General features: G+C 38.8%; 2 protein-coding genes across 2 annotated transcripts; one reads left to right on the forward strand and one right to left on the reverse strand.

The window, feature by feature from the left end:
- Positions 1 to 12,289: 12,289 nt before the first annotated feature.
- Positions 12,290 to 30,808, reverse strand: ces3.1 (carboxylesterase 3, gene 1). Its single transcript, NM_001126547.1, has 13 exons — positions 30,684 to 30,808; positions 26,228 to 26,426; positions 25,236 to 25,374; positions 24,123 to 24,256; positions 23,410 to 23,563; positions 22,828 to 22,941; positions 21,028 to 21,123; positions 17,810 to 17,950; positions 17,409 to 17,486; positions 16,847 to 16,994; positions 14,814 to 14,963; positions 14,665 to 14,737; positions 12,290 to 13,011 (listed from the first exon to the last, which is right to left on the reverse strand). The coding sequence occupies exons 1-13, from the start codon at positions 30,742 to 30,744 to the stop codon at positions 12,825 to 12,827; spliced, it is 1,674 nt and encodes a 557-aa protein (NP_001120019.1). The 5' UTR covers positions 30,745 to 30,808; the 3' UTR covers positions 12,290 to 12,824.
- A 9,495-nt stretch (positions 30,809 to 40,303) lies between these two features.
- Positions 40,304 to 57,417, forward strand: uba2 (ubiquitin like modifier activating enzyme 2). Its single transcript, NM_001017091.2, has 17 exons — positions 40,304 to 40,443; positions 43,571 to 43,654; positions 44,610 to 44,680; positions 45,271 to 45,335; positions 45,889 to 45,989; positions 46,773 to 46,894; positions 47,841 to 47,908; positions 48,471 to 48,592; positions 49,052 to 49,151; positions 49,385 to 49,545; positions 50,002 to 50,095; positions 51,832 to 51,944; positions 52,029 to 52,184; positions 53,270 to 53,366; positions 55,094 to 55,199; positions 55,596 to 55,732; positions 56,543 to 57,417. The coding sequence occupies exons 1-17, from the start codon at positions 40,306 to 40,308 to the stop codon at positions 56,731 to 56,733; spliced, it is 1,926 nt and encodes a 641-aa protein (NP_001017091.1). The 5' UTR covers positions 40,304 to 40,305; the 3' UTR covers positions 56,734 to 57,417.
- Positions 57,418 to 64,721: the final 7,304 nt, after the last annotated feature.

Raw genomic sequence — 64,721 nt, forward strand, 5'->3', positions numbered from 1 at the left:
AGGCATTACCCAGAAATGTCAGATCAGTCTTTTTAATCATCTGCAAGAGCTCATTATTAACATAAGTACTGTATTTTAGTTTTACATAAAAATTTGTAAAAATTTGTCCATAGGTTATATTGAATTTCATCATTTTGGACATACTGAAAAAATTGGGAATGAATTCATAAAGGGAAAAATTATTTTCCTGTATGGCTAGTGGTAAGAAGTCTTATGTTACACATACATATTAGCCAATGTAAGAAATGGCATTAAATTGCATTTCCATTAAAATACTGTAATCAATTCCACCTGTTACTGTTACCTGCCACACAAATAATATTACTGTTTCTCCCTACAAGCCCTTATACACTTATTTATAACAGATCCAGTTTTGTTGTTGATGGAAGGAAAATGTGTAGAAAATTCTCAATATTCCCAGCATATCAGCAATCACACTGTGTATGGAATGATTATCAGTTAAGCCTTTTGTGAGTGCCGGTACTTATGATGCATGCCGCTTCAGGGTCAGACATAGATATGTTGCACAGAATCAAGTAGCCATTGCAGCTGGTTTATATATACAATGTGCCACAATTATCACAAGGAATTGAGCAAATAGTTTCTTTGTATAAATGTGAAAATATACTATATAATGTGGGCAGTACATAGGCCAGTACTATCAGTCTGTGGATTCTGGCAAATACCAGAGGGGCTGCTGTAAGATGCCATAGACCAGGGGTCTCAAACTCGCGGCCCGCGGGCCATTTGCGGCCCTCGGTACAGTATTTTGTGGCCCACACCAACACCTTCTCAAAAGCAATGAATGGATCGCGATTTTTATCCCTTGAAAGCCAATTTTTTGTGAAATCCCTTATGCGGCCCAGCCTCATCCTGACTTTGCCTCCTGCGGCCCCCAGGTAAATTGAGTTTGAGCCCCCTGCCATAGACAGTAACTATTTAGTGGGCCTTTAGTGGGGGAGGCTGTTTGGGCTTCTGTGTGCTTGAAATGCCAGGGCTTATTTTGAATCCCAGTCCAGGCGTGGCTGCACATTATGTGTTTGGGCCCTATCTGCCAACTCACACAAGGTCTGGAAATATTTTCATGGTTGCCCCAAGTTTTCTTTGTATCACAGAAACACACACCATTCATTTTGCCGCATAGCAAGTGGGAATAAGTGGTGTATAAGGCATTAAATGCAGCATGCAGCCATGTGAATATTTCTTCTGAATGCACAAAATAATGAAGACACACACGTCTGATCTAGTGATGAGCAAATTTTTTCGCCAGGCATGGATTCACAGTGAATTTCTGCATTTCGCCATTGACAAATTGTTTTGCGAAACTTCTGTGAAAATTTGCCACGGAAAAATTCACTGTGTGTAAAAAAATTAGTTGCGCGTCAAATTTGGCGCGGTCACGTCAGAATTGGGTGCGGGCGTGTCAAAATCGGGCGCGGTCACGTGAAAAAAAACGGCGCGGCCCTGTAAAAAACCGTGGGCGCAACAAAAAAAGACACGGGCGACCAAAAAGATGCGGGCAACAAAAAAAAACCGCAACAAATGCGTTTCGCAAATTTTTCGCTGTTTTGCAAATTTTCTTGCCGTTTCGCCAATTTCATGCCGAAGCGAAACGGGACAGATTCGCACATCACTAGTCTGGTCTATTTTAATACCCTTTATTATTTTTTTTAATATAAATCACCCTGTTAATTATCTTACTAACCTAGTTAGTAGTCAGTAGTTTACCTAAACTAGTCTTTTTTCTGCTTAGTAACCTTACAGTTACCTCTACATAATAACATTACCCTCACCTTCTAGTTTGTCTTTGCTGGGGAGAAATTACTTTATGACTAGTGTGTTACATAAATATGGTGTCTCTCTAGGTGCTATCTAGGGCAGTGTTCCACACTTTATTTATCCCTGTATTATCTTCACTATCTCTCCTAAATTATAAAACTATTTCTCAGCCTGCATCAAGGTTATTATTATTATTTATTAAAAGCACACTCTACAGTTGCAATCTCACCTATTAAATGTCCTTATGAATCTGTACCCCTATCTACCTACTCATTGCTTTAACTATTATCATATATTTGAGATAGTAAATGGCAAATATCTTAAGTTATTTTAAGTTTTTAAGATTTTAAGTTTTAAATTGGGCACAGATTATTAACTCCTAGCTTCTAATTGATCCAGAGGAAGGCAAAAAACCCCTGCATGAACCTGACACCAAAATGGCAGTCAGACCCACCCTGACGGATTCTGATAAATCACGAACTGAATCCGAATCCTAATTAACATATGCTATTTAGGATTGGAAGGGGTTAAAAATTGGCGTGCGCAGTGAAATTTTCCCCCCTGATTTAACCCTTTCCGAATGCTAATTAGCATATGCTAATTTATGCTACCGTATATACTCGAGTATAAGCCGATCCAAATATAAGCCGAGGTACCTAATTTTACCTAAGAAAACTGGAAAAACCTATTGACTTGAGTATAAGCCTAGGGTGGGAAATACAGCAGCTTCTGCTAAGTTTCAATAATCAAAATAAATTCCAATAAAATTAGGATTTGTTAATTTTACTGAACAGGATTCAGTTTGCTGTTTCCTTCAAGGAGCTCCCCCTCCCTCCCTCATGACATTGTGAACTAGATAGCTTGCCTGCCTGCTTCAACTGCTCTCCCCACTATCTGCTCTTCGCACAAAGAAATAAATAGCAGGCCAGTTTGAAGTCTATTATACATAATGGGAGTTCAAGAAACTAGCACAGTCCTTGGTTTCACCAAACACCTGGTGTTTACCACCATAATCAAGAATACCGGACAAAATAAATTAATGTGATGTTTTTAGTGTTAAAATATAACCTTTATTCCATCAGTTTAAAAAGAGACTGTCTCATTAAAAATGGGCCCAAGAAGAATCTGAGAAATCAATGATTCACTTAAAAACAATTATTTACAAAATGCGGAAGTTCATTTACTTATATGTGTTTATTTAAATACAGTTCATTCATGGATCACTTTGGGTCTAAATTCATAATAAGTAATTTACACCCAGTTAATTTCTATTTACACACAATTAATTTATATTTACGCACAAAACCACCTCAATTCAGGAGGGCATTTGCCACAAAAAGATTTTATTAGCACCGGGGTCAGTTAAAGGAACAGTAACAACATTTTTTAACATTTGAAATATCTTTTCTAAATACCTTTATCAGGAAATGTATCACATAAAAATTTCAGCAGTATGTGTTTTTTTTTTAGAAAATTTACTTTACCATTACTTTATTGAGCTCAGGTAGCAGATCTCATTTAACTCTCGTAGCAAGCTTCCAGGCAGCTCAACCCTCCACCCCCTCCCTCTCCCCATGCAGGATAAGCCAGCGATCTGTTCCGAGGGGCAGGCAGTCTTAGATGGAAAGTGTAAACACTCCGTCCCCATCCCTCTCCCCGCGCCATCACAATAAAAGCCTGTAAATTACTAAGAACAAGGACTGCGAAGACTCTAAAGAATACTGCAAATTGGCTTCTGGGTTAAACCGGAAGTCAAGCAGTCGCCACATCGCTGTTGCCCAGTAAATCAGTGGTCCAGGGATTCAGTGCATCCCTAATCAGCATTTACTACCCATTTATACATTTTTACTTATATAAAATGATTCATAAAGTCATTCATCTATCCATGTATCATTTATCCATCTATCATTCATCTATCTATCTAGCCCCATCCTCTCTCCCTCCCTCCATCTCAATCTCATCCTTCTCTATCATGCTAATTATGCTAATAATATGCTAATGATGTTAATAATTTATATTTGTTATGAATCCTCATATATCTTTATTCATCTAACCATTCATCCATATATCAAATTATAACAATCCACAAATTCATAAATATATATCCATTATTTTATCTGTCCATCACTTATTTCCCTTCCTTCCCCTATCTCCATATCTCTCTCCCTATCATCTATCATTATAGTTCTCTGTCCACCCTCCCATCCTTCCTAACTTTTATAACCATATCTCTTTCACTATAACAATCTCCCTTCATCCCTCCTGCCTATCTTCCTCCCCCCTAACTAAATGTACCCCACTCCCTCCCCTTTTCTATCACCTCCATCCCTCCTTACCTCCTTATCTTCATGTATGCCCCCTTCTTCCCTATATACATAGTTCGTTTCTCTCTTCAAATCACTCTCCTTATTACCTCTCACCATTGAGCTCACACCCACCATTCCTCCCTTTCTCTATCTGTCCCTCCCCTCTCATATGCCTTTCTCTCTCTAATATCTCCCATCCCTACAAGCCCACCTGACACACACCCTCCCTCCCTATCTGCCTTTCTCTGTCACCTTTACTATCTCTTTCTGTCTTCCCTGCTCCCTTTCTACTGTTATCTTATTTCTCACTATCTCTCTCCCTTTTTTCATTGCTCCCTCACATTTTCCCAATCTCCCATCCTCCCTATCATATCCCACACCATCTCCTTGCCTCTCTCCTATTTAAACATCTTCCTTAGCCCTCTTCTTCCATGTCACTTTCTCTCTCTACCTACCTCCCCAAAGGATACTGGAGCAGATGGTGCAGGTATTGGACTTTGATGGATCTTCATGCAGCGTATGCATCAGTTCTTCTAACCACGCTGATCTCAACTGTTAATGGCCACAGAGTTCAGGGCTTTAAGAATCAAAGTGACTCTGGATCACATGCTTTCAAAGCTTTCTTAACGACAGTAAGAAATTAAATGATTATTATTAAAAGAAACACTAAATTTGGTAGCATAATAAACAAAATATACTGTGTGCCAGGGGCCTAAAATGGATATGTACGGTGATTTTTTATGGCTGTTTTTTTCCCCAGCTTATAAGAATGTGTTATGGATGTTTTCATCCTTTACAAACTCCAATATTCTATTCCACATTTGCTTTAGCTTTTTCCGTATCATCTCTATAATTAGCAGGGGATATGGCCTAGTGGGCTAGGGGGCATGGTAGACTGCCGTTGTTGGTATGGTAGCCTGAAGCAGGTAATCTAAAGGTGCAGGCATAGCATCAACAGGAATACTGTAAGCCCTTATGTTTGCTTGTAAGCAGAGATATCATAAATGGTCTGAATAGGTATTATCCTGTACTTGGTATATTTCTGCAGGGAAATGTTAATGTATAATGGGCCTTAAACATCTATAGTAATGTCAATTGCTTTTTATCATCACATTACATATATCCCTTTCAGTATATTTATACTCAATTTAATCATTTAATACATTTAATTCAATAATTAATTGAGTTTATTTATACTTATGTATTTTTATACTACTGTTCTGAAGAGTTGCACTTTTAAAGATTTAAAAATGTATTGCTCTAATATAAGAAAATTTTGTGGGTAGTTTATTTAAAGATGAATAAACAGACTAGCACTGCCACTACATAGAGGCTAAAAATAAAATAGTGCTTCTGCCCATTATTTGTTGCACTTGTACTTACTCTTTCTAACTGGAAAGGTGGTCTTATTCTCTTGTCTTCCAGGTCAACCCAGTTAATTGATTAGAAGAAAGGGTGCTCTCTGATGTTCCCATGAACACCCAGTCTTCTTGCAGGGTTCTTCTCCAGAAGCTAAAAGGGGAATATGAACACTTTTTTTAAATATTGCAAATTTTAGTCAATATCTCTGTCACAAGTTATAGAAGGAAAAATGTAGAACAATGCATTACATTTTTGCCAATACCTGCTGCACAATTTCTGTGGTAAAGTATTGATTAGCTAGTACTGTCATACTACTACCCCACCTTTCACATTTAGCCATTTGCTACTGGGGTTTGCTAAACTGTGTTCCCATCAGAACCAACCCTTTTGCCTACTTTTTCATATAGTCCTAATCATTAACCAACATTTCATCCTCATAATTAAACAAAGCATCATGCCAATAATGCTTTTGAAAATAAACTAATTATAAAAATGTGAATCCTAGTGTGAATTGGCTAACAATAGATCTGTAATGCAGTACATTGACTTATTCTTGTTTATATCAAAATATCCAATCTCATGCGAGCTATTCTGGGTAAAGACGGCGGAGCTGGAGTCCCTGCATCATCTTTTCCCTTACACAGCTTTTTGTCTTGCTCCTTTTCTGCATAAGTTAATTCCCAGTAGAACTGGATGGGAATTGTATAGGCTGAGGAGGAAGTTCACCCTCCAGCACATCCAATCTCTGTGCGGCACTATAGGGACTGAAACTTCATGAGAAAATGAGCAGGTCTGTCCTGAGCTGAGTAAGACAAAGAAGGTGCAGGCACTTATTCTTGTGCTTAGGGGAAAGACGTCTGTTTTTTTGTGGTTTATGACTTCTTTTGGAAGATACACCTGAGAGGGTGTTATTTTATCTGCTGGGGCTGAACTGTCCCTTCATCTGCCCAGACATTAGGCATTCTACAGAAATACACTGAATCTTAAAGATGCCATCACCATGTGATCCATGCTCCCCTTCCTTATTGGACCCCATTCTATATTGGCTACCTATTGCCCATTCCATATTAGCTATCTATTATAAGACTACTCTCCCTACCAATCCAGTGCACCAGGGTTTTCTCAGCACCCTGCTTTAATAATCACAATTCTCTTGCATCTAAAGAATCACATGTGTACATCACTCTCATGCCGAACACTAGAAATGACTCAAGCTGGACTTTTTGATGCTGTATTTATGTCAGGAGAAACTCCTCCGACGAGTGAAAAAAACACTGGATTATGGGAAAAAACAAGTGCTACATATATAGCAACCATGACTGATATAACTAATTGGGCTACTGGGGTGGGTTGGCTCGGGTGGGCCCCTTCGGTGAAAGCCCAGGTAGTGCAATTCTCTGGTTTGGACCATATATTCCTGTACTGATCCCTGTTAGTTTATGCTCTAAATGTACTAGCATTGAGTTCCTCACTTCTGGGGCCATATATCCAAGTGTTCCAACAAAGCCACTGATGGTCCTGTCTCCAAAGATGTTCTCTGCTGCTGAACCAAGATCAAGGTGGAATGATTGAGGCATCCCTGATAGAACTCCATGGCTCAGGTGGCTGTGGATCGGCAAATCTTAAGTGTCCAACAGGAGCTTTTACAAAAGGGGCTCCCATAAAAGCATGGACATATCTGTCTGCTCCCCTTACATTCATTGTTTTCCTAGGAGCTGACCATAATTTTTCCTCTTAGGCTACAAAGTATGGTAAGAAAGTACAATTTAATATGTTAAGATTATGTAAAGTCAAGTCAGTTCTAACACAAAAAATGTTCTGCTATTACACTGTAAAGAAAATTTGTGTTGAGGCAGTTGGCTTGAGAAAGCAAAATAGGGCTCATTTAAAACAGGGGTAGGAAGGCTGTGAATTCCTTTCCCCAGGGACTATTTAGGTTCGGTGCCACCCTATTCACTGGACCTAAATACGCCCCCAGACAACGGAAGTGACGTTCCCTGGTAGGTCTAGCAGTGGCTGAGGTGGATTTTATTTTTTTTCAACTTCATTGATAATAAAGGCACCTGACGCCCCCCCCAAAAGGGTGCTGCCCTAGACACAGACCCACAGGTGCCTATATATATATATATATATATATATATATAAATATGGTGATGCCTGTCCCTTACTCTGTGTTGTTTCTTTGCAGGGAGGGGGAGGCTGCAATATTATGTGAAGTTGCTCCTGACTGGCACACTGTATGTATGCACATTATTTAAAGGTACAGTACGTGAGATTTTGGATCAGAGTAGTTCAGAGAAATCTCCATGCCACTTGCAGCTAAGTGACATGCCCCCATGCCCACCATTAGCACTGACCATTAGCACTGCAGGGGTATAGGGGCTCAGAAATTGTGACCCATGCACTACTACTCAGTAAGCCATCTCTCTAGCATCTCAATACCAACACAAATCTACCCACAGCAAAATTGTTTCTGATGACCAGCCAGATCTGCAGTGAAATACAAATTCTATAAGTTATGTGATGATAAACACACCTTTGTTTTTGCCTTAAAATGATTCTGCATTAATACTAAGCTTGAAGTAGTAAATACAGTAGTTGCTGTGTTTTTATAAGGCTTTCTTGTGACTGTAAAAATAAAATCTTATTCTGCACTAATACCCCATAGATTTCTTGCTCAGGCTAATTTTCTATCCATTATTTATTGGCAGCAGTGCCAGACAAATAGGTAGGGTGCCCAAAGCATAGCCCTGCCCCCACTCACTCACCCAGTCCACTTAGCACCTAACCAACGCAACACCATGGCATTCAGCTGCTACCCCCCACCCCTGCAACTCACATACCAAATCCCCCCAGACAGACAGCAGAGCTTCAGCAAGAAGGCAAGGGGGATTTAGTGTGCCTGGCTTACAGAAGGGCCTAAGCTAGAGGTAGGCTGGCAGAAGGGGTATGTACCTAGAACCCCACCATTATTGCACCCAAGGCTGCACACCTCTTATGGCTGCCTTCAGCCTAGATTAGCTGCATGAAGTCAAGCAGATTAGAACAATCTATAAGTCATTTTACACATTTGACCCACCTACACAGCAAACTGTTCATAGATAATAGTTGTATTGGAAAAAGTACAGATTTAATAATTACTTTGCAGTTACTAAGCCAGATAAGCTTGTGCAATGCTGAATGTATTAACAATAGGTGGCCAAGCCGAAACCTCTTCCTATTTACTTGCAGGAGCGGCTCAAGGGACTGCTTATTGAGATCTTGCCAAATACCACATACTTTCCTTCAACAACCTAATGGCCTATTTCAGTAAGTTATTTTAGAGTATACCCTTGGGTGACTTTTCCTATATGTTGTTGATTGCTCATATTTGCTCAGTTCTATGTAAGATTTTCAGCAAGATATCTATTGATAATGCCATTGGGGAGGGCCCACACACTGGCAGATAAGCTACTGTCTCATTTTCAGGGGCCAAATCAGCACCTTGTATCTGCCCCTGTATAGCCAGCTTAACTTGATAAACTCTGGCTTCTTGTAATGCTCTGAGGGGGCTGATACCTAAACACCACCAACTGCATTCTCAGTAGGGTTGCCCACTGCAGTGTGTAGCATTGTATAAACTTGCGCAGCTCTGATTGTATTAAGCATTAGTAATTAAAATATCTCAAGTGCACCTAATCCTAAAAAACACAACTAAAACAAGTGAAATGCTTAATTACACTATTGAGTATTACACAGGTGATAAGTAGTAGTCATTTTTTTTAACAGCCAGTAACCTGGTTTCCTTTTTTTGATATCTATTTTGATACTCCTTTTTTGTCAAGTTTATTGCAGTTCATATACATCACTATTATGAGATATGTGTGCCTTGCAATTTTGCAGTATCTTGCTACTCCTAGCTACTAGCTTTCTCATGCCAAATACATACATATTATATATCAATTAAAACTAATTGGGTGCACGTAGTGGCTTGTATTATATACTTTAAAAAATTACCCCAGTACTCCATTATATAGCTTTAACATAAAAGTAAAACCTTATCTTGCACACAGAAAGAAAAAATGTCTGCATTTGGTAAAAAAAAGAGACACATTTAGTTGTATGTACAAAGTAAAAGTATGCATAAGCTGACACGCCACCTCAAGGCGTCAGTCCTATCCTAGCGAAAAAGAAAATATTTTTTTGGTGAGGGAAAGACCATCCCTGCTTTTCTCTCTATTTGAAATTACCTCTTCCAAGAAATCATTTAGCTTTTGAGCTTTTTCAGCTCAAAAGCTCTATGGTGTCTTGGAAGAGGTCATTCCAAATAAAGCGAAAAGCAGGTATGGCGCATAATGGATCTATTATCTATTATGCTTGGAGACTGTGGTTTTCTGGATAAGGGCTCTTTCTGTAATTTGGATACCTTAAATTGATGCATTATTTAAAACTGGTTTACGTTAAATGAAAATTAATGGTCAGGGATATGCCACAGTGTGTGTGTATGTATGTGATAGGGCATAGGTTGCAAGCTTCACTGGGGCAGGAACTGATGTCAATAATATGTCATCTCTGCAACACGCTGTGGAATATGTTGACACTTTATCAATAAATAATAATAATAACATTGCTAGAAAACCCTCAAAGTTCTTCTTGACCACATCAGGAACTTTGAAATGTGCATCAAAGGCGCAAAAATATCTAGCACACATACCACCATTTCTAATGCTATACATATGGCTCACCATTCAGTTCATATATCCTACAGTTGGCATCTGTGGAATACCTGTTTAAATGCACTACATTGCAACTTAAAACAAACATGTACACAGAATGACTGCATACAAACACATTGTTTTGTCAACATATCCACTTTATGAAAGTTCTAACTTAAATGCAATGGCACACGCAGCAATTCCAGACTTTATATAGCCTGAGCAATTAGTTGCTCCACTGGCAAGTGCCAAAATACCTGGAATCGCATCACTTTCATCTCATTGGTAATCATCTCCACAAATGTGTTGCCCTAATATGTTGGGTAATAACTAAATTAAAAAGGTGAACAACTAAACCAATGAAGGTACATGTGACTGCTACTGAAATGAATGGGAAGTGATTGCAGGTGTTTTTGTCTTTTTTATGTATTTATTTTTTTTTTGCTCACAAGTGGAGCTATGTGTGCCCTTGCACTGTGTGTTCTACTGGTAACTGGGCTGCACTGATCTATGGCTCAGTTTGCACACTGTAGTCGCCACTATTAAAATGGAGTGTTTCCCTGGCGAAACCTACTAATTCTGATCTTTCATTCATCTTGGCCCAGCTTGATAAATTTTCCACTCCACATTCTTTAAAAATCTCTTTTGGTTACCTCTAGACTTTAATTTCAAAGACAATGGCACCCACTTGAAGCCATTTCCATGAAAGATTACTGTGAAAGATTAGTTACTTATCACTATTATGTATCATTAATAGTTATTAATATGGCTTCCTTTGTATAGGTGTCCCTATCCCATATGTCTTTTGTGGCATAACTGGTGATGATCTAACAATGTGCTTTTTCTTACTGGGTGCAGGTCTTGAGCTTGAAGTTCATCCATATACATGAACCTGGGTGCATGCCAGATGCTCAGTTTCATCAGATGTTATTTGCTAACCAAATGGTTATATTTCTGTTGATAGGAGAGAAAGACCTTTCTCACTGTTGCCGCTTTTTGAAGTGCTTACAAGTTTCAGTCATATATACCTTGCCTCCCTCTTTAAAACAACATTCAGGACCCAGATCAGAACATAAATTTTTTTAGAATTATCTAGATCAGAGCTGTCCAACTTTGGTACAGAGGGACGGCATTTTTTTGGTCTACATGGTGGAGGGCCGATAATGGAAGCCAGTTTTGACCACTCCCCTTTTTTAAACTGCTCCCACTTCAAACTACACCCATGTTAGCACAAGAGCTTTTAAGACCATACCCACATTAATGGTGGTAGTGCAGCAAAAACCTAAATGGTTGTTGCTCACTGTAGGGATATCACCCTTCATTCATATGTGAAATAATTATATTATGTCATATTAAGCCACACCCTTAAATCCATATGCCTCCTCCTCAACTGAGCAACCCTCAGCATATAATTACACACCTTAGGGACCATTTCCAAATGCTAACAAACCCCTGCCAGGTTCACCTCCCACAGGCAGCATAGGTCACGCAGAGTATGGCACACACAGGCAGCAAAGGGCAGGCAGAGTATGGCACACCCAGGCTGCATAGGGCAGGCAGAGTATGGCACACACAGGCAGCATAGGTCAGGCAGAGTATGGCACACCCAGGCAGCACAGGGCAGGCAGAGTATGGCACACCCAGGCTGCATAAGGCAGGCAGAGTATGGCACACACAGGCAGGGTAGGGCAGGTAGATTATGGCACACAGGCAGCATAAGACAGGCAGAGTATGATACACACAGGCAGCATACAGTGACACAAGTCTGAGATGTGAACAGGAGAACAATGTGGGTGCTTAAAGTTTGTGCCTGAGGTACAGTATGAACAATGCTTGGGGTAAAAATGCAAGGATTAAAAGGTGTGAACAGTACAGGGGATTACTTGTTTAAACAAGTGTCAACCATGCAGGGGTCACCATGCCAGTTAATCTCAGTACTGATACCATTTGAATCTTACACAAAGGTAAGCAGTCACAGCAGCCAGACAGGTGGGGGGCCACACAGAGGGGGGGCACAGGCCACCAACTGGACAGCACTGATCTAGATTAATGTGTTTTAATCACTTGTGCAATGCTTTGTGCTAGAATGACCAAACCCATGACTGTCCATAAATCAGTATGAATAATGATAGCAAATGCAGAGTTAAATTAATCTTCATTTATACTTTATTTCACAAAGTTATCTAGCAACATAAAAACCTAAAAATGGATTTCCTGTTAACACGTTAATCCTATTAATAAACATATTATCATTAAGTTTTTTTTTCTGTATTTCTGCTGAGTATTTGCATGTGTTGCCAGAGCTGTAGTAGGCTGGAATGGTGTTGTTGTCAGAGAAGAGCTAGGCAGGTGTAGGGAACAAGTTGTTGCTCATTTATAACTCACGAACCTTAACAGCAGGGTGTTGTAGTTCATCAATTGCTGGAGTGGCTTTCATTGGCTTTCCCTTGACAGTAGTACTAACTATACTTTAAGGGCAGCAAATGTGGGTTACCAGTGAAATACATTATAGTTCACAAGCACTTTCATTAGTATTACATGACATTCCCATTAAGGAAAAAAGGTAGATTTGTTCAGTTTAAAAATAGTTCTGTCAGTGCTGTCAGGTAGGGTGCAGGATTGGAACTGCATATTGGAGCAGTACCACAGTACTTGCACAGCACAAAATCCTAATTAATGGCATTTATAACTCTATACGTTGTTCTTTTTCTTCCATCAACTTCTGAATTTTGTCAGGAAGGGTGATGGTCCAAAATTCAAATCTCTCTCCCTTCAGTCTTTGAGATGATTTCTGTGTCAAGTTAATTTCTAGATAGTCTTCATCTTCATCATATTTTGGCCACTCAGCCAAACCATGCCCATTGGGATCCCTGCAAACAATATGGGAGCAAAATGAATGATATTTTATAGCCTATATTTTAGATCAATAAAACACAATGAAAACAAAAACAGCAATGAGAAATCAGAATTATTGCAGTTTAAAATGAAATCAAGCTGACATTAACAAAGCAAAACCAACTGCTTTTTTTAATAATGTTGTCCAATCCTCAGATGATCCTAAAATCCTATTTCTAAGAGAAAGCAGACTGGGCTAGTGACTGGCAGTTTTCACCTCAGTAATTTATTTATTTTTCAACATATAGAATAAGATAGGCTGCGCTGTCTGGCAGTAAAGAGAGCACGTGAAAGGGCATGTTTGCTAAGTGTTCCCACCACTGAATGTATGTGAGCCAGGAACATTCCATAAGACAGGTTTATAGGGTTGGGTCTGGGAAGGTGAGGTGGGTAAGAACATAAGGAAGAATATAAATCAACTGCTGGGTGACAGAACCAACTATTATTTTTTATGTATACCAAAGGAGGGGCACAGTGGATCAACCGGATGGGCACTCACTGTTCCTTAGAACAGAACCATTGTACAACCCCTACACATGTTCTACATGTGTAGTGAAATTTTAAAAAAAAATTTCACTGTATCTTAGCCCATGTATTTGTTTGTTTGTGTGACTAAACACAGAAAAGTATATAAGTAAACCTTACTGCGCTCCAGAACTGCAACCAATTAACAACCAAAGATTTACTTGTAAGTTGCCTTAGGATTCTGTATTCAATTGTATTCAGCATTCGACTTATTTACTATGCAAAACAGCAATTCGCAATTTCATCTTGAGTCACACAATTCTTATTACTTGCCCCTTGCACTAAAATACTTGTTCTGACTGCTTTGCTGAATAGTGCAAAGTACAAGGTGCATGGAAACAAGAGAGAAAACATGAAGCTCTGAAATGAACACCTGCCTTGAGGTGGTCTTTCCAGGTTTCCCTTTACACTCAACTGACTTGCAAAACACAGGGGTCATTTATCATATTTATATGATGAGTGTGTTGCATATATTGTTTTACATCCACTGGCTAACAAAAGTCATTGATTGGTTGCTATTGGTTACTGTCCATGGGCAAATTTGCCCTATATTAATAAATGAGACCCACTGTCATTTTGCCGCTGTAACCCACTAGAATACAATGTAATTTGTACTCAGCTTAGCAACATGGTTGTAAATATTCATCCACAATGGTAAATTGTGTGCAAGCTGGAGTGCACTCTATGAATGCCTCTATATATAAATGAGATATCCAAAGGAGAGGCCCTTGATTTACAACTTTAAGGGCTATGATGAGGAGATTAGTTGCCCCCCAAAAAATTTCCTCTACCACAGCCAAAACCCAAAGCAATATGTAAGGCATTTGGAAACGATTAGTTGACTGTGACAGAGAGTCCTTACTGCATATATCTAGTTGCTCGGTTGGTGGTTCAAACTTTTGTTTAAAAATTTTGTGACAGAGGCTTTTGGAAACACATAGTAAATGTGGTACATTAGACTACATGAGGCAAAACACTTACATAAACATGAGTAAAACAGAAAATAAATCATAAAATAAAGTAAAATATGTAAGCTAGGATTAAGTAGGATTAAATAGAAAGCAAAATAAATTTGTGATACATATGTAAATAAGACGCCTTACCCATTTCTAGCGAAGTTAGCCCAATATTTCATTATTGTTTTACTGAGGATTTTCTCTTCCTCTGTTCCATTACCTTGTGAAGACAAAAGTTGTGTTAACCAAGGTGGAAACATATAGCTCTAAAACTGAAATAAAGGGGAAAACCTTACTTTTGAAAAGAATGCCATTTTTCAGGAATGGGCCACCACCAACAAAGTAAAGTTCATCACCATGATCAGCTTTAACAAAATCTTCTTTTGAGTCTGCATACAATGAAGGGCGGTGCTGAAATTCATAGAAGTAAACAGGAAACCCCGAATCTAGCCGGTAACAACAAATAGGAGTGTTAGCTCATGACACAGGTCACAATAAAAGCGAACCAGAGACCTTCCTCGCACACCCTTGGCTCTCCATAGTAAGTTGAGCGCCTGGTGCACACTGCTGGAGGGATCGACACCCTCCCAAACTCCAAACTGGCAATAGATGCAATGGCACTCAGAGCTGCAAGCCCTTTAAATCAAACGTTTCGGGGCAAGGTGACCCATTGCTTGATAAAGGGGTCACCTTGCCCCGAAACGTTGCACTACCGCAATAAAGTTTGATTTAAAGGGCTTGTCCCATTTACAGGTTACAATAAAAGTACACCAAACAATTCATATAATGTTGGGATCTCTAAAAAAGGGATTAAAAGTCAATAAATTACTAGAATGTGATTAGTAATACAGAGGTCTGTGTCAACACCACACAAACACTTTATAAGCAAGGGCATCCCCAGGAAATGTTACACAGGGGGGTAAAGTAATCAACCAATCAACCTTAGTCTCTAGACTAAGCCTGTATACAGTAAGTAGCTATTGTACTCCAGGGAAAATGATGCCTAAATACACAAATATATCTCAATAAGTCTCTGCTATAACATTTATTAATCATCAAATACAGTCTTAATACCTTCCCCCTGCATCTTGCTGGAATTGAATTCCAGATTGCAGCAGCGGGACTTCCGATCCACATAAATTAGAATAAATGTTTTTATGATAACACATTATTGACCTTTTAAAATGTAACCCTTACCAAGCAGGCAGCCACAGAAATGCACAAAAAGTCCACTCTATGGTCTACAGTATATCATAGGCATTGGTATCAGGGGGGCATGGTGTCTGGTGGCCTCTCTAGAATTTTTACCCACAGCTCTGAATTTATGAAGGTGGGCAGGACGCAGGAAAAGTTTCCAGTGCACACTTCTCCAGAACTTACTCCCACCTCTTTGTAAGTTCCTTGAGGCAGGTACCTCATCACAACTGTTCTTCTAAGCTCTTAAGCATAGATATTATCTAGTATTACTATATAACTTAATATAACTATACCCCTGTTTGTGTTCACATATTGTAAAACACTGCATACAAATGTGTTGCTATATAAATACATACATACAATACATACCTGCCCAACCCTGCACACGGATCTTCTGTCTCTCTGGTCTATTTGAGAAAGTGTATGTAAAAGGCTGACCAGCCACCAGCCACTATCCAGCCAATGGGGAGACCAAGCTGATCCAGAACTTAAAAAAACTCTATGGGAAGTGATATACAAAGAACAAACCTATAAAAAAAGCAGACCATGCAGCCGTGGGGAGCCCAGGCCTGCTTTTTCTATATAGGGGGCCCTCGGGTAACCCATGATGCATGTGAAATAGCAGGTGACCCACAATTGTTCAAACGTCTTGAGTGCCCACATTTTCAGCTCAGAAGAGTTGGGCCCTTGCGGGGGAACCCCAGGGTGCCAAAGTTATACCACCAGATAAAATCTTCTCCCAACAGAATAATGGTGGCCATAAATACTACAATTACATCGTAAGAAAGATCATTCGTCCACTCTAACGTTAAGAACTGCAATTCAGCATTGACGTTTACAATGTTTGGGCACCTTCAAAGGCGTCCAATCAAAATTTTCAGTCCTGCCCAATTGACAAGGCAACCAATATCCAAGACTTTTACCGATATCAGTCACCTCGTCTCCCACCATACACGCAATGATTATTGTACAAAACTTTAATGTTTAAATCCAGACTATCTGCAATTTTTAAAAGAAGAGGAAATATATATTTGTCTCTTTATTTCAAACTGCAATAAGAGTGTATATGAGTTGTTGCTGAAGGGAAGAATAACTTATTTGTACACATCCAATGAATGGCAGGTTTACATACCTCGGTGATATTTAGCTGTTCTTAGGGCAGGTATAACAAATATAATGTCCCCAGCTAGATCCAGGAAATTGTTTCTTAACTCTTTTGGATCATTTGTGTCGCCAAAGTACTCTTCCATGATGAAAGGAATAACACTGGAAACTGTATTCTGTTAGAATGTTAAGCAAAACAAGATTTAGTGCATGCAATTTTATTATTAAGTGGGATACCTCAATATTATTTAACACAAACCTGGCAGTGGGAGTAACTGAAGTCACTGATCTACAAACTATTGGGAAGGGGAATTCAAAGAAACCACTCCACAGAAATATGTCTCCACCCCGTCTACGAGCAGTAGGAATAGAATGGGCCCTTAGTGGTTCATTTAAATATCCTTTGAGGATTATAACATCTTCTTCAGTAATAATTTAAAAATCATTTGAATAATTTGGCAGTAATTTATTTTATTGTGAGATGCCAGTAGAAATGCAATTCATTGTCCTATGATTACATACAAACATACATTTCATATTTTTACTTTCATGAATTAGACATATGCATGCATCAGGATATGAGACCTTACCAACAAAGGAAGAGCACCAAGTATTGCCTGAATGTCTTTCTTCTCCATTCCTTCTCTGTATCCAGTGATATTAAGTGTCTGTGCACAAAACCACAGTATGGATTATTGGACTATCACATCACATATGTATTTTTCCTGACTGGATAAAATTCTCCCAGGATAACTGTTACAATTATTTCTAAAACACAGATATGCATTATTGTGTATAAATTGGAGGTAGCTTGATGTTTCAGGCCTGGCATCAGCACAGTAAGACATTAGAATATGAGTTTATAAATGCTTCAACTATTGAGATTCTTCACATATGCTTACTATAGCTCCACAATAAGAAACATGGAGCAATTTCATAAAAATATGCTTTATTAAATACTCGAGAGATTTATAACAAAAAAGGTACCTACCACTGGCAGCATAGAACCAAATTCATGGTTATTAATACCAATCAGAAAAGGAACTGGATGGCTCTCCTTGGCAGCTAAGATCTCCTCCGCAGGTTTGGGAAGGAACACACCATCAACAACAGCAGGGAAGATCACATATCTCTGTTAAAACAAATTCTAAAACCTGATATGTGAACTTAAATTTATTAGGGATAATCCGCTCAGCACCTTTTCATCACACTCAAGCACTCAAGCATAGCTGTGCAGGGATGCAATTTTCAACAATTGGGTACAAATAGAAGAATAACACTGATATTCAGGGGTTGCACCAGTCAACTAAATGCTTAAATAGAGGATATTTTCTGGTGCTTATAATTATATTTTCTTTCTATAAATCAGCAGCCTTCTTGCTTTAAAGCAGACATATCCCCTCAAAATCAAAGAAAACATGTTACAAGACACCTGGACTGATTACAGGGGTAGTTGACCTTTAATTAAACTTTTAGTATGTTATAGAGTGCCCTATGCTTAGCAAATTTTCTTTGCATCTTTTTTTGTCTGTTGTTTTGCATTATGTACAGATTTAATTATTATCTTCTGCCTCGTCTGCAGCTTTAAAATTGGGGTCATTGTCCCTGGCAGTCAAAAAACGATTGCTCTGTGAGGCTACAATTTTATTTTTATTGTTTTGTTTCTTTCTCTCCTGTTCATCCTCCAGTCTCTCGCTCACCCTGGTTGCTAGAGTAAATGGTACCCTAGCAACCAAATAGCTACTCAAACAAATAGCTACATAATTCAAAATAAAGACTATTTGCAAATTGTCTTAGAATAACCCTATCTATGTTATACTAATAGTTAACCACCCCTTTAATAAAGGGTTTTCTAACAGACAGTGTTACATTTTTGTTATTCCTCGGGGAAAAGTGTAATGTCCATGGGAGCAATGGGAGTAAATGATATACAAATGTTTAGCAGAAAAGAAATGTTTTACTTTTAAAATTACATAATTAATTGCTATCTGCAGTGCTATCTAAAGTTAAAGAAAAGACAGTACAGTTGAACCTTTTGTAAACAAAATAATACATTTATTAAAAAGTAATTGTATGATGAGGTTTCCTTTTAAAATATAGTTTATCTCTTTAGGGAAACATACTTTCCCTGATTTGCTGGTTATCCTCAAGTTCCATAAAAAAAACACCTTTTATGACCCTTGTGTGAGCCTTAGTTAAATGTGGTGCATTTATATGACACATACTTGTTAGGCTTCAAACAACTATAATACCTTTGTAACTAAGGGGCAGATTCATCAAAGTACAAATTTGAATCCTGAAATGGGTAAAATTCAGATTAGATACGATAATTTCTGATGATCGGAAATGTCACGAAAATGCTTACGAAAAAACTGCAATAGTCACAATAATATCGTATTGACGATCCGAAAGATGCGAAATTTTCATATCTAAGCGACCGTAAACAGCGGGAAAACCTTTCCAACTTTGATCCTTCTGTGCATGATTTTGGAAGCCTCCCATAGGACTCAATGGCACTCTGCAGCTCCAGCCTGGCCCAAGGAAAGTCATGATACCGAAGCTTAAATGAATCCGAAACTTTCGTACTCATTTTGACAAATACGATTTTGCTGCATAAAATTTGTTGCAAATTACGAAAAAGTCGCGCAAATTAATGAAAAAAACGTAGAAAATATGCACAGTTCTATAAATTTGAAAAAATACAAATGTTTTGTATTCAGAATCATTCATACTTTCATGAATGGGCCCCTAAGTGTATACTCTGTTTCAGCTCAATAGCTTCCTTCCCAGACTAGTACCAGTAGAACATGGGTTACACTGTAATCTGTCACCGAGAATGGGCCTTCACTAAGTGGAATAGGAAGGTGAGGGTGTTGTGCAACTACACCTCTCTTGGTGCCATACAGAAAAATAAAAACTGAGGGTGCCAGAGGTTCTTGCAAACAACAAAATAACAAGTGTTTTTTGAACACCAGGCAACACCACATGCAGAGTGTAATATAGACTGACACTCCCCTGAGGACAGACTTGGCTGGAATCTCACTTCACCTCTGCGACACACCCCATAGTGGATCCCCTCAGGGAATTCTCTATCCTGATTCCTATTCACTTGGATCCCTACACTACAGGCAATGTGGCCTGGGAGAGATACTTTCAAAACTGCAAGTCCTATGTAAGAGCTCAGAACTGCTCTTTCTAGCTCAGCTCTAACTGCCTTACACTCTTAAAGGAACAGTAACACTAAAAAATAAAAATGTTTTAAAATAATTAAAATATAATGTACTGTTGCCCTGCACTGGTAAAAGTTGTGTGTTTGCTTCAGAAAGACTACTGTAGTTAATAGAAACAGCTGTTGTGTAGCCATGGGGGCAGCCATTTAAATTGAAAAAAGGAGAAAAGGCACAGGTTACATAAGAAGATAACAGATAAACTGTGTAGAATACAATGGGAATCTATGCTACTTATCTGTTATCTGCTTAGTAACTTGTGCCTTTTCTCTTTTTTTCAATTTAAATGGCTGCCCCCATGGCTACACAGCAGGGTATTTATATAAACTGTAGTAGTGTTTATGAAGCAAAAACACAACTTTTACCAGTGTAGGGCAATAGTACATAATATATGAATTATTTTTATTTACTTTCATTTTTTGGTGTTACTGTTCCTTTAAGGGGTATATTTATCATGGTGTGTAAAAACTGGAGTGAAACATTACCGGCGATGTTGCTTATAGCAGCCAATCAGATGCTTTGCTTTGTTTTTCTAACTGTTAAAATCTAAGTGCTGATTGGTTGCCCAGGGCAACATCACCGGTAATGCTTCACTCCACTTTTTACACAGCATGATAAATATACCCCTTAAGTGTACTGTGCCCCAACTTGGGCCTGTGCCTGTGCCCTGGGCTCACAGCACACATCCACCCTGTTTCTCAGGTGGAAGCAAAGAGGAAGATGCCACTCCTTTCCCAGTACTATCACAAAGTGATGCAGGAAGTGGTCACCATACCTGCTAGCCAATAGCACACATATGTTAATTAATTTACTTAGATACATTCCCTTCTGCCCAGCAACTAAGGGAACTAAACCTGTAGGGATTTAAAGTCATAGGGACCATTTAACCCTATGGGTCCCTACATAAGTTTTCAAGAAATGTGTAGTAACATAATTATTGGCGTTTCATACTGACATGGTGAAACCATAAAATTTCCCGTACCATTGCTGCAGTAATCTCAATAATCTCATCTTCTGTTTTGTTTTTTAGACAGCCTACCAGGTCCGATACACTACAGGAGGATACATTAATGACCATCTGCAAAGAAAAAGATGAATAAATATACATAACGCTAACATTCACTCCATTTCAAAAGCAGAAATACTAAAACTTTTTTACACACATCAAAAATGGCTATTCCACTATTATCGTGCTTAAAGGAATACTGTCATAGGAAAACATGCTTTTTTTTCAAAATGCATCCATAATAAAGCTTCTCCAGCAGAATCCTGTATTGAAATCTGTTTTTTAATCATTCATTTTATCATTAAAATTTCACATATTTTTCATTTCCCAGGGTGCTACAGCCATGTGACTTATGCTCTGATAAACTTCAGTCACACTGCTAAACTGTAAGTTGGAGTGATATCACCCCCCTCCATTACCCCCCAGCAGCTGATTAGCAAAACAATGGGAAGGTAGCAAGATGGAACCAAACAAATACATAAACCACAAGAGAACTTGGAAATACAAAATCTAAAGAATATAAATGTTATTCTTCAGCATCATAGCAATTAATTAAAAACATCCCTATCCCAAAACACAATATAGCAGCATATAGAGAGTGCCATTTTAAATGGTAGAGTGAATTATTTGCTATGTAAAAAGTGTAATTTATAAATAAAAAGTACACCATAAAAACCATGACAGAATCCCTTTAAATACACAATTTTTATAAATGTACAAAGGGAATGTAGGGTCTCACTTTTTGATGTCTTCCCAGTTACCAAGGTTATTAACTTACCGTTTTTTATAGTATTCTGCATTTGTTGGAGGATATAAATTGTAATTTCAAACTTCCAATTGCATAGAGTTGGCTGCTATGGGTCCTGCTCCATGGATAAGTGGTGGTGTTGGTGCAATGCAATAAGGGCAACAATGTACAGTGAGCCTTGTCAGGGTAATCTCTAATGCTAGTGCCAGGATTTACCACTGTAAGTAAGACATTAGCTTGCACTTGCACAAAGACATTAAACCATTTGGGTAACTAAGAGGGAAAAGTCCAAACAAAGGTGCGTCAAAAGTGTCTGATGAAGGACAATTTGCAGTCTTAAAATGCTGGGGGGGGGTCAGTTTTATGCAATTTCTTCTTTTTTCCATCTTCTCAGTTGGTATTGACTGGAACACCCTATAACTGGGACCAGAAGCATTCTGCCTTATACACCACTTATCTTTCCACCAGATCAAAGAGACCAAGAACTGTTGCTTTTTGCTTGAAAACATTGTGGAAACTCCCCTCCATGTGTATTGCTAAGGCTCTGGCATATTATGCCTAGATTTAAATACTGTAAACTATCTTTCTAAGAAGTCCTTTACTTCCGAAATACCTTTGCTGCCTTTCCATTTAATTCAGTGTTACAGAATTTTTTTTTGTACCTACTATTTAATATTCCTGGTTTAATAAAGATTTGCGTCCTACTCCTTGTGATCCACTTAAACAATATATTCTCAGCAAGAAACCTCCTGCCAATGGGTTAATGGATTTCCTAATGTATTTTGACTTGGCACCATGACTGACCACTACACGCGCATTCATCTATTTACTGCATCTGTGCATTTTGTAAGGTTCTCTAATGGCCATTCAAGCAACATTGTAGCAAGCTGCTCCTACATGTCAAATTGTTTGCAAATATTTTTAATGTGAATGGAGGCAGGGCAGTGCCTCGGACACAACAGTATTTACTGTTGATGAGCACCATGTTAAAGCATTCTGAATACAGTTTATCAAAGAAATAGACTTACATCTAGAAGAGGAAGAATCTCTTCAGTTTTACTTGCAGTCAAACCAGGAAGTATTGCAACTCCACTCTCAGCTATGGCTCTATGGAACAATCCCTCAGAAAGTGGAGACAGTACCTGAAATTAAATTTCAAAATTATTTTTAGAATTTCTGTAAGATTAAAAACAAAGAAAAAAATGGAGCAGGAACTCACAGTACCATGCCTCTGTCCCCTTATTATTTAATACTTATTGTTGTGCAGTCCAAAGTTTTTCATCTATCTTAGCACATATACTAATTTTATGTAAAGAATTAACTATCCCTGATTGTAAAGTGTCATGACATACTAGGCCCTCAACCCCTATGCACCTTGACTGTTTTTATGCATTTCCATACTAGGTATAGTCACTCCAGATAATATGACTTGTGATGCAATGAAAATGTATTGATTAACTAGAAGTTTGGCTGTGCTACCTTATGTGTTGATATAGAGTTACTAGTCATGAAACATAACAGTTGATATTTCAATAATGTAATATAAATTGACTCTGCACAGGGGGTGCAGAGAAGCACAACATATTCTTATGGACACAAATCACACTTACCAGTGCAGAAACACTCAAGCCACCTGCAGATTCCCCAAATATTGTAACTGACTGTGGGTCACCTCCAAAATCCTTAATATTATCACGAACCCATTGTAAAGCTGCAACCTGATCCAGAAATCCAAAGTTCCCACGTACTTCTTTATCACCAGTACTGAGAGTGCAAAGGGAAAGGGTTATAAACTTCTAAGGTGTCTATTTCTAGCATTGGTTATCTTGTCACTGAAGTTAAATGAAGCCTCTTATCGCAATATGTATATATAGATATCATGAAATATTAGTGGAGCCTGAAAAAGGAAATAGATGTATGAAGCTCAGCCATATAAAATTATATACATCAAGAAGAAAGAAAAAAATTAAAAATAATATTGCTTTAGCCAACTGACCAAAAAGGAGAGCAAATAAAAAGCATCCTGGTGATGAAAAGGTAATAAGAATATTCTATGAATGATATAAATACCAACATCAAATAAAAAATATATCAATGTATTTACATTTATCCACAGAAGCAGCCAGTACTGCTACCCTTTTATTTTTGTTCTCAAAACATTGTTTCTGAAAGTAGTTTCACATGGCCATGTTTAAATCTCTATTGCCTAAATGCCTCGAATGTTCCATATTACATTATAGGGCCAATAGGTTCTTATACAACTGCAGGGGTTAAAAAGAGTTTCTTATACTATTATACAAAAGAGAGCCACAGAATATTTTACCTTAAGAATCCCATAATGCCAAGTCTATACTGGATTGACACCACAACAACATTTTCATAGGCACTTAAAGCAGAGCCTTCAAACATGGATGCTCCTCCGATGGCAAGTCCTCCTCCATGTATGAACACCATGACCTATACAGAAAGTTTAAGAAACTTAAGCTCAATAAATTTTCCTTGCACTGTTTCAGTGAACATAAACAAAAAGCAATGATTAACAGTCTAGCATTGTGGTTATCACAATATAAATCTCACTGGAGCTCACCCCTGAGCAGGGTTGATCATGCCATGAGGCAAGGTGAGAACATGGCCTTAGGTGGCAGGGAGTGGCCAGTTACCAAGGGAGGCAAAGGGAGTCTTGTATGTGCGTCTTTCTGCTCTGTACACTACTTATGCTTGTGCCCTAGGCTCTAAGACAGGGCAACATTTGGAAAAGAGAAAGATTGTATTTCCCCAGTCTGACCCGCAACACACCTGACCTAAAGGTAATCTTGTGGATCCCTCAGTTTGCAGGTCAGGTCTGCACATAACTAATGGCAATATACAAGTGTTATACATACAGATTTCAAAGGCACTCCAGGACCTCTTTTAATGGCTTACTCTTGTGCTCAGTGTTCAAGTGGGATCAGCACCCATCATACAAGTGCATAGAAAAACAAAACCAGCAAATGGAAGAACTGAATAACTGGGATGACCACTGCGCTTTAAAGTGTGCTGGTTCTGTTTTTCTATAAACATACAAGAATTACCCGACCTGCATGCTCTTAGATGTATGACTCCAGAAATGCACCTTATGGCTATAAAGAAGATATGATGAACTGTGGTTCAGCAGAAACTAAAGGGCTTTAAAGCTGGCCAGTCCTATCTTATACAAATAATGGGACCCCACAAGTCTGAATAAAGGTTTTGTGGAATAGTGAAAGTGTTTATCAACTCATCCACCAGCACCAAAAATACACCACCATGAAGCTACTCTTATTATTTAAGCTATGCACAAATACAATTGGCATTGTAATAACTTTCTAATAAAAATTATATATTTAATTGCACAATTATATTTTTGTTTTTTTATTATTTTTTTTTACCTTTACCCAAAATGATCTGTTAAACTTACAGGGAGCCCTGGGTTCTCTCCTTTGTCTGCTGGAGTGAAGACATTTAGGTACAAACAATCCTCTGAAACTCGAGAAAAATCAAACTTTGCCTTGAAAAAATCAGCAAGTAGTTCCATTACTTCTTTATCTTGTAAACACCTTGATAAACAATAATGAATATTTGCTTTAAAACAATAAATGTTAAATAACATTGGTACACATAGTGGCTCTCAACATTTTTTTCACCAAACTCCATGCATCACCACCATTTTCCTAATTCCAGACCCTTATCCACTTATATCCCTTTACCCCTGTGTATTTCATTATTGATTGACTCCCTGTGAGGGCCTTGGCCCACAGTGAATGTGGCCATATATGGGTTGATAAAAGCTGCAGACCAGTCCTTCTGGGATGAGTCAGCTGCTTATTGGCCTGTGTATGAGACTGGCTCAAGGGCCTGGCTGACTGATATCTGACTGAAATTTGGGCAGATATCCATCGGACAGGTTTGATCTTCCTGTTGGATAGAGGACCATAGCAGCATGATGATGTAGTTCTCTCGGGTGACACCTTGCATTGGTGGAAATTATGATCTGATCATCAACCCAAGGGCCAAACAATCAGGTTAGCCTGAGATCCCCCACCTCAGGGTCGGCATGTCAGGGAAAGAAACGCTCACCAAATGAGTGGATCAACAGGTGTATGGCCAACTTAAGTTGGAGAGCCTAGAATGCCTTGTAGTTATGCCCAGTTGCCCATCTCTTAAAAAGTGCAGAGAGCAAGGCATCAGAGCAGATCTTACCATCCTCAGGGGTGCCACATAAGTATGGATGACCTCACAGTTTGAGAAACACTTACAGATTGGCATGCATATATTTATATCTACTTCTTAATCTGTATAATAATGCAAGGTCAACAAATATTTATAAAAGGAGCATGCTCACTGTACTGCAGAATTTTAACAGACAGAAATGTATAATTCTTTTCTTTATTTAACACTAGAGGAACTTACATGGGTGAAGGTGCTGTGGCTTCCCTGACAGAGCTCCATGGCTCTGGTGGCTGCGGAGCCTCAAATCTTAATGGTCCGATAGGTGGCTTTGCAAAGGGGACGCCCATAAAAACATGAACTAATCTATCTGTTTCCTTTGCGCCCACTGTTTTTCCAAGAAGCTGCCCATACTTTGTCATCAATAGTGGTCTTGCATCCTCTTGGTCCATGAAAATAAATAATATTAGATATTAGTTTCAACAATCTTCATATTTGATTAAAGGAAGATGGAACAAGTCAATTTTTAAGGAAATCATATTGTGTGCATTTCTACTACTATTGTGTGTATTTTTAACTAGTTAGACAATCAAATACTAGAATGAGTATGAGCTGGTTCAGGGTGAAATCAGAAGGAATAATCAATTAAATATGTTTAGTTCTATTTTTCTTAAAACAAAAACTAAGCAAAGTCTCTTAAAGGATCAGCTTTAGAAGCACTAAATGTATATTGGTAAAATGTGACCATGGGGATTATCATTCAAGTAGAGATTGCGAAATATCTGGCCTTTATTACTGGCCACATATTAAATCCACACTCTGCAGACTGAACTGATTTATGTGCAGCCATGCAGCATGCATCATAATTAATAGATAATTAGCCATGCAGGATTTGGATTCAATATGTGGCCAGTATTAAAGGGGTGAAGTGGCAAACCTAGTTGCCAAAAAGCCCAGAAGTTCTCTCTTAAGTGATCCCCAAAGGGGTTGATGTAAACTACCCTCCACTTCCAGGTTACCAGAAAGAAATTCTTCCAACAAAGTGCTCAGGGTCATCTACTGGGATTTATCTTAATTCCTGCCCCAAAAACCTTTTGACCAGACTTTGAAATCAAGCTGATAAATAGCAAAGGTTGCAAGAATGCCCATGAAACCCCTATTTGGCTATAAAATAGTTAATCCCAGGCTAGTGTAGGTATTAGAGCATGGGGTACATGTGACTCTCTTAGACAGGATGGACCTTCGCTATGTAGAAGAGACCTACGGAGCAAGGGTGTAGTGGAACTACAACTCATTGTAACTGTGTGCAGTGCAGATTTAGCAGAGATGGACGCCAGAAGGTTCTTGCAGTTAAACTATAGCACAAGTTTATTGTCGGAGACAAATGGCAATGCAGGGTTAAGTCAAATATACTCACAATGCAGATGGTATATGATAGTACTCTGAGGACAACAAGAGAGGATGCACCCAGTTTATCCCACCTCTTTTGGGAGTCTGGGCAGGGTAAATGCACCTGGTCATCAAGGCACCCCTTTGGAAGCAGCCAGGATAGATACTGCAGTTCTCAGGTGGATAACCCCTAACTTAAGAGTCCTACAGCCGGCTGTGGAACAGGGTTGAGATACTGCCTGTCCTATGTCTTAAACCATGGCCCTATGCTGAGGCACCATTGCCTGTATGGAAGGGTACTTCCTTACTACTTTCCTTGGTGGAGCTGGGCTGCTCTTGCTTCCTACCCTCTCTATCTCACTCTCCTAAAGAGTGCTCTTACAAGAGTAACTATCTAACTGGTCCTCGTTCACAGGGTCCCTGTCCCCGACTTCTCTAGAGTATAAGATGGGTACTCCAGTGCAATAAGGCTCTACTGGGGCCTATTCTGATACCAGGCTCAGTGGACCAAAGGCAGCCAAAGATGTCTGATGTTTTTTCTCATTCGTATACATTGACTGTCAGATCGAGATGCAGGAACAAAACACATCTTCCAACTTAAGGGTTGATTCACTAAAGTGCGTTAAAACGTGCGCTACTTATAGCGTGCGATAAAAATTTTATTGCGTCTAAATTTTCGCCACTTAACGCACGATTCACTATAAGCATACTTGCGCTAATTTACACGCAATATTGCATGCGGCATTTACCGCATGCGTGCTAATTAACGCCTATTTTTATGTGCGCTAATAGTCGCCGCGTATAAATAGTAGCATATAAATAGTGCATATAAATAGTAGCATATAAATAGTAGACACATATAAATAGTGCATATAAATAGTAGCATATAAATAGTAGCCACATATAAATAGTGCATATAAATAGTAGCATATAAATAGTAGCCACATATAAATAGTGCATATAAATAGTAGCATATAAATAGTAGCCACATATAAATAGTAGCATATAAATAGTAGCCACATATAAATAGTGCATATAAATATTAGCATATAAATAGTAGCATATAAATAGTAGCCACATATAAATAGTGCATATAAATAGTAGCATATAAATAGTAGCCACATATAAATAGTGCATATAAATAGTAGCATATAAATAGTAGCCACATATAAATAGTAGCCACATATAAATAGTAGTATATAAATAGTGCATATAAATAGTAGCATATAAATAGTAGCCGCATGTGGCTACTATTTATATCCTACTATTTATATGCACTGTTTATATGTGGCTACTATTTATATGCTACTATTTATATGCACTATTTATATGTGGCTACTATTTATATGCACTATTTATATGTGGCTACTATTTATATGCACTATTTATATGTGGCTACTATTTATATGCTACTATTTATATGCACTATTTATATGTGGCTACTATTTATATGCTACTATTTATATGCACTATTTATATGTGGCTACTATTTATATGCACTATTTATATGTGGCTACTATTTATATGCTACTATTTATTTGCACTATTTATATGCTACTATTTATATGCGGCAAACTGGAGGCTACATCACTCTAGGGCCAACACACTTGAATAAATAACACTGCAAAGTCCATATTTTATTGCCAAAAGCTCATTAACTGTACTTTTCTATAATTAGGTGTTAATTTTCGCATAGTCTAATGCGATATTTAGCACGCCTAAGTGTTTGTGAATCATGTGTTAGTATTCTTTTCTGCGCACTAATTAACACATGCGTTAACATTACCGCATGTGGTTGCACGCAAATTAATGCATGCGATAATACTGTAGTGAATCGCGCGCTAATTGTCGCGTCTTTTTTACCGTAAAAAAGTGTGCAATAAAAATTATCGCACTTTAGTGAATCAACCCTTTAATCTGATCCAACTTTACACTACATCTGATTCAGATTAAATTTTGTAGGATCCTACAAAATCTTTTGGTGTTGCATGGTGTTGCATGGTGTTGCATGACACGATCAGATAAAATTTGACAAAAATCTTATCCCAATCTCCTGTGGAGTTTATCCCTCAGTGTAAGTAAGTGTGAGAAAGGGACCATGTATTTAGTACTGTTTTACTGTTTTACATGTTACATTTACCACAATGATACAAGTAAACTGTAAATATGGTAATTATGCATGGGTGAAGATGTAACTCTCGTGTAGTTCATTTAAATGGGGTGTGGGGAAAAAATTATTTACCAGAGACATTGCTCTGCTTTCATCTCCAAGGACGTCTGTCCCAAACTGTGGCACTGAGATTCCTCCTGCTTTTAACCCTAAAGCCAAGGAGAGGTCTCTCATCCCATTGTTTTATCCAACAAATAACCCAGCCAGTAGATCCTTTACCAGGGCAATTAAAATAGCAAGCTGCACAGCCGAGTTTATATAGTCAGGGTGGTATTCTAGTGTTGAGAGGTCAGTCCACTGGCACTTCAGATTAAAGACAGTGGAAAGTACAAGTAGAAAGGACAAGTAGAGAATTCATGACACATAGAAAATAGCAAGACTGCTGGGCCAACTCACCCACCCCTGGGCCCTGTTAAATAGCTTTCAACCTTCACCTTGAAAGAGTACACCTTTAATTATATAGATAGCACTTAACCCTATGTCATCAGGCTGATAATTGCTGATAATTGCTCAGGGTAGTTCAAAGATCTTATTTCATGTTAACATTTAGAATGAAGAAGAATCAGGTTAGTTTTTAATAAAAGAAAAAAAACTAAGCAGTCAACATCATGTGTATTGCATTATTCTTATTTTTTAAATTAGAATATTGCAATTAAAATATGTGGTTGCACATTAAGAACCAGTAAAACTTAACACAATGAAAAATCAGTAATTGCCACAATACCTTGTATTACTTATATTACGCTACCATATTTTCTTTCCGGTTTATTGTTTTTCTGTATTACTTAATATGATGTCATGTTTCAATGATGTGACTTTTTGCAATAAAGAAGTTATAAAAAAGTACTTGATTTGCAAAGTGTGTTATAACACCTGCACTAGCACCCATGTCTTCTGTGACTGTGGTAGTTATCCTTTTGGCTATTAGAGAAAATATTATGATGCAAAGAACACAGAAGACATATTAGAAGGCATAATTAGATAATTATTTCATTTTTATATTGGCTTTTTACCCTCTCTGCATCTTAACACAGTTCCTGTAAAACAGGCATGTTATCACGTCTAATACACACAGGTAAGTACAAAGATCACATACCTTCTTTCCTATTCAAGTTATTATTAATGTGCTACAATTCTCACCTGTTCCATAGATTTCCAGAGTCGCACAGCACAAGAGAAGCACTTTGATCAGGGATCCCATTTGCAAACGTTCAGCACGGAGCAGAAATCACTTGATGAATGGGCAAATACACTGAAGCTTCTAAGGAAAGAAACTTTCATTACAGGTGTAGCAGCTCAACAGGAGCAGGCGTACAGAGCATGGAACTGTGTACTACTGATCCCGTATGACAGAAAGGATTTAGTACAGCAGTTCTCATTGGCTGCTGGAAAGTTTCCTCCACCCACTAGTTTTATGGAGAAACAGCACAAAGATTTGAAAAGTCTGTGGATAATCTATTCGGTACTATGCAGGGAAATGATTTACAGATGCATCAGTTAAAATGGGTGCAGGCAGGATAAGTGCTGCAGTGGGGTGGTGCAGAGATCTAGTATGGGTGACTAAACGGCTCCTTCGGACACTAGCCTGATCCCACAATCCCATAAAGCATGACAGAAATGAGGAAAACTTAGGGTTAAACGCCACAGGTTTTGTAGGATGATGTTGGATTGACAAAACACATCCCACAAGTTGGATGTAGTTGCATGTGTTAAAATATAATGGGACTGAATGGGAAGATTTGCCATCCAACACAATGCACCTGTTATAGCACTGCATGCTGTGTCTTCATCTGACAAGATAAAACCTTATGGTGTCTGACAGACTTATTGTTTCTCATTGAAATACATTGACTGTAGGATGTAGGTTCCCACCGAAAAATAGGGAAAAATTAGTTCATAACCTAATCAGAAACCCTATCCTGATCCAGACAAGGCCCAACATTTTTATATCAGTGAATCAGAAATGCAGCAGCAGATGCCAGAGGGGCTGCTATAAGATGCCATAGAGAGTCACAGTTTAGTGGGCTGATTGGGCCTCTGAGTACTTAAAATACGATGGTCTATGTTAAATCCTAGTGCAGATCTGGGGAGAAGATAGCACTGAAGAGACTTGTTTGCTAGACTAGTCCAGAGAACGCACTAGTAATTTTTACACAAGGTCACCTAAGAAAGAAGAAAGCATCCTTGGGCCCTCCTTGTGGAGGTGAATTCACAAAATAGGTGTATATTTTAGCATATTAACCCATACCAGTCAATTAGAGTTCTGTTTTTATTAGTCAATCTGCAGTTGACAGAGCTTATATATGAATTATCTGCCTAGACATGCCCAGTTACATCAGACATGTACCTAATTCACTCTCAACCCAGTTCAGTTTCTTGTGAGCCACATTCCCAAGGCAACCCAGCCAACCCAGCCAATCACCTTGCCCCCCTCCGTGCACACATGTGAGTGAACGCGCACATGCACAATGACACCGGGGGGGAGGGGAGTAGAGTGCCTCTTCTGCCTACCCCTAGTTCTGGCCCTGCACTTTCTTTGTTGGAAGAGATCACTTTTATAAGCATAAATAATCTCTTCTTGCACACCAAAGTAGAAGGTAAAATATATATCTGTGCAGGGCCGCCATCAGGGGGGCACAGGGGGGAAAGTTGTCCCGGGCCTGGACGATGGTTGCTTTAAAGGGGGCCCGGACGTGATACAGTTTTTTAGCTCGGGCCCGCTTTAAAGAACTCCGGGCCCAGTCATTGGTTCAAAGGTGGCCAGCGGGGCGAAACCTTATAAAATGTTCACATGCAGCTGGGAGCCGGCACATATCGAGAGGACGCAGGAGAAGGAAGTCACCGGTGGGGGAGCTGGATGCATACTAGGGGCAACCGCAGGAGGATTCTGGTGGGAGCTGGGGGGAAGCCGGAGGATGCTTAGGGGGGGTGGGAGCTGGAGGATGCTAGGAAGTACTCTGGTGGGGAGGGGGGAGCTGGAGGTTTCTGGTGGGAGCTGGGGGGGAGCTGGAGGATGCTTGGGGGGGGTGGGAGCTGGAGGATGCTGGGAAGTACTCTGGGGGGGAGCTAGAGGTTTCTGGTGGGAGCTGGGGGGAAGCTGGAGGATACTTGGGGGGGTGGGAGCTGGAGGATGCTGGAAAGTACTCTGGGGGGAGGGGGGAGCTGGAAGTTTCTGGTGGGAGCTGTGGGGGAGCTGGAGGATGCTTGGGGGAGTGGGAGCTGGAGGATGCTGGGAAGTACTCTGGGGGGGAGAGCTGGAGGTTTCTGGTGGGAGCTGGGGGGAAGCCGGAGGATGCTTGGGGGGTGGCTGCTGGGAAGTACTCTGGGGGGGGAGCTGGAGGTTTCTGGTGGGAGCTGGAGGACTGGGGGGGTAACTGGAGGATGCTGGGGGGCCCTGGCTACCAATGTTTTAGGGGGGTCCTGGCTACCAATGTTTTAGGGGGCCCTGGCTGTCCTTTGTACTGATGGGAGGGGCCATTGGGGGCAGGGCGTGGGAGGAGGGGGGCCTGGAAAATTTTGTTGTGAGGGGCCCCGTGATTTCTGATGGGTTTCCCTTTATGGTACCAGGTAGCTGGAGATCCTGTGAAGTGAATGACCAGGACTCTGGAAGTTGCTTGCATACCAACAATAACTTTTTTATTTACTCCAGTACAGCATCAGTAGTATAATCAGACACGGGTTTCCCTTTATGGATATCCAGACCAGAAAATACTTTCACATCAATTATCTCCCCTCTTTGGGTATTACTTGAGCCCTGAGCTATTCACTAGGTTTCCCTTGACACTATGGCCAGTAATGCCATGAGGTAATAACCTCTCTCTTTACCTTGTAGGGGCCTGGAGCTGCCCAATTAAATAACCTTACTATCTTTTCTCTCCTGGAGTGACAATAACAGTTCTAGCTACATTAACTAAACACACTCTTGTAGATACCTCTTAATGAGGTGAAGTCCCAGGAAGAAGACGTTATGAACATGTGAGTCATCCCCTTTTAAACTAAGGAACACCTCCACCTAGTGGGCAATCCTGAACTACAGTGGCAGTCTACCATGCCCCCTAGCCCACTAGGCCATATCCCCTGCTAATTATAGAGATGGTATGGAATGGATAGTATAGCAAAGTTAGAATAGAAAATTGAAGTTTTTAAAAAAAAAAAAACACATTCTTATAAGCTGGGGAAAAAAACAACCATAAAAAATCACTGTACATATCCATTTTAGGCCCCTGGCACATTTTGCATAATTGTTTATTATTCTACCAAAATTTTGTGTTTCTTTTAATAATAATCATTTACTTTCTTACAGTCATCAAGAAAGCCTTTGAAAGCATGTGATCCAGAGTCATTTTCATTCTTAAAGCCCTGAACTCAAACACCAGAGCAGGATATAGCACTTTCATCCTCAATTTTGAATTTTAAATCCGTGGCCATTTACAGTTGAGATCAGCAAGGTTCAGCAAGACCTGATGCATGACCTCTGCATGAAGATCCATCAAAGTCCAAGTACCTGCACCATCTGCTCCAGTATCCTTTGAGGTCTTTAACATCACTTCAACATTCTCTACTGTGAATATTTATATCTATGTAGATTTATATATATGAGTATATATAAGGTATCGATGGGGAATAATCGAGAAAAGAGGTAGGTAGAAAGAGAAAGTGATATGGAAGAAGAGGGACAAGGAAGGTTCTTGAATAGGAGAGAGGGAAGTAGATGGTGTGGGAAGTTGAGAGAAAGACAAGGAGGGGCTTAGAGAATAATTGGGATAATGGGAGGGAGCAATGAAAAAGGTAGAGAGATAGTGAGAAATAGGATAAAAGTAGGAATTGAGCACGGAAGACAGAAAGAGATAGTGGATAGGACAGAGAAAGACAGATAGGGAGGTAGATAGGAATGATGGGAGGGTGGGTGTCAGGTGGGCTTGTAGGGATGGGAGAAATTAAGAGAGAGAAAGACAGAGCTGAGTAGCTACTGAAAAGTGTGCTTTTGCTGCTCTTAATAAATAATAATTATATAATAATGAATAATAATAACCTTGATGCAGGGTGAGAAATAGTATTATAATGTAGAAGAGAAAGTGAAGATAAGTAAATTATTGACTACTAACTAGGTTAGTAAGATGATTAATGGGGTGATTTATAGTATCTAGTTAAGTTAAGTCTAAAACAACTGGACTTGTCTGAATTTTTCTTGAAAACGTTTCACCACTCATCTGAGTGGCTTTTTCAGTGCAAATGACTGGTAGGGAATTCCCCGGCATTTAAATCCTTGAGAGTAGTACAGTCACAGACATCCAATCACAATGGTTCCGTTGAACTTATTCAGTTAGGTGTTGGCTGAAACCGACAGGTGTAAAAAGAAATAATCCAGTCACAATGGTACCATGATTCTCATTGATGCAGGTGTTAAATGCTTCAAAGTACATGACTGGAAGTGTGAACTGTTGTGAAACCGTCAGGGTAAGGATGTCAAAGCGGCATTGTACTGTATGTTGATGACAAGCAGTGTCGCAGGCCCCCTCCTCTGTTCAGTGATGGTTTTTCCAGGCTGGCATAAATGGCCTTGTTTCACACCTCTTTCAAACCATCTGTCCTCTCGGTCCAAGATATGCACGTTACTGTCCTCAAAAGAGTGTCTTTTTTCTTTGAGGTGTAGATAGACTGCTGAGTCTTGTCCTGAGGAGTTCGCCCTCCTATGTTGGGCCATTCTCTTACAGAGAGGTTGTTTTGTCTCCCCAATCTAGTAAGAGCACTCTTCACTACACTAGACAGCAGAGACTACATTACGTTTCATGTGCTTTGGTGTAGGGTCTTTAGGGTGCACCAGCTTTTGTCTCAGAGTGTTATGGGGTTTGAAAAACACAGGAATGCGACGTTTGTTGAAAATTAAAGCACTCGAGGTTCCAGCCTTCAAGAAAACACATAAACTTGGTGGACAAAAACATCACGTTCACAAGGGAAGATGTGAAAGACGGCAAACTGGCTTTTTTGGACTGTGCAATAGTTATCAAAGAGGGAGGGGGCCTTGACATTGAAGTATACAGGAAACCCACCCACACAGATCAGTATTTGCTGTTTGACTCCCACCACCCTTTGGAACATAAACTGGGTGTCATTAGGACTCTACATCATTGAGCTGAAACTGTGGCATCCAATGCAGAGGCTAAATTTGTCTTTTAAACAGACAGTTTTTAGATTTTGTCATGAATTGGCCTTTAGTTGTTAGTAAATCTGTCGGTGCCATCAAACCCAGTCCCACAGCTACATGAGCCTTGGAATAAGGATTTTACCAGCAGGATTTTGCATTTCATTTGCCATTTGTGATTTCACTTTGGGGGCATTTCCTGAGGGGTAATTTTAGTTTGCCCAGGGATAATATACATCATTTTTTTAAAGACAAACTGGGCTTTCAAATGGTTTATATATTTATGTGTAATTCCACTTCTGTTAAAATATTTAAGTGTCTAAATACTTTCTTCTCTAGCCCTTACTTATTACTGGACAGCAGCAATCCGGCCCACACACCAACATGCCTGGTAAAAAGAGGTCCAACAGGACTAGGGTCCACCAGGTTTTTATCCAGTGGCCTGTTGGGCAAGTCCAACTTTGTACCCCAAGTGTGCATGTGCTGTTTGCTGATCACCAAGATGCTGGGAACAGGTGGGGGACCAATGCTGTTAAGCAGCTCTGTAGTTCTGGACATGCTATGGGGGCACAGATAAATTGGGGCAAATATCAGTAAAGTGATTAAAGAAGGGGCACTGCTGCTAAAACTAAAAATTTGCCTGGTAGGCTTTACTTTTCCTTTAAATAAAAATGTATACAATATATTCATTCAAAATGTTATTATTGGCACACTGATTAAGCTAAAACTAGCATAACAATGCAAATGTGAGGTTAAAACTTTTTATATATATATGATATCAATTAATATTTTTTTAATCAGTGTTTTACTTGTTTATAAAATGTTAATGAGACTTTTTGCACCTATTGTTCTAGGGTTAGACAGAAACTTGTTCCCTAACAATAGGCTGCTAATCCCCATTAATATATTAATGATGCCCCAATGGGTCCCCTACCTGAGGTGTGAAATATAGACTGGGTGAAACAAAACAAAACAGAAGAGCTTAGAATTGGTCTGACAGAGTTACACTAAGCTTTACTCCATTTTGAAAATGTTGTGAAAAATGTCGTGAAAAATGTTGTTAAAACGACATATAACCAGTTTTTCCCACCATTTTTACTCCAGTTTTTCCCACCACTTTTACTCCAAAAAAGGGCTACCTCCTCCCCCATAGGGTGGAATTCACAAAAGTGGAGATAGCCCTTTTTTGGAGTAAAAGTAGTGGAAAAACTGGTGGAAAACACTTTCTCCAGATTCACAAACAGAAATCCACCTAAATTCGGACTCAACCACAACTTTTACGTCTTTGATAAAAGAAAGAAAGATTACAGACACTTTTGTGAATTTGTTGTTTAAACCAGTGTTTTTCAACCTTTTTTGGGCAAAGGCACACTTGTTTCATGAAAAAAATCACGAGGCACACCACCATTAGAAAATGTTAAAAAATTTAACTCTGTGCCCAGCAGCAGTGCCCCCCTAGTACATTGGTGCCCAGCAGCAGTGCCCCCTAGTACATTGGTGCCAAGAGCAGTGCCCCCCTAGTACATTGGTGCCCAGCATCAGTGCCCCCCTAGTACATTGGTGCCAAGAGCAGTGCCCCCCTAGTACATTGGTGCCCTGCCTACGGCACACCAGGCAACATCTCGCGGCACACTAGTGTGCAGCGGAACAGTGGTTGAAAAACGCTGGTTTAAACAACATTTATACGTCGTTTTAACAACATTTTTTCCTGACATTTTTAAAATGGAGTACAGCTCAGTGTAACTCTGTCAGACCATATCTAAGATCTTGTGCTTTGTTTCACCCAATCTCCATTTCACAGCTCTGGTAAAGGTCCCATTAGGGGATCATTAACATATTCATGGGGATTAGCAGTAAAACCTACCAGGCAAATTTTTAGTTTTAGAAGCAGTGCCCCTCTTTAATCACTTCACTGACATTTGCCCCAACTTAATTCTGCCCCCATAGCATGTCCAGAACTACAGAGCTGCTCAACAGCATTGCCCCCCCCCCCCCCCCACCACCTTTAGCTGTGTCGCTTCTGTTCCCAGATGCCATCTTGGTAATCAGCAAGCAGCACATGCACACTGGCACCCAAACTGGGATATTGGGGTACAGGGTTGGAATGGCCCAACAGGGCACTGGATAATGACCCGGTGGGCCCTAGTCCTGTTGGACCTCTTTTCACTGGGCATGTTGGTGTGTGGGTCGGATTGCTGCTGACCAGTAATGAGTTACAGAAGTGAAATTACACAGAAATATAGAAAACATTTGAAAGCCCTGCTTGTCCTGAAAAAAATTATGTATAATTTCCCTGGGCAAACTAAAGTTACCCTCAGGAAATACCCCCAAAATAAATTGACAAATTACACATAAAATGCAAAATCCTGCTGGTAAAATCCTTATTCCAGGGCTCATGGAGATGTGGGACTGGGTTTGGTGACACCAATAGATTTACTAAGAGCTAAAGGCAAATTCATAAAAAAAATGTCAGCAAAATGACAAAATCTGAAAACTGTCTGTTTAAAAGACAAATTCACAAAATTGGAGATAGAGATTAGTGAATTAGGTGGAAAATACGACAAATCTATCTCCACTTTTATTTTGTCTCAATATCAGCACTTTTGTGAATTTCCCCCATAGGCTTATATCACGTAATGTGTTTTGTCTGCTAGTCACCTTGTGCTGGTCGCTATCAGGCTGATCTGATCATCCGGCCCAAGGACCAACTGATAGGATCATAAAAGGCAGCAATGCAGGCAGTCGGCAGAGGACCGCATCAATGTGCCAAGGTGTTCCCCATCCCAAGGGATTTTTAAACCTGTCCAATAGATATATGGACAATTTCTGGTACTGTAATAGTAAAAAATAAAGACAAACACTCCTTTTAATATCAATTATATTTAAAACCATTCAAATATTTAATTTATATTAGACAGTTGATTAGAATTACATTTAATTTCAATATGCAAATAACGGTTTTGGGGTAGATATTCCATTTAACACTAGATGGGGGTATGATAATGCAACACACTGCAAAATGCTTGTATCTGCTATCTGTAAATAAGCATGTATGTACCAGGACAGGGATCCCCAACCTTTTTTACTTGTGAGCCACACTCAGATGTAGAAAGTGTAGGTGAGCCTCACAAGCATTAAACAAATGTTCTTTGGGGGTGTCAAATAAAGGCTGTGATTGGCTATTTGGTAGCTTCATGTCGACTGCTGGCCTGCAGGAGGCTCTGTTTGGAATTAAACTGGGTCTATGTGCTTCCAAAACTTTCCTCCAAGCCAGAGATGGGGAAAAATGGGCACCTACTTTGAGGCCACTTGGAGCAACATCAAAAAGAGCGGTGAGCAACATGCTGCTCACAAGCCAATGGTTAGGGATAAATGTGCCAGGGAAAGGAATGTTAGCAGTGAGATGCCACATCTGGCTAAATAAATATTACTTCATTAGTCATTTTTATTTTACCTTTCACTTTGCATGCCTATATAGCACACTCTTACACATCACTTATAACTGACTAGTACAAGTAGCAATGTCAGCAGCTGTCAAACTATATGCTAGCTGGCATAAAGCTATCACTGTAAATCCTGCATCTTGTATAAAATCATTACACACTCATATTAAACTATACTGTGTGACCAAAAAAGTTCAGTTTTGATGAGAGACTTCTGGGAAATGATTTCCATAGCATAGAAGTGATGCATAACTCTCCACTCTGCCAAACTGGGAGTAGATCTTTGCTATTAATAGAGAGATAATGAGATAAATAGGGAGCATCATTTTTTTGGCTCTACAAAATATATTTGCAAAGCCAATTTAACCACAGCATGTGGCATGGATTCCATTTGGGGCAGGCATTATTGTGCCTGCCCTGCTGGTAGAAGGGATATTAATAACAAAGAAGAAAGAAAAGATAGAGATATCGTGACACAGTATTATATCCACAAAGATCGACAACCATAATCTTGTCTCAAGCCTTGTTTGACATACAGTTAATGGCTATACCTATCAGTATAGAAGCTGTTATTTAAGTGCCAGGGATACCAAAACATGAACATTTATGGATATTTATTTAGTATATTCAAATAAAATATTTTCTATTAGACATGTTTTCCTATATATGTATAAAGAGAGAATTTACTTTTACTCATTTTTCACGAGTTCCATATTTTACTTTATTAAAAAAAAATCAGACTGTATATATTTGAACATATAAATTGAATATATTTGTTTGTGAAGCAAACATCCAGTTTTTATATGTTAAAGGACATTTGCAAAGATTAATTAGCAGCAAACCGCTATATGGACACCTCTGATGATTTTATGTCTATTTTTAGTAAATGACTTTGTAATTATTTCCCAGACCAGAGTTGAAGTCGTGCAACTGTGAGACTTTACCAGTAGGTATGTACAGAAATGCTGCTTTAAACTCGGACACTAGAGGTCCCCCTTTGAATGCAGACAGCAAGCATTAATCGGCGCTGCTGTATCACCATTAGGTGTCGCTGCAGACAACGCACTCCGTCAGCACATTGTACTGGTTCCGCTCTTTCCATTCTCCCAGTCTCGTTGTTCACCGAGGCCGCAATACTCTGCTTTCCCTCCCGTATCTCCGAGACAGCAGTGGAGCCATGGCTATGATCGGGGCTTTGCCCAAAGAACTGGCAGAAGCTGTGTCGACTAGCCGGCTGCTCGTCGTAGGGGCTGGAGGCATCGGCTGCGAGTTACTGAAAAACTTGGTGTTGACCGGCTTTATCAACCTGGATGTGGTGCGGAAAATAATGGGGACTGCAAATGGGGATCGGGAGGGCGGGGAGAAAAAGCGCCGGGCCTGCTGCGTATAAATACATAGACGCGAGGTTTAGGCTGTGCGTTACCGGTAGCTCTAGGCTTTGTTATACTGGCAGCTATAGTTCTATTGTTTCATTTCCCCGCCAAATAACTGCATCCTATCCATTGCCCCTCCCCTAGCAACCCATATCCCGGGCCGCGCTGCTGGCCCTACACCTCACTAGCACTTACTCGGAAAGGATAAGTCTCAGGGCTTCCCTATCGTTACAGCTGCCTCAGGCTGGAGCAGTCTCATATACAGAGGCCATGGAGATAGTTAGGGCTTGCACAGAGCCATAGCACTTTCACTCATGTTTTATAAATACACATGGCTTGTACTCACTTGCACAACTGTCAGCACCTTGACAGGAGGGCAACAAAATGCTGGGAATTGCCCCACTTGTATTGGTGCAAAAAGAAAAAATCGGTTGTGCTATCCAAAATAGAGTCTATAATAAAGTTAACTTGGAGTGCTTATTCCTAAAAGCCCTGGCTCCCGGCTATAAACATATTAAGTGCAAAATACAAAAAAGAAAGTCACTCACAATTCAGAAGGTGCAAAAAAAACTGCCTCCATGCAGGTTTATTGGAGCAATCGGTGAGAAGGATACCGACGTTTCGGAACCTCTCGTTCCCTTTTTCATTGTAGCATTCCCTTTTTTTGCACCTGCTGAATCCTGAGTGACTTTTAATGTTTGTATTGGTATTGGCCTGACAGCATTTTTCTTCCACCTGCTGAGCTGATGTTACCAGCTTTTGACTTTACTCATAAACTACCTATCGGTATAGAAGCTGTTATTTAAGTGCTAGGGATACCAAAACATGAACATTTATGGATATTTATTTGTTATATCCAAATAAAATATTTTCTATTAGACATGTTTTCCTATATATATGTATAAAGAGAGAATTTACTTTTACTCATTTTTCACGAGTTCCATATTTTACTTTATTAAAAAAAATCAGACTGTAAATATTTGAACATATATATTGAATATATTTGTTTGTGAAGCAAACATCCCGTTTTTATATGTTAAAGGACATGTCAACCTAGGGCTGGGCGATATACCGTTTAATACCGAATACCGGTGTTTTGTTTTGTTTTTTAAACTATATTCATTTTTCAGATACCGCAATACCGGGGTGTCAGGGTACTCACCTGTGCGGCCCGGTCTCGCGCGCGTCCCGTTGTCCGCAGGACGTTGCGCACGCGCGTCCAGGTGCGCGTGCGTCAAAGCGCATGTACATGTCAAAGCGTGCACGTCCGCGGCGCGCTGACGGCGCCGGTTCTGCACATGCATGGCGGGTATTTAAAGCTATCAAACGCCTCCTCCTGTGCTATGTTGTCTGCGGCCTTGCCTGGGAAACTAAGCCTGCCTGATTTACCTTACGACTTTCTATTGCCGATCCTTCGCTTGCCTGACTCTGATTTTCAATACTGCAGTAATTATTCTCTAATTTATTAGGAAATGGGGTTAACACCTAATCATGCATGGAAAAAAAAAATACCGTCAAATACCGTGACACCGATATAATTTTGAAAAATACCGTGATATAAATTTTTGGTCATACCGCCCAGCTCTATGTCAACCCAAAAAATAATGTTTTGCCTAATAAAAGAACATCATTCTAAGCAAGTTTTCAATATACTTTCATTACAAATTTGGTTTTTAAGTTATTTGTATATATAATTTCTATTGAACACAGCAGTGCTTTGGCTTTTGAAACAATGTAACACAAGTCAGCAGATTGACAGTTCTGTCTTGCTGAAGGAGACTGGCCTTTGCAACATTGTTTAAATAGTCATAACATGGAGTTAAGCAAATGTTGCTTTTAATAGCAATTATTGATCACAACTTAAAGCACTAAAATTTTCAATACATTTTGAAAGCTGCTTAGAATAATGGTTATTTTTATCAGGCAAAAAGTTATTTTTTGCATTGATGTCCTTCATTTTCAGAAAATTATATGTAAACATGAATTCCTTCAATTTATGGCTCTTTAATCAGCAACATGCAAAGGCCATAAGCACATAACAGGGCAGTATACCCTAGTGTTCAGGCTTCAATATAAAAGTTTATTCTAGTTGTGACATGAAGTTTTGTGATATCCGTACTGCAAATTATCATCTTCTGTTCCCACACTGTGAGTGGGTTTTCAGTAGATGGCTAAATTCATTAATAAAAATTCTAAGCAATTAACAATATAAATAATTACATATTTCTAGTAGTTATAAAATGATCTGCAAATATAATTACTGCTGTATACCGTATCTTTGCAATTATGACTGTTGGAAAATGTAGCTGTAGCCAGTTGATTAACAAACCTGTAAAAAAAAAAAAAAAAAAAGCTTGCAAGTCATTGTGGGAAATAGTCTTGGCAGGAAGAATGTTTACCTCTACACTGTTTCAGCAGTGCAAAGACTAGGGAGGATAGATGGATGCAGCTTCTTTTACAATTACAATCAAATGTAAAACAGTTGAAAATGTTAATTCTATTTTACAAGTTGCTTAGAATGATATTTTCTTTCATTAGGCTGCATTATGGCATACTGTAGCTTTATCATGTATACACCAACAGATGAAAGTCAGTCCACTACAAGTGTGTGCACTGACAGATGCAGGATCAACCTGTATCCCCACATGTAGGGGATTTCAGTGCTAAAATTAATACATTAATAACACAAAACTCGCAATATTATATCTATTAGACTTTTAGTAAAATATGAAGGTCTATAGTTGGAACTTCATTATCAATACTATTTGTTGTTTTTAGCAGTGGGGATTGGAATGTTACTTTACTTCTCATAGGGACACAGGAAGCTCATGGAAAAGTATATTAAACCACTTCTGCTGTATAGATATGTCTTTGAATGGTAAACTGGGGCCATTTCCACTTTACTCGCTTACTTCTGTTTCATATTTGATCCCAGAGTCTCTACAGCATAATGATTCTAAAAACATAAGCTGCTGTTAGATTCTTATTTCTTGTGCAGTGCTTTAGCAGTGTTTTCAGGTTGCAAGAATGTTTTCCAACTCATAGAAGTGATTTATTTATTTATTTTAGATTGACCTGGATACTATTGATGTCAGCAATCTCAACAGACAGTTTCTTTTTCAAAAAAAGCATGTTGGAAGATCAAAGGCCCAGGTAATTTATGTGGGGAGAAAATGTGTAACATGCTTTGAAATACCACCTACATCATAAAAAAAGTTCAGTGAGTAAACTGTGTTCATGGGTGCTACAACGTGAATACAGCAGGATACATTTACAAAACTTTGGAAAATTTGCACCTGGACAGTAACCCACAGCAACTGATCATAATTTGCTTTCATTACTTAAAGGAGATGGAAAGGCTAATAAAGAGTTAATCTCAAGCTGCAGGCATACCTTCAGTTGTCTCAATAGTGCCCTTAAATCTCCCCGTATTACACCTGTTCAGATGATCAGAAGCCAAACAGGAAGAAAAAACACTGAGCTGTGTAAAGAAAGTTCCCATAATGCCTCACTCCTGCACCGAGACCGAAACCAAGTGTACATGCTCATTTAGTAAGACTATGGGGCACATTTACTAAGCCACGAACGGGCCGAATGCGTCCGATTGCGTTTTTTTTGTAATGATCGGTATTTTGCGATTTTTTCGGAAAAATGTCACGACTTTTTCGTTACTAATACGATTTGTGCGAAAAAACGTGAGTTTTTCGTAGCCATTCCGAAAGTTGCGCAAAATCTGGCGATTTTTCGTAGCGTTAAAACTTGCGCGAAACGTCGCACCTTTTAAGTTTTAACGCTACGAAAAAGGCGCAACTTTTTGCGCAAGTTTTAACGCTACGAAAAAATCGGGCGATTTTGCGCAACTTTCGGAATGGCTACGAAAAACTCGCGTTTTTTCGCGCAAATCGTATTGGTAACGAAAAAGTCGCGACAATTTCCGAAAAGTCGTAAAGACGCCGAAAAAATCGCAAAAAATACGAAAAAGTCGCAAAATCAGTGCAGCGTTTCTGTGAGTGCTTATGGCTGTATTTTTTTCTTGTGCTACAATGAGGTTTTTGCTGCTGTTGAAGTGTGTGAAAATTTGAACATGTTCAATGTTTTCCTCCCTCAGGTAGCTAAAGAAAGCGTGCTGCAATTTTGTCCTGAAGCCAACATTACAGCCTATCATGACAGCATCATGAAGTAAGTTTTATCTTGTTCCTATTTTAGCAAATCAAGGGTCATAATATCTTAATTTTCAATTATGCTGTGCTTTTTTTTCCCCCTCTAAGCTTTAGAGTAATTTCTCCCATAGATTGCTGTAGTAAGAATCTAACTACAGTATGCAGATTTTGTTGGCTTTAAGTAAGTGCTGAAAGAGTGGTAATTTTTACCACTGTTTTGGCAAGTTCAGTTTGTACACAATCTCTTGCCCAGCTATAAGTGGTTATTTTGAAATTGCCGAACCAAGCAGGTGGGTTGGCCATATGGAGTGGGTGGGTGTATGCAGACCAGTGGAATGCTTTGCTATAATACAGCTTGGAAAGGCTGGTTTAGGGGCATTACTGTGTGTGCGCAATATCATTTCCATTGGTGTCCAATTCTACTTGTTAGCCGGGCCCATCACCGGGCGGATGGGCAGGTTGCCAGTGCACTAATAATTTGGTTTCTGTTAATTTAGTAGTATGGGGTCCCATGATTACTCACCGCAGACCTGCACATAGGCAAAAACAAAGAGAGAGAGGGCATGACAAATATAGTCAATACTTTCAATGACAAACTTTGTTTTACAGCCCTGATTATAATGTGGAATTCTTCAAACAATTCACAATGGTCATGAATGCTTTGGATAATAATGGTAAGTCACATAATCTGCATAGTAGTTAAAGTTTTGGTATTTTTCTATTCTTTTATTTATCATGAGCTAGTGGGTCAAAGTTCTATGTCTGTATGTGTAGTTAAAGGATATTACCCCCTTCATATTTTTTTTTTTTTGTTTTACATATGTCCTCTGCTTCACTGAGTACATTTGCAATCTCTGTTTTGTCTTTTATTATGTTGGCAAGCTGACACATGAGTTTTATCTGAACTTCTAATGTTGTAGCATGGCAAGGAGAGCAGTGCAGATTTGTTTTGTGTCCAAAGCAAAGTGTTAAAATTCTCAGTGGCAAGAACAGTAATTCTGACTAAAGAATCCAGTTGTCTTTTGTAATAAGTATGGCCATTGAAACCAGGAAGAGGAACCTGGCAATTAAAATGCATTTATGCCTATTGAGACACAAGGGATGCATTAAAATAGTTTTAGTAGAAGCTTTTAATATATGATTTTAATGTTAGACTTATGATGTCCTAAGGGAAATGTAAAAGAATGCAGTTCTGTAAAGGTTGTTACTTGTGTAACCTTTATTTAGCTGCAAGAAACCACGTAAACAGGATGTGTCTGGCTGCTGGTATTCCCCTTATTGAAAGTGGAACTGCAGGTTACCTTGGACAAGTTACTGTTGTCAAAAAGGTATGTTGGTTAACATTGATGGTAAGTTTTCGCTGCTATGTATCTACATATATATATGTTGATCATAGGAAGCCGGCACTCACGTAAAGAACGAAGTAATTCGCCTGGGTGCAAGTACCATACTGTAAACAAATTATAGCCCAAATTCAGGCACTGCTCACACAGGTCTTATGTAAATAGAAATTAATTTATTTAAAGTGAACAAAAACGACTTAACATATATATATGCTTGCCTAAAGAACAAACAATCAATACCAAATATAATATCAATCAAATCAAACTGATTATTCAGAATTAAACATGCAATGAAGTCAGTTAATAAAATACATTCAGTAAAAGGTAGTACTGAAAATGTACTAAAATAACATACATAAATTCATGAATTGTGTGATCAGTAGCCTTTATATCTTTTATTTACTAGTCCTGTGCAAGGGAATAATTACTGGCAATCTCAAATATTCATCAACAAGACAGTATTAAAAATGCACTAAAATTAATATTTTAAATAAGCGAGCAATTACAGTGTTAGGTGTGCCTAATAGTTATACTGTGTATTGCCCCCCTTATAGCAAAAACAAATAGCTAGCAGTAATGACCAAATAATGCTATTACCCCAATCAAAAATGTACAATCAGATTATCTGTAATCCAAACCAGGAATTCAGGTCTAGCCAGAGTTTGTTGTATCATGGTGAATACAAAATATTTGCTAGAACAAAGAAGTAAAAAAGTGGGGAAAAGTATTTATTTTTTTGTTAATAACCATTTCTTTCTAAATACCTAGGGAGTTACAGAGTGCTATGAGTGTCAACCGAAACCAACCCAAAAAACATTCCCAGGCTGCACAATCCGCAACACTCCATCTGAGCCCATTCACTGTATTGTGTGGGCAAAATATTTATTCAAGTAAGGAATGAAGCTTACTATCATTTGTATCAAGATAAGTGCTGTTATGTTTTTTTTCTTTGTTTCTATGTTTTTAAACTTTTTAGTGTTTATTAGCACATCAGCAAAGAAATTCCCTGCTCTGAAAACCTGAACAGACTGGTTTCATTTTAATCTTTTTGCAAAACAGCACACCAAATTTGACTTAAGGTGGCCATACACAGGCAGATTTAAGCTGCCGATAAGGCCTATTTAAACCAAGTCAGCTTATCTTCCCATTTATGGGGCCCTCTGATGGGCCTGTCTGACTAAAGCTGGACATACACGGTAAGATCCGCTCGCTTGGCGAAGTCGCCAAGCAAGTGGATCTTCTCATGATATGCCCACGTATGGGTGGGCGATATTGGGCTAATTCGGTCGTTTGGCCTTAGAGCCAAACAATCAAATTAAAACAGCGGCCCAATCTGATGGGAAAAAATAAAACCTGCCCAATCGAGATCGATTGTTTGGCTGTAAGTGTATTGCAAACTTTAGTTGTTAGCCTTTCTTATATGTTGTCTGTTTTTGTGTCGTGCCCAGATCTAGCAGTCTCTTTTCTGTGTGTTTGATAAATAGAATGTAAGTCGCTGAAAAGTTTATTTCATTGTCTTGGTATTTGTTATTCTAGTGTAATTTTGTTTTCATTTTTACATATACATACAATAATGTAATAAAATTACTGTTCAGTTATAACCTACCTGCAAATAGGTAATTTTTTTTTTCTTGAGAAAAGTAATTTAAATCCATATCTTTGGATAATGAGATTTAAGGGTGGCTGAAAAAGCATTTCTTCTGCAGATTTTAAAATGTTCTTTTATGGGGGTTTTTTTCCCAACACCAGCATTTTGTTTTTAAAAATAAATGTGTTCTTGACTGACCTCATGTAAAACATGGTTATTTGTAACACTTGTTACTTTTATCCCTATAGCCAGTTATTTGGGGAAGAAGATGCAGATCAGGAAGTAGCTCCTGATATAGCTGATCCTGAGGCAGCCTGTAAGTATTAAAACTTTTATAAGGAAATACATGTGAACTTAGATTTTTAATTCTAAATCACAAACAGCATTAATACTATACTCACATTGGATGCATACAAACATGTACACTTATGATATAAGAGAAAACTATTTCAGTGTGCGTAGTAGTTATTTGTGAAAGGGGATCTATCACTGCTATATTGTGGGATGCTTTAATGTGTGTAATTTGCTACTGCTTTGAAGTTAAAGACATATTTTTCTACAACGGACACATTTGTACTGAAATATGGGCCTGTTTGTTCTCCTATTAATGTTATTTGACTCACTTAATAACACAAAAGCCACGAATAGGTGATGATCAGCATCACATCAGTATTCTAATGAAGTAATCATTATTTAGGGACTGATGCAGGGATACAACTCAACTCAGCTATTAATGAAGCTGGAAATCTGTATGTTCCTTTATCATTTTTACCCAAAACGTATATGGAATTTAGTTGCCCTTTATATCGATGGCTGAATGTCTAAACTGCTGAAAAAGTATTTAATGTAAGTATAACTAAATGATATTTTTTTTGCAGGGGATCCTACACAAGCAGCTGAAAGAGCCAATGCTTCTAATGTGGATGGAGATATAAAAAGAGTGTCTACAAAACAATGGGCTAAATCCACAGGATATGACCCCATAAAACTTTTTAACAAGGTACCGAGTTGATTTTCCCAGGGGAACTTGGTCAGTCTTGCTTGTCTGTACTCCACATTTTGCTAATGGCATATGGTTACACTATTGAAATATTCTTAAGCCACCTGCTACTAGTAAAGCAGTAGGAAAATATTCACATCCTACTGGCTTACAGTTGGCTGGCAGTAGCAAGTACTACTAAGCAGTATTGTTGTTTCAGTTATGAGTATATGATGGACATATGTTTATTTTAGTGAGTTCAATTAAGAAAATTAGTTCTTAATTTTGATCTCCTTTTATGTAACGATCTAGTGTACATTTTACAGAAGCATATAAGACGTCAGTACATGGTATCCGTATCAATTACTGTTGGCCTTGGAGAAAGAAGGAACCTTCCTCACTTTTTGAAATTTGTTGTTGCCATGTGGAAACAAAGATTTTTGTATACATAAAGATGTTAATGTTCACATTTTATTTCAGCTGTTTAGAGATGACATCAAATACCTACTGACGATGGACAGACTTTGGAGGAAACGGAAACCACCAGTTCCATTAGAATGGTCGAGTCTACATAATAAAGGTATATTGCATGCATTACAAATAATAGTTACCGGTATTATTATAACTATTATTGTGTTGTACTTAGAAATAGGTAGCTGTTTACAGCTGTTTGTTCTATAAATACCACCTGTAGCATGGTAGATTGCTTCTCAGCACACAGTGTACTGTTCTTTTTTTAACATTATAAAACTAGTATTTTTGTATCTGTGACGTGTTACACCAAAGGGTTAAACAGACATAATATTTTTGCAGAGAATTGTTCAGAGACCCAGAATGAATCTTCACTGCAAGGCCTGAAAGATCAAAAGGTTTTGGATGTCACCAGTTGTGCACAGCTGTTTTCCAAAAGTGTAGAGACCCTCAGAGAACAGTTACGTGAAAAGGGAAATGGTGCAGAGCTTGTGTGGGATAAGGTAAGATTTAGGGCAAGATAACGGACTATGACAATTGTTGTGTGTATATAAAAACGCATGAACAGCCAACGTTACATTTCGGTCCCCATCGGCCTTGAGAAAGGTCCCGATGGGGACAGAAACGTAAGAGCCAACATTTCCTACTGAAGATTACTGTGCACTTTTGTCAGGTAATCACATTTATAGATCGATGAATCCTTTTCGTCTCTGTTCTGTCCTATCTGGCTAGATTAGAGCAAAATATGCCTAAAGGTTTTAGACAGCTCTTTTGTTTTATTTTAATACATTATGCAGTTTCTGTATAAATTTTTGTGACTCAAAATTGGGGTACATGCTTACAAAACCCTGGACATTTTACTAAGGTTCTTTTCATGGAATGTAAGACACAGACCAGCAGAACCAGTAAAGGTACCCAGCACAGTGTAATGTGGGTTGTGTTTTTTTTTTTTTCAATAGGACGATCCGCCTGCAATGGATTTTGTCACTGCTGCAGCTAACCTCCGAATGCATATCTTCAGCATGAACATGAAAAGCAGATTTGATGTCAAGTGTAAGGACTTGAAATATCAGTTCTGAATGTATTCAAATGCTAGACATATAAATGAAATAAAGCCTATATAGAATTAGGCTAAAAAAGTGCATTAATTCTAGAGTCCTATAAAGTATTAGGTGGATAACTGTTAGGTACTTGTGTCTACAGGTCAGGACTACTAGAGAATTGTAGTTTTCTCACTAAGTAGGCTTCTTTGCCTTCTGCACACCCTCAGTTTACTCCAGTTATATGATGATATCGCTTTAGAGGGGCAGTGGGTAAAATGAGGGTCCAGATTTGCAGAGGTTGCTACTATTCATTCCATTGAAAATGTGGTAGAGGTATGGGATCCCTTTTCCGGAAACCTGTTATCCAGAAAGCTCTGAATTACGGAAAGCCCATCTCCCATAGACTCCATTTTAATCAAATAATTTAGAATTTTAAAACTGATTTCCTTTTTCTCTGTAATAATAACACAGTACCCTGTAATTGACCCAACTAAGATATAAATAATCCTTATTGGATGCAAAACAATTCTATTGGGTTTAATGTTTTATTGATTTTTTTAGTAGACTTAAGGTATGGAGAGCCATACTACCAAAAGACCCCTTATCCAGAATACCCTTTGTCCCAAGCATTCTGGATAACGGGTCCCATACCTGTATATGTATACTATTTAATGGGGTGATGTTGCAGCTCTAAGGCACTGGGCACCAGAAAAACCCTTGAAACCTACTGTGCCATCTCCCATAGATTTTTATGGAAATTGCATGTCTCTGCTTGTTCCAGTGGTCTTTAGCCACAAAAAAAAGTAAATTAAGTACTAAATCCTTTATAAAGCCCTAAGCCCACTGCTGAGGCCCCTCCTACCCCCTGCCAAACAGCATCACTCTGGATCACCCCATTACTGCCCCAATTAAAGAACCTGTTCATTAAAAGCAGTGTATCCCAGAATTTTCAGCAATTTGGTGCCTGTGCATGTGCAGTTGAAGCCGAATCAGACCTCTGCATGTGCTCCTGTTTGGTGATTGCTGGAAAGAGAACATCAGGTGTGGTGAAATGGTGCATGCCAACCCCACTGCTCTAAGAACAGGTTTTGCAATTTATTGTTATTTATTTTGATGAAACTTAGCAGTAGCTGCTGCATTTCCCACCCTAGGCTTATACTCGAGTCACACTTAGGGGCACATTTACTAATCCTCGAATCCGAATCCTGAATGGGAAAAAATCGGATTGGAAACAAAAATTTTGCTATTTTTTTCGCCACCGCCGCGATTGTTTCGTATTTTGCGCAACTTTTTCGTCGCTGTCGCAACTTTATCGTATTTTGTGCAACTTTTTCGTTGCCGTCGTATTTTTTCGTATTGAGCAATTGTAAACGGCGGAAAAACCAATCCAAATTTTTTGCGCCGGCGACGAAAAAGTAGTGGAAAAATTTACGATAAAGTCGTAACGGCGACAAAAAAGTCACGCAAAATACAAAAAAATTTTGACGGCGATGAAAAAAAACCGCAAGAATACTGATCATTACAAAAAAAACGCATTCGGATGCTTTCGGACATTTGTGGATTAGTAAATGTGCCCCTTAGTCTCACTTTCTTCTCAGCATAGTGAGTCAATCCCTAATTTTACTTGATTGACCTCTTCACTGCTGTGTGGCACTGTACGACTGGCTGGCGTAGTTGGCTAAAAAGGTAAAAGCATTTCTATTCTATTTTTGGTCAGGGTTTTGATTTTTTTTTTTTTTTTTAAAGCTATGGCAGGTAACATTATTCCAGCAATAGCTACTACCAATGCAGTTATCTCAGGACTGATTGTGCTAGAAGGTTTGAAGATTTTATCTGGTAACACTGAGCAATGCAGAACAGTAAGTATATTTTATTTGTCTATTCCCATATTTTTTGCATTATTACAAATCTCAGAATTGACTAATTCAATCATATTTTTTTAGGTTTTCTTGAACAAACAGCCAAACCCAAGAAAAAAATTACTTGTCCCATGTTCTCTGGATCCACCGAATCCCAGCTGTTATGTTTGTGCTATTAAGCCAGAAGTAACAGTAAAGTTAAATGTCCATAAGGTGACTGTCCAGATGTTACAAGATAAGGTAAGGACAGGAGAGATCATAAGCAGCGCTCTTCTTCAGTTAACTACTGGTGCAAGTATAAAATTTAAAAACACAACTTTTCCATTTATCTTTTATTTTTTATTAAATTTGCTGTTACATTTTAGGAATCAACAAAATTTCAAGTAGTGGTACAGTGATACCTTGTTAAAAGCTCTGCCAAAAACTAATCATAATACAGTCAACATTTCCACTTCCTTTAACCACAAAAGGTTCCCACTTTTTTATTGTCAAATTTCAGATAAGGTGAGCACCTAAATAATGCTTCACCTTTGATTATCACCCAAAAACACATTAGTTTATTGTAATATTTCAAGTTTTATTGTCATACAAATAACAATGAAGCAATCATTACATTAATGAAATTTTTTTGACCCGTGTTCCTCCCAACTTTACATAGACATATTACATATTAAATATAATAAAAGTGAGCAATAAGGTACAAGTATTTACAAAAAAAAAAAATGCAATTAATTATTTGAAATTATTTTGAAATTTTTGCTTAAAGTGACACTGCGAAGAGTCCAGTAATATAATATAATACACAAGAGCCATGAATATCCTGTAAATTATATCCTTATAAAAGAAGTGATGTCATCAGTTGTAACTGATGCTTAATGATGTCATTTATGTCGTATCACTCACTGAAACTTGTGTATTATAATAAATAATGTGCCCCCTGTTGTAAAATTTAGGAATATAAGTTACCTTGGAGTTTCATGACCTGTATAAAAGCACTCTGGCTTTGATGACTTATGATATATCCCTATATTTTACAACAGGGAGTACATTATTCACTGTATATACTGAATGTCTTGAACTGCTTATTATACTACCAGTCTTCCTCCTTGTTTTGATACAGTCAGAATGCACACTGAACCGTAGCCCATAGACCAATAGGTCTGAAATGTTTGCTTCTTTATTTACTAGTGGCTTTTTACGTTAAGTGTCATACTCCTCCAGAGAAGTCTGGGGATGAGGCAAGCTGTAACTGAAGCTATTTTGTTGTTTTGTAAAAGTATATCAAATTACGTAATGTGAATTAAATTCTGTTTTCATCATTTTAGATCCTGAAAGAGAAATTTGCAATGGTTGCACCAGATGTTCAGATAGAAGATGGTAAAGGTACAATCCTAATATCTTCAGAGGCAGGAGAGACCGATGGTAAGAGGTCTAAACATATTTAACATACGCAAGCTTTTCAATTTTTACAGTGTTTAGAACATATTTCACATTTTAGTGTGCTGTTTTGTGGTGGTGGTGGCGGTGGCGGCGGCATAACATTATATATACATACATTCATACATATATATATATATATATATATATATATATATACATACATACATACATACATATAGAGATATATATATATATATATATATATATATATATATATATATATATATATATATATATATATATATATATATATATACAAAGCATAGAATGGAGAGCACTCCAAAAAATTTGTGTCAATACCTGGGTGCCAGAGCTGAGGAATACGTATAGCTATGGGAAATGTCAGCACTCACAGGGTTTCAAAGTCGATTGAACAAACAAAAGAACAAAAATAGAAAAAATGAGGTGAGATTTTATTAATCCTACGTTTCAGTTCCCTACTGGAACCTTCGTTTCCCTGAGGAAGGTTCCAGTAGGGAACTGAAACGTAGGATTAATAAAATCTCACCTCATTTTTTCTATTTTTGTTCTTTTGTTTGTTCAATCGACTTTGAAACCCTGTGAGTGCTGACATTTCCCATAGCTATAGATATAGATAGATATAGATATATACAGCAACATGAATACCGCACTCACAGGACTTATGGTGAAGAAAAAAGTGCATTTATTGTTCAAACATCAAACTGACGTTTCAGCTGTGTCAACAGCCTTTTTCAAAGTGTGTATGCAGTCAAACCCACCCTACATTTAACCTCAATCTGGCGCCAAACAGAACTGATGACGTCATGCATTCCAAGGATGATGCTCCCCCCACTCGTGTACACTATCAAAATTAAACATAAGAAAACCAAAAAGCAAAAAACAAAAATGAAAAGTGCAAGAAATAAGTGAACCAACACTTATGTAGTAATAAAAGCAAATAACATAAGTAAAAGAGGTAGAAAAAAACGAAAGGAAACCTGTACTGGCTGAACTGTAACTCTCATGTTCAGCCAGTACAGGTTTCCTTTTGTATTTTAAATCTAAAACTAATAACAGCCTTTATCTGTGGGTCACATTCGGACTAAATGTGTACACATTCTTGCTCATTGTGTGTTTTTATAACTGGCTGAAGAATACAGTCCTAGCTGTAAAATAATGCTTCATAGGTTGATGCCACACAGGACTGATTCTTGGAATCAGCCCGTACTCTGGCATCAACCTTCTATTTTGCCTACACCTGGAACCATTGTGTTGGCTCACATGCAGAAACTCGCAGCGGATGTTGGCAAAGAAATACAATTAAGAGCCAATATCCACCACGTGTGCTTCTACCCTGGCAGACACAATGGTTCCGGGTGTAGGCAAAGTAGAAGGCTTTTGTCAGTGGAGGGGTTCTAATTCTTGGCCTGCATTTTTCAACAGGACCAGAATCATCCCCGTTTGGCATCAACCATAAGCCTGTGCATACGTACAGTTTCCCTGCCGGCAGAGAAGCCACAGTGTGTAATGTTAGTCTTATTGTCTTAATCTGTTATATCTAACAGAAGCATGCCTTGTTGCTGAGAGAACCCGATTCTAAGCAAATCTTCTGAATTCCCCACCTGATGATAGTTCCCCCAGGGACTATACTAGAATGCAGACCATGTTAGCTTAAAATATTATTTCTGTATGATATACTGTTAAATTTCATGGTAAGTTCTGGTAATCATAACTGGTTTCTATTGCAGCAAATAACAACAGAAAAATATCAGAATTTGGTATTAGGAACAGCAGCCAACTTCAAGCCGATGACTTTCTTCAGGATTACACTCTGATGATAAACATTTTACACAGGTATTTCAGATTTTGTCTACCATGTTTCCTCTTACTATATAAAACTGGTAATCCTTAATTTATAGTTAGTGCTCTTTCATCATAATTTGACTCTTGTGTGATCTTTTCTATTGGTCTCTAGACATGTTTCTTTATTAAAACAAGCAGTATGACAGATCCCATTTGTTTTATGTGATTTGCAGGATTTCATTGTTGCCCTTTTCCCACTTTCAATTAAACATAACTGCCCAAATTTTAATTTTTGAGTAAATGTTAACCCACCACACACTTGCACACATACACACGCACAGGCTACTTGGAATATGGCTGTAGCATGGAATTCTGGATGCTAAATTGCAGACTACCAGAAATGCTATTTTCTTTGAAATGCATAATGTGGCATTTTCCTTTTTTTAGTGATGAAATGGAAAAAGATGTGGACTTTGAAGTTGTAGGAGATGTTCCTGAGAAGGGCCCTCAAAAGCCATCAGAACAAAGTGTTAAAAATATCACTAATGGCAGTGATGATGGGGCCCAGCCATCAACTTCCAAAGGTTTGTCCTCTGATTTTACCACTTTAGTTTATCTTATCAGATATAATGACCACATGTGCTATAAGGTAATAGTATGAAAATCACAAAGGGGTGTCATGACCATTTAAAACAACAGGTCTCTAAGGTAACATGAAATGTATTCCAGTTTTAAAAGAAATACTATGTTTTATTAAAAAAAAAAAATGTCTCAACACAAATTACATTGTTAAAAGCAGACGGTAATCACTTAGGGTGGCAGTGTGTTAGGCATGTTTTAGTTTAGGTTGGGCGCCCCTACACCTAGGGCTGGTGCATTTTTAAGTTAAGTTGGCCTGGGCTGTGAGGTTAGCAATTAAAACTCTTTAGACAGTCTGTGGCTGCTCTACTTCAAAATGGCACTGCTCTGAGTTCTGGATGGCAGAAAAGCAGCGTGTGGGGTTGTTTTATTTGTTTGTTTCATACATAGGCTAATCTCAGTGAGAAACAATCCCACATACTGCTCTACTGCCACCCATAATGCAGAGCAGCACTGATAGTTTAAACTACCACAGCCAGTGGCTGTTAAAATATTTGTGCAAGTTGCCAATAGACAGGAGTGACCAAAGTGCTGGATTGGAGTTTTTTATAAAAACAGTAAAGATTTTTTTTTTTTAAGAGAGGCTTCTTTTTAGAAGTGGTAATGGAAATTTATTGACATCCCCTCGTTCTGGCTGTTTCCTTGGTCACAGGTCATACCACTTTGGTTTCTTGTATTGACATCACAGGAGTAGGTAATACAGACCCTATGTAATTTAATATATATATATGTAAAATGCTTTTGGCTTTTTAAAGCTCAAGACCAAGATGATGTATTAATTGTTGACTCGGATGAAGAAAGCCCATCATCCAGTAATGCTGATATCAACATGGACAGTGCAAGCCTAAAGAGAAAACTGCCCGAAGAAGAGACCATTAGCAGCACCAAGAGGAAGCGCCTTGAGCCACCAGTGGAAGAGGATGATGACATAATAGCGCTTGACTGAGTCTCACTCCGCAGGCCAAATGGTTTATGTCACGTGACTTTTATTAGGGTGTGTTAAATGTCCAGCGCTAGAGTATTAGCCCTTACATGAAATCCATCCATGCCAGTTACCATTTTTTTTCTATATTGTCTGTGAAATTAGAAAACTCATGTTTATTTATAAATTCATAATCTGTATTTTGGCTGTTATGTGCAGTAGCACATTCTTAATACTTTCATTGTTAAAAATGATTTTGTAAGTGGTTTAGTGCTAATAACTGTGGTATAAAAAAAATGTTGATCTCCCATATTTAAGTACATTTTGTTACATATTATTTTCTTTTAGAACAAAAAGGACAGACGCTTTATCTAGAGCTAAATATTTCTCACACCCTAATGTGAAATAGTTATCATTTTCCACTAAGTGCCACACCAGAAGCCCTATCATGGTTGCAGAAGTCTGCAAGGATTTTCGTAACCCCAGAGCCTTTTCACTAGTGAATTGGTTGGCCATCTGCAGGCACTGTGTACATTACTGTAAAACAATTCATTTCTTGTTCTTTCTCAGCTTGTACTGCCGGTTTAAGTCGATGCTCCGCAACTTTTGTGCATTGTTCCAGGTTATTTATATTTGATGTTTTGTAAACCTCAAATACAGCTTCCATACTGTATCTCCTATCGGACCAAATAAAAGACATCTTGTTAATAACTGTTTATGGAATCGGTTCCTGACTCAATTCTGATATTTTTCACTAGAGTGTTCAAAATTGTGTGCTTCATGTGTTGGCAATGGCAGTGAATACACTGTTGTGATTGATTGGGGATCAAGCTCAATGGAAAAAATCAGAGTTGCTTAGGACAGTTCTGACTTTAGCATTCCAGAATGATACCTTTTGTAAAATACTAATGTGCCACAGAGCAAGTCCTCTTCCAGAAACTGGGAAGCAGCTTTCTGCACAAAATAGTAATGAAGTCCCCTGGATTATCCCTGAGATGACAGCATGGGTCTAAGAACTAAAAACCAAGGAAAGTTCTATTTTTTCCTACCCCTTTCTGTGAATGCAGAAAGAACAGAAAAGATACTGACACAAAAAACTACGTTTTAAAATATGAATGTGCATTAAAGTTGATCATTTTTGAGATAGGGCTGTTTATGTAAGTTGAAGTTGTTTGGTTCATCCTGACAAGCAGAAAGCAGATGTATACTGCAGCAAGATATTTATTATAACATACAAAAACAAAACAAAAACAAGCCAGTAAACTGGCTTAAATAAAACTCTCAAAGGAACAATAGAGCACACAGAGTTTAAAAACTGTATATGGAGTGCCACACAAAAATGTCTCTTGTCTAAAATAGAGAATCTTGCAGGATTTGCCAAAGGGCAGCAATAAATATTTGGACAAATGGCAAAAAGTCTTTAAAAAGTAGGCTTTCCTCTTGCCCTTCTAATCAGATTTTTTGTCAAGTCATTTATTTCCCTTAGTTTATATAGGTATTTCTGTTATTAATTTGGGAAATGTGTCATCATGCTATCATAATGCAAAAGGCATATATATTATAATATATATTATTATATGTACAGTGGTGTGAAAAACTATTTGCCCCCTTCCTGATTTCTTATTCTTTTGCATGTTTGTCACACTTAAATGTTTCTGCTCATCAAAAACCGTTAACTATTAGTCAAAGATAACATAATTGAACACAAAATGCAGTTTTTAAATGAAGGTTTACGTTATTAAGGGAGAAAAAAAACTCCAAATCTACATGGCCCTGTGTGAAAAAGTGATTGCCCCCCTTGTTAAAAAATAACTTAACTGTGGTTTATCAAACCTGAGTTCAATTTCTGTAGTCACCCCCAGGCCTGATTACTGCCACACCTGTTTCAATCAAGAAATCACTTAAATAGGACCTACCTGACACAGAGAAGTAGACCAAAAGCACCTCAAAAGCTAGACATCATGCCAAGATCCAAAGAAATTCAGGAACAAATGAGAACAAAAGTAATTGAGATCTATCAGTCTGGTAAAGGTTATAAAGCCATTTCTAAAGCTTTAGGACTCCAGCGAACCACAGTGAGAGCCATTATCCACAAATGGCAAAAACATGGAACAGTGGTGAACCTTCCCAGGAGTGGCCGGCCGACCAAAATTACCCCAAGAGCGCAGAGACAACTCATCCGAGAGGCCACAAAAGACCCCAGGACAACATCTAAAGAACTGCAGGCCTCACTTGCCTCAATTAAGTTCAGTGTTCACGACTCCACTATAAGAAAGAGACTGGGTAAAAACGGCCTGCATGGCAGATTTCCAAGGCAAACCACTTTTAAGCAAAAAGAACATTATGGCTCGTCTCAATTTTGCTAAAAAACATCTCAATGATTGCCAAGACTTTTGGGAAAATACCTTGTGGACCGACGATACAAAAGTTGAACTTTTTGGAAGGTGCGTGTCCCGTTACATCTGGCGTAAAAGTAACACAGCATTTCAGAAAAAGAACATCATACCAACAGTAAAATATGGTGGTGGTAGTGTGATGGTCTGGGGTTGTTTTGCTGCTTCAGGACCTGGAAGGCTTGCTGTGATAGATGGAACCATGAATTCTACTGTCTACCAAAAAATCCTGAAGGAGAATGTCCGGCCATCTGTTCGTCAACTCAAGCTGAAGCGATCTTGGGTGCTGCAGCAGGACAATGACCCAAAACACACCAGCAAATCCACCTCTGAATGGCTGAAGAAAAACAAAATGAAGACTTTGGAGTGGCCTAGTCAAAGTCCTGACCTGAATCCTATTGAGATGTTGTGGCATGACCTTAAAAAGGCGGTTCATGCTAGAAAACCCTCAAATAAAGCTGAATTACAACAATTCTGCAAAGATGAGTGGGCCAAAATTCCTCCAGAGCGCTGTAAAAGACTTGTTGCAAGTTATCGCAAACGCTTGATTGCAGTTATTGCTGCTAAGGGTGGCCCAACCAGTTATTAGGTTCAGGGGGCAATTACTTTTTCACACAGGGCCATGTAGGTTTGGATTTTTTTTCTCCCTAAATAATAAACACCCTCATTTAAAAACTGCATTTTGTGTTTACTTGTGTTATCTTTGACTAATAGTTAAATGTGTTTGATGATCAGAAACATTTTGTGTGACAAACATGCAAAAGAATAAGAAATCAGGAAGGGGGCAAATAGTTTTTCACACCACTGTATATATTATTATTAGTATAGTATTACAATATATATATATATATATATATATATATATACATATATAGTGTTTGTGTTCTAACAGTTTATGCATTTTGCATCCAAGCAGCATAATTTCTGTATCTGTAACTATCTCCTTGAATTGCCTTCTCCAGGCGCTGCTGGCAAAAAAACCTAACAAAAGAGTTATATGTAGCAGTCAAAACAATAAAGAAAATCCGCTAATAAATTTAAGCATTGACATAAGAATCAAAGTAGATGTTCTGCAGGTGGCACTGAAACTGCGGTTTGTACCTCACTTTTTCCTTGTACTCATACCTTACTCCTCTGCAGTAATGACAAATACATGGAATTTCTACCAAAAGTGTAACATATAGTGAGGTCTTGAATAAAAAGGAAGAAGGCTTGGTTTGCTAAACTGGGCAAGATTCACAAATAAATCTGGCTTCTGTACAATAGACTCTCTTCTGTGGTGCGCATCATCCTCTTCATTAAGGCCTATATTCTGTGTAGGGATATCAGCACTCTATTGGCTTTCAGAGCTTAACTGGAACAAAATGGGCTAGGAACAGATACTCCTACACCTCCTCACATAGCATACAAGTCACTAGTACCACCAGTTCAGGAGTAACTGGTGACAGAGTGGTATGAGAGCTCAGTGCAGTGCAGGTAGCAGAGAAAAGTATTACTTTGATTGCTGGGTCTAAAGTAACTGCGGGGATAGACCAATAATTGGATCACACAGGCCAAGGTTTGGAAAAAGCTGCAAACAAGCAGAATCAAGATGCCAAGGTTGAGAGTCAGGAGGGCAGACTGAGCCAGTCTGAGTACTAAAGGAAAACTAAAGAGTGAAGTCAATAAACATAACACAAACTGAAAACTCATGTAATGCTACAAAGATATAGAAACAAGCAATGGAGGATCAGGCATCTCTAAATAGCCCCTGCATAGGTGCAACAGTGCTTCACTGAACACACCAGCGTTATAATCTACAAAGATACAATCCATTGATATTGAGCTATGTGCCAGTTATATAATATGCTTTCAGAACTCATTACATTTTTTACAATCTAGCCTTTCATATAGATCAGTGCTGTCCAACTTCTGTTGTACCGAGGGCCGGAATTTTTCCGACCTACGTGGTGGAGGGCCGATAATGGAAGCCAGTTTTGACCACTCCCCTTTTTGAAACCGCACCCACTTGAAACCACACCTATGTTATCACATGACCATACCCATATTAATGGTTGTAGTACAGCAAAAACCTGCCATACTCTGCCTGCCCTACCCTGCATGTGTGTGCCATACTCTGCCTTCCCTACCCTGCCTGTGTGTGCCATACTCTGCCTTCCCTACCCTGCCTGTGTGTGCCATACTCTGCCTTTCCTACCCTGCCTGTGTGTGCCATACTCTGCCTTCCCTACCCTGCCTGTGTGCCATACTTGGCTGGTTTGTGCCATACTTGGCCTGTGTGTGCTATACTCTGCCTGCCCTACCCTGCCTGTGTGTGCCATACTCTGCCTTCCCTACCCTGCCTGCGTGTGCCATACTTTCACTGTGTTTGCCATTCTTGGTTGGTTTGTGCCATACTCTGCCTGTGTGTGCCATACTCTGCCTTCCCTACCCTGCCTGTGTGTGCCATACTCTGCTTGCCCTATGATGCCTGTGTGTATGGCACACACAGGCAGCATACAGTGACACAATGCTGGCACTGCTCCTACAGTCTTCACAATAACTATATATTAAAAAACTTTTTAATTGCAGTACCACCTCAGTATATGTTCTTTTTGTAGTGTGCAGGGATTATTTGTGGGTTTCTACTGCTCCTGAGGTGTGAACAGGGGAACAATGGGGGTGATTAGAGCCTGAGCCTGAGGTGTGAACACTGCAGGGGGTGAACAATGCAGAGATTAAAAGGTGTGAACAGTACAGGGAATTACATATTTAAACAATACAGCCTGATTACAGCCTGAATCTGAGGTGAGAACCATGCAGGGGGGGCAGTTAATCACAGTACTGATACCATTCAAAGCTTACACAAGAGTAAGCCATCAAAGCAGCCAGACAGGTGGGGGGCCACACAGAGGGGGGTCGCGGGCCGCCAGTTGGACAGCACTGATATAGATGGTACAATTGCATTAGTCCATTCCTTTGCACTGCACTGACTCTAATCAGCAAGAGCTGATAAGTATTATCTGAAGGTATCTTTCTTTTATTCAAATGTACTTTGTTGCATGTGGTTAAGCAAGAAGTGAATTTGGACAAACCCGGGCCCTCATTACTGTTTGAGTTTGTATGTATGTCCACTGTTATGTACCCTTATGTACATGTGCTGCTGAGTATGTTGCAGCTCTACAAATGCATGTATAGGGAGGTAAATGCTTTGCCAACCTTTGTTTTAGGTGGTCCCCTAGGATAGATTTGGACAATTGTGACAGAAAATGTGACAAAGTATCTTAAGCATTTACTGATTGATTTGATATAGGAAGACATAGTCATAGTAAGACATAGTAAGTTGGGTTGAAAAAAGACATACGTCCATCACGTTCAACCATTTGAGCACTGGAGACCAAAACTGAACAGCATATTCTAGATGGGGCCTTACCAGCACTCTGTAAAGGGGAAGAATAACCCCCTCCTCCCGTGAATCTATACCCCTTTTAATACAGCTCAAAACCTTGTTTGCCCTTGCAGCTGCTGCCTGGCATTGCTTGCTACAGCCAAGTTTATTATCTACAAGGACTCCAAGGTCCTTCTCCATTATGGATTTGCCTAGTGCAGTCCCATTAAGGGTATACGGGGCTTGCATATTTTTACATCCCAGGTGCATGACCTTACATTTATCCACATTAAATCTCATCTGCCACTTAGCTGCCCAGATTGCCAGTTGGTCAAGATCCTGCTGCAGGGATGTCACATCCTGGATAGAATTGACTGGTCTGCAGAGTTTTGTGTCATCTGCAAACACTGATACATTACTCATTATACCCTCCCCCAAGTCATTTATGAACAAGTTAAACAAAAGTGGACCCAGTACAGAACCCTGAGGGACCCCACTGAGAACCTTATTCCAAGTAGAGAATGTACCATTAACAACCACCCTCTGTACCCGATCCTGTAGCCAGTTTTCAATCCATGTGCAAATGACTTCACTAAGACCAATAGACCTTAGTTTAGAAAGCAGTCGTTTGTGGGGAACGGTATCAAATGCTTTGGCAAAATCCCAATAGATTATATCTACTGCATCCCCACTGTCCAGCTTCTTACTTACCTCATCATAAAAAGCAATTAAATTGGTCTGACATGACCTGTCCTTCATAAAGCCATACTGATTACTGCTCATAATGCCATTCTCCAGTACATAATTTTGTATGTGATTCCTTAACAAGCTTTCAAATAACTTGCCCACCACGGATGTCAAACTTACAGGCCTATAATTGCCAGGCTGAGATCTTACTCCCTTTTTAAATATAGGAATGACAGTCGCCTTCTTCCAATCCCTAGGTAAAATACCTGATGAAAGCGAGTCTGAGAATATCAGAAACAAGGGCCACTGTAATTCTGCCCCTAGCTCTCTCAGTACCCGAGGGTGTATTCCATCTGGCCCAGGTGCCTTGTTTACATTTATCGTGTGTAACCCTTTAAGCACCATATCCTGTGCCAACCACTGTGTAGTTGGAGCTGAGGCAACAGTGCAGCTCTTAGGTGGGACTTGGCCCACTGGCTCCTCTACTGTATACACAGAAGAAAAGAACTGGTTAAGCACATCTGCCTTTTCTGTGTCAGCTGTAACCATATTGTTACTATAACTCAATGGGGCCACACCCTCAACCTGCATCTTTTTACTATTAATATACTTAAAAAACTTTTTGGGGTTAGTCTTGGCCTCGGCCGCGATGCGCTCCTCATTTTCTATCTTTGCCTTCCGGATTGCTGTTTTACAACACTTGTTATAGTGTTTATATTCATTAAACGCAGCTACTGTCCCCTCTGACTTATATTTCTTAAAAGCTTTCCTTTTTTTCCCTTTTAACTTCTTTACCTCAGAGTTAAGCCACATAGGGTGATTCTTAACACTTCTACTTTTTCTTATTAATGGAATAAATTGAGAACAGTAATGATTTAATATCATTTTAAATGACAACCATTTATGCTCTGTGTTTTTATCAGAAAACATAATGCCCCAATCTATGCCCTGAAGTGCTGCCCTTAGGGAGCTAAAATTTGCGTTCCTAAAATTCAGTGTCTTTGTTGCCCCCGTGTAAATTTGTTTCCTGCACCAAATATCAAATGAAATAACATTTGGGTCATTAGAGATCACTAGATCTAGTATAGCATGGTTCCTGGTTGGCTCCTCAACAACCTGTGACATAAAGTTGTCATGCAGCAAGTTTATAAACTTGTTCCCATTTACTGTCCTGGCAGTACTATTGCTCCAGTCAATATCAGGGTAATTAAAATCCCCCATTATTATCACTTGCCCGAAACTAGCAGCCTTTTCTATTTGCAACAGGAGCTGGGCCTCCTCCTCCTCACTTACATTAGGGGGTCTATAGCATACCCCTACAATTATTTGGTAGCTTCTTTACTATCTGTGAAAAGCTCAACCCATAAGGATTCAGCTCCCTCTGTTACGCCCATCACTTCCTCTTTCATATTTGCTTTTAATTCCTGCTTAAACAGACACACTCCTCCTCCTTTTCTATTGCCCCTGTCCCTCCGAAACAACGTAAACCCCCCAACATTAACAGCCCAGTCATGAGACTCATTCAACCAAGTTTCAGCAATCACATCATATTTCCGCTCCAACGC

Source organism: Xenopus tropicalis, chromosome 4 (genome assembly GCF_000004195.4).
Source record: "Xenopus tropicalis strain Nigerian chromosome 4, UCB_Xtro_10.0, whole genome shotgun sequence".
NCBI lineage: Eukaryota > Metazoa > Chordata > Amphibia > Anura > Pipidae > Xenopus > Xenopus tropicalis.

Coding starts and splice junctions, on each gene's coding strand:
- ces3.1 (NM_001126547.1), bottom strand. CDS start 30,744: ATGGGATCCCTGATCAAAGTGCTTCTCTTGTGCTGTGCGACTCTGGAA. Junction 14,738..14,813: donor AAATGGCATTCTTTTCAAAA/GTAAGGTTTTCC, acceptor TGTCTTCACAAG/GTAATGGAACAGAGGAAGAG. Junction 13,012..14,664: donor GCTAACTTCGCTAGAAATGG/GTAAGGCGTCTT, acceptor TATTGTTTGCAG/GGATCCCAATGGGCATGGTT.
- uba2 (NM_001017091.2), top strand. CDS start 40,306: ATGGCTATGATCGGGGCTTTGCCCAAAGAACTGGCAGAAGCTGTGTCG. Junction 45,990..46,772: donor AAGTTACTGTTGTCAAAAAG/GTATGTTGGTTA, acceptor CTAAATACCTAG/GGAGTTACAGAGTGCTATGA. Junction 53,367..55,093: donor AGAGGCAGGAGAGACCGATG/GTAAGAGGTCTA, acceptor TTTCTATTGCAG/CAAATAACAACAGAAAAATA.